Raw genomic sequence first — 72,089 nt, 5'->3', positions numbered from 1 at the left:
CCTCTTTTCTATTCTCTCGGTGACCGTCAACCGCTGCATGGTCTCCATCCACTCACGATCATGCCTATCCACCTCCCTGTCCAACAAGTCACGGAGCTTTCCCATGACATCCGGCGCCACGTTCACCGTCCTGTTCAGTAGAGCAATGCTGTTTATACCCAGCCTGGTAAGTTCTTGTTGTACCAAATTGGATCGGACTAGCAGATCCAACGGAACGGGTTCGTCTCTGGCTAAAAGCTTTATCTCCGCGGCCGTTTCCACTGGAAGGTCAGGGTGTCCGGGTATAGGATGCCCTGACTTGTCTAACCACTTAGTAAGTGGCAGTTTGTCGTAGGTTTCCTTGTCCAAAAATGAAAACCCGTCTTTGATTTCTGACTGGTTAGCCTGCTTCTCTTCGAGGCGCTCATAAAATTCTGTCTTTTTACTGAGGCTATCTGCGTTCTGGTGCTTGTCACGGGTACGGTGCTCTATGATCATGTGGTATCCATCCAGGCGCACGATCCAACGACCAATATAACTTTGGTCCATCGAATAGGTTTTCAGCCAGGCAAGGGCACGATTATCCACACGTAACTTGAAGGGAGCACTCCCCAAGTAGGCCCTGTATTTTTCCACGAAAGTGATCACCGCAAACATCTCCGCTTTTGGTGCGCCGTACTTCATCTCAGTATCACTCAGGACTTTACTCCCGTAAGCTATCGGACGAAGAACCGTTTTCCCGTTCCACTCCTGCTCCTGGTGAATTATGCCCGATATCGCGACCACTGATGCATCCGTGTCCAGCACGAACATCCGCTTCTCTGTTGGCATGCCGAGGACCGGTGCCTCGCAAAGTTCACGTTTGATGTTCTCAAATGAAATTTGTGCCTCATCAGTCCAAGTGAACTTCTTGCCGTTGTTTCTCATCAACCGCTGCATGGGGTATATCTTGTCAGCATACCCCTTGATGAATTCTCGATAATAATTAGCAAATCCCAAAAAACTCATCAACTGTGTATCTGTTTTGGGTGCCTTCCAAGTCAGCACTGCTTCAACCGCTTCAGGATCTGGTCTCACTCCATGTTTGTCCACCAGGCGGCCCAGATACTTTATGGAATCCCTGAGGATTTCACACTTAGAGGGTTTACATTTCAGACCCGCCTGCTTCATGCAAGAAAACACCTCATCCAACCTCTCTATGTGGTCTTCTAAGGTTGGTGTTGCAATCACGACATCGTCGACATAACACATGATGAGATTCCCGTATTTCTTGGTGACGCTCGTGAGTGCCTGGGCCATCAGTCACTGGAATGTGGCCGTCGCAATGCACAGTCCGAACGGCATTCTCTTCCACTGGAACAATCCCAGCTCGCACGCAAAGCCTGTTTTTTCTCGGTCCTGCTTTCGGAGTGGCACTTGCCAGAACGCGGAGCCCAAGTCCAACGTCGTGAAGAACTTTGCGTCTCCCAGCTTGGATAGGCTCTCATCGATGCGGGGAATCGGGTATGCGTCCTTTATAGTCACTGCGTTCAGGTAACCTAAATCACAGCAAAATCTGAGTTGTCCCCCTTTCTTTTTCGCCATGACCACGCCACAAGCCCATGGGGACTTCGACGGCTCGATCATGTCGTACTCCATTAACATCTCGATTTCGTTCCTACACGCTTCTGACTTGTGAGGGGTCATTGTTCTCGCCCCTTCTCTATGAGGTACCGAGCCCTCTTCTATCTCAATCTCGTGTTCTACAAAATTACAGCAACCTATGTCGCCCTTATGTTTCGAAAAAACGTCTGCGTTCCGACTTAGCACCGCTCTGAGCGAATCTAATTCCTTGTCTGATATTTTACCTTTCAAATGTTCTATCTCAGGCAGGATTGGTTTATTCGCTGCTAACTCTTTTTCTGTCGGCCTCTCAGGAAAGTTGGAACAACTAGACAGCCCATCGTCTGTTTCCGACTTCATTGAAAACAATTTCCTAGAAGATTTCAATTCATTTATTCTCTTCATTATACATTCTTGGTTCGCATGCAATGGACATTTAGTTACATCAAACTTTTTCAAGTTTTTCACACTCTGAAAGTCTGTGTTCAGAGGCAAAGCATAGCCAAGCTTCTTTCCCATCTGTATTGTCACTGTTGTTGCTTCTGTGTTCAATAATGCACTCACACACAGTCCGCTCTGAGTGAGTGAGAAGCTTCTTCCTAAAATAGCCGAGCTTTTACTGTTTGGGTTTGGTACCAGACACACCTGTCTGTTATTGCTGAGTTCATTCAAGTTCCTCATCCTAAACGTCGCTACTACAGCTTGGTTTGGTTTCAATCTAACTTTTCGATCCAGAAAAATCGGCACCTTGGCCTTGTTAATTAAGATCTTATTAAGGGGTCTCTTTTCATACTTTCTCTCAGGATCCTTGATCCTAATCAACCCGTCATTTAGATCGATCGTGACATCAAAGTTGCGTACGAAATCCCTTCCTAGGATGAACTGATCGGATTCGTCCAAATTCTCCACTACTAGGAAGCTCATCCAAAGATGTCTTCCTCCGAGCTGCAGTGAAATGATCGGGGTTCGTCCGGTCACATAGATGGCTCCCTGATTGGCAGCTGCCAACCTAATGTTTGTCGGTATAAGGTCCGACCTCTCGAAACCCATGTCGGTCCAAGTTTTGACTGGCATGACACTAACCACTGCTCCTGTGTCTAGCAGTCCTTTTACTGAAAGTTGTCTGCCTTGCACGTCCAGCACGTGTGCAGCCAGATCAGCCTCGCAACCTATGTGCACGGCATCTTGTTCGAGCATCGCGTTGTGTCCGATTCGTCTAACCTTCAGCTCTTCTTGACCATTGTATATCCGACCAATCTGATCATTCGCATCAGTTACGTGAGCCTTTGTGTAGATATTGATGCCATCCACATTCATTAGAATCGGGTAAGGGCCGTGGACATTGATATAATGTCCATCCACTTTCATCAGCCTCGGACCTCCTGTTGTGAGAAGCGCTCGCACTGCCCTGGAGTCCAGTTTGGGATCTTTCTCTCTCAGGTAGTCGGCATAGATGTCCAGGTGGACTAGTGTAATCTCGGATGGTTCACTCAAGTTCTTGACCACCTGGCGCCCTGCGACTGAGATAATGGACATTATTTTTGTCCCCTCCTTCTTCATGCCGAAAGTCCTCCCAGATATAACATTCAGTTTCAGTCCCTGTTTCCTGGGCTCCTCTTTGTCTTCTACTTTCGTCGTTTTACCCAGAGTTTTAAGACTTTCCCGAAGATCTGTGTTCTCCAGCTCCGACCTCATCCATTGCTCCACTTCTTTCGTGGCTAGGTCTTATTTGACATTCTGCAACGCTGTCCTTGCCGCCAGACCGTAATCCACCTTGAGTGGGCTAGCCGACTCTGCCTCCAGGTTCGAGGCTACCACCTCGTCAGGTAGTGTCTTTACCTTCTTAGTAGTAAAGGTGCTTGGTGTCGTCTCCTTTCTCCGAGACACGTCCTCGTTCATCAGGCGTGCTCTACTGGCTTTTACACCGAAAGCGCCTCTTCGTGGCGGGGATGTTTCGCGTCCGCCACTGCATCCCAAAACTGAGTGCAATCCGACTTGAAATGTCCCTCCAAATTACAGAAGAAACACCTCGGCCCATATTTCATGATGAGCCCTCTGACGTACTCTTTGTGATCCTCGTCGGTCGCGTCAACGTCATCGAGAAAGTAGCCTATTGCTTTCATGTTTTGTTTGTACGCAGAACACGCGGAGACGTGATGGTCCATCGAACCACAATTCGCACACGATCTCCTCTTATCCATGTCATCGCGAGGTTTGTACCAACTGGAGTTCGCACCAGTGTTTGTCCCGCTATAGTTACCATAATTGCTGTAACGGTTCTGTGCCCTCGGTTTTATGAGTAAATACTCGCGTGACTTCATACGCAAGTCATCGGGCGTGGGTACCTGGTCAAGTGACAGGGTGAAGTGTGTGGCCAACATCGTCTTCAACTCCTCACTTTTTACTCCATCCATGAACTTCGAAGCAATCGCCAAGTTTCGCTCGGATATTCTCTCATCGGGGTTGCTTCTTCTCCTAAGCAATTCAAGGTCGTCCAAAAATTTGTCTATGGATTCGTCATCTCTTTGACGCCTCTTCTCGAACTTCACCATAGCCTGGTGTCCTTGTACTCCGGAGCCGAAACGATTCAGCAGAATGTCGAATATCTTGCGAGCGCTGTCCCTTTCATTGGCTCTTTTCGCCATTACACAATTCAGTGCAGTACCCTCCAGGTTGCTCGTTAGTGCGCTGCATTCTTGTTTCTTGGAGAGATTCTCTTCCTCAAAGTGCAACTTCATCACCTCTATCCAAGAATCAATGCAGCCGTCAGACTCGTCTTTGTATGACTTCGGCTTTTTCAGTGTCCTCCTTGACCTCTCCCCTCTCTCGGTTGACTTCGAGAGTTTGGTGATGAACGTTTCGAGAGATCTGTTCAGGGACTCGAACATCGAGGCATACATCGTTGTGTCCTGTGAGACTGTAGTCAGATCTGGTACTGAACTGACTTGTGGCACAGTTGGCAATCTTGTTTCCGGGGTTGCGTCTGCCTCAGGCGGGACTGGGTTCGTCCAACCAGGCCTCGACGGGGCTGCCCTTGACCGCTCCTTGTTCCTAGGTTCGTAGTTCGTTCTCGAGCTTTGGGCCCTGGCGTTGCTGCCCGTACCATCTCCATCATTCACATGGCGTGAGCGCTCCCCTGGGTTGGAACGCTCCCCCCAATTGTTCCCATTCAAGATCGCTTCCGCATCATTAAGTCAGATTTGGCATCTAACCTCTTTTCCAGGCTAGTCATCGTATGGGCATAGGTATTATCATGATCATTCAATAATCGCTCAATCTCTCTTGTCATCCTAGCCTCTCTTTCCTCTGACTCTTTGTTTGCCTGTGCCAGGCTCTCAGCCAGGCATTGATCGGTGTTACGAATCAATTGAGCCTGATCAAACCTCGCCTGCGACTTCACTTGCGTTAGTTCATCTCTCAAATTCTCTCGACCATGGTGAGCTCTCTCGTCAACTTGATCTATTCTCTTGGTCATGTCCCGTCTCAATTCATCCAGGCCATTCATTACGCCAGCGAACATGTCACTTATGTCACCAGTTGCCCCCAATGGCGGGGTCAGCCCCAGAGAAGACGAGGTCAACTGCGGCTGTAGCCCGGTGCTTGATGACGCACCGCCTTTTTGCTTGTGCATCGACGTCATCAATCTGTCGAACGTTGATGACGCTCCCATCGTTATCCCATCTGACATAGGCCTGGTCGGCGAGGTAGAGGACGCCTTCCTGCTCATGTCATTCGTGGGGCACGGTGTGAAGTTCACATCCGGATGGGTTATCTCTGGTTGGTCGTAACTAGAGGATAGACCTTCGGCCTGTAGTGACAGCATGCGTTCATCGTACAAATACTTCCAACTTTTCTTTGCCTTCGAGACCGTTTGCTCTTCACTCGGACTCATACTCGACATCATCGCGTTGTTACTCTGCTTGGCCAAAGATGAGTGTGTACTTGTCGGATGTGAGGGTTCTCTCCTCCACTTATTGCTCTTAGTCTCCGACTTTGACATTCCCCTGTACAGCACTTCCTCCCTAGGCTCGACCTCGGAACGCTCCGAGGTCTCCTCCGTCCTCTCGACTTCCTCCCGTTCGGGGTCCTCGTCTGGCTCAAAGTCGGGTCGAAGGAGCGTTCGCTCCCCTTCGTCAAAGGGATCCACTAGCGTTTCGCTCGCGGGCTCGACCTCGACGCTCCGCCCTTGATTGCCATCGAGGTTTTTCTCGCTCCTTAGTTTCATTTCGGTCACTGAAAGATCAGGTTGACCTTTAGTCGATTCGTCTTCAGCAAACGCGTCGGAAGCGCTGCTAAACGAGGTTTGGCTACGCCTGGTTCTAAATTTCCGCGTGCTTCCCTTGCTTAGCCTGGGAATCTTAGTAGTCGATCCTAGCGAGTCCCTACGCTGCATACTTTTTAACAAAAAATGAAAATATTCGTAGTTTGATGGCAATGCACACGTACCGCAAACAAGATCTAGTTAAATTACTTAACGCTGCCTACTCAATTCCGTAAGTATCAAAATGTCTCTTAGATTTCTTAACAAAAAAACTAGTGACTCAGCTAAAGTTACACACAGGGTCAACTCAGTATTGATCTAATGCTAACTCAACCCTGTTGTATAGTATAACAGTATCACAAATTTTTCACAAGATATAATCAACACACAAAACACAATCGATAATCAGATAAGAATATCCTATAGGTGACAGCGACCTTTCGTCAGTATCAATTTACGGCCACACTCCTATCAAATCACTGCTTTGTTAAAATTAAACAATCTTTGGTAAAAAGCAGTGATGATTCAGAAATAGATAAATAAAACTTAGTCTTAAAGAAAAAGACCGCCCTCAATCGGAACGATCCGAAAGAACGAAGCCCAGGACACAGTCTTCTCAAGTGGGTGTGTATTTGCCTAATACACCCACCGAGGTCTTCTTTTAGGTGTCCTGCGATTGCCCGAGCTGTCCTACTAAGTAGCTCAAGGCAACCTCTGATCGAAAATTTGTAAAGTCTATGAAAAAGCTCTCCCACACCCGGACTGCTCCAAGTGCACGAGAGTAGGGAACAACTTTTCTTCTCAAGTGAGTGTGTATTTGCTTAAAACACTCACCGAGGTCTTCTTTTATTTGTTCCCGGATTGCCCGAACTTTCCTATTAAGTAGCTCAAGGCAACCACACAACCAAAATCACAATCAAAAAAAAAATTTTTGTTCGGTTACTTCTGATACACCCAATCTAGAATCCAAAGTTGATCACGAATTTCCGTGTCAAAATGGGTTCCTATGATCCTGATAAGCACGCCTAATATCTTAATATGATCCTAATTAAATGGATATTTTCCGTTTCCCAAACAAGGAAGATCGTTAGAAGGTTTAAGACACTCCGGTTGGTTATTTCGGAGGGTTACTTCGGAGGGTACCTTAATCACCCAAGTTACTTCGGAGGGTCCCCCTAACTTTACTAAGGAGGGTCAACAAGATGCTTAATATGCTCCGGAGGGTTACTTCGGAGGGACCTCCAAAATTTTCAAATTTTTTGATCTCACTTAGAAGGTTCTTCCACTAGCTTCAAAAAGCGTCAAAACGAGCTAAAAACTCTATGGGGGGCTGTTTTAACTTCTTATGACGATCTCGTGGAAATTTTCCACTAAGGAGGGTTGCTAAGGGGTTTAGCTGACTCCGAGGGTTACTTCGGAGGGTTCCCCAAAAATCAAGAAAAAGGGTTATGTCACCGCAGTAAAGCCTCTGAAAGCGGTCTACCTGGCTTAAAACTAGGTTGGCTGACTCGGTCAACCTTCCCAGTAGGATAAAAGGTGATTTTATTAAAATTTTATGCCGCTCGGAGGGTTCCTCGTGATTTGGACCAACAAACCTCCGAACCAACAAATTCTGTAAAATTTTTCTTTTCCGAAATAAGCAAACCAAAAACGGTTGCGATCCGGAAACGTGGTCAAAAATGTCGACTTATGGTACCAAAATTATCCCGATCGGAGGACTAGTCTTTGAGAAATCGCCAAAAACGCGTTCGTCAAAATGGCCTTTTTCCACCACCTATATAGGTTCTGAAAGACTTTTTCCGCAATTCCGGTCGAAAGTGCCTAAAGTAATTGAAATGAGCGTAGTAGCCCTGTACGGCACTGGAATAATGCAAAAAATGGGACCAAAATTGGTTTAGGATCAAAAATTTGGCCAATAACTATCAAACTTGGACCCTCCGATTCCTTCCTTTTCCAAACCTTAAGTCGTTAGCTCTATCCACGGAGCTAGTCGGAGGGTTACCCAAAAATTTCTCTAGTAACCGAGCACTTTATGCTAGCACGCTCCTAACGCAAAAAATTTTATTGCTCTAACTCTAAAAATTCAAAACCTCGATCCCCAAAACAGATTGACAAAATTCAGAAAATTATCAAAATTTAGATCGAAAAATTTTCGTTTTTTTCTAACTTCTACTGAGTCTTTCCTCACGCGGTTTCTTAAGTGAAGGGGATCGAACTACGTAGCTACTCCCTATACAAAAGCATTTTGCGGAAAAGCTCGGATATCCGAAAATTTGGGGGTCTACAGTTTGGTCGAAAATCGGTAATTTTCGACGAAATTTGGGTGTTTCTTGGGCCTAAATAGGAGATAAGTAATATATAATAAGGATAATAACCTATTAATAGTCGTTAATGAATAGTACTATACCCTCCTTTGCACCAAAATACCCGAATTAAGACCCTTAATTCGGAAATTTGTAATCGATGGAGGGTACAATCGGACCGCGCCAATCGTGACCCCCGCCACTTAAGTTTTAATGAAATAGTACCCGAACGATACTAAAATTGCTTCAACGATACCCAACAGTCATTGCAGATGTTGTCCCTGATGTCCCTGTTGAGTGTTGAACACGTCGGTCAGCTTGCCACTCTACCCTCCGGTCACCGGCAAAATCACCATTAACGTGCTTAAACACTAAAATTACACTCGAGGGAGGGTATCCAACCCTTCACAAAAACACACAATCTTTCTATCAGAAACGATATAAATCAATCTGAAACAACAACAAATAGGAAGGTCAGATCACATCTCGTCCGGAAATAACATATAAACTGTCACTTTATGTTTTTTACTGTTTTTGGTCTTTTTTGGATTTTTTACTGTTTTTTGTACTTTTTTGTTTTCAAATAATATTATTTTTGGCTTTTTCCTGGTTATACACTATTTGTGTTTGGTTTTACGCTTTCTCTTTAATTGTTTTTAGTCCCGGGACCTTGGGACAAGCGGGCTCATGACTTCCCACCTAACCCTCCGGCCCCCGGAATTTTCGGTGTTAACTAAGTTAAAAAGCTAAATAGTACCAGACGGAGGGTACGCACCTTCCCCCTAGTATAATTACGGTCATTAAGGCCTCTAACTCGGGCATACGCCCGGAGCGGAAGGTTCGTCGCTGAAACGCTTGCTGATCATGATGTAACATTCGTCTACTGCAGTCACACATGAGGCTTAAGAAAAATAGGCCCTATAACCACTGGCTCAAGGGTCAGGGACACCATCTCTTGTGTTTTTCTACCTCAAGAACGGTCGGAGCCAGTTCGGTTCGCTTGTGACATGAGACTACGACCCGTTACAGCTTAAAGGCTACTACTAAAATATCCCCCCACTCTAGAATTAGAAACGTCCCCATACTTAGGTCTCTAGATACCCAAAATATATGAGCGCCGTTAAAAACCGGGTTGGAACAATCCGTTAAGTTACTTTTTATTAGACAGTGGAACTTTGATCCATTTCAGATGGATCAACCTAAAACTCGCCTTACCTCAACATAACAATCATAAAACACACTCTAGGAATTTAAATTTGTACTCACATAGTAGCACGCTCAAGAAGTGGGAAATAATCCAGTCGGTAATTAACTCAAGAATTAAATAACGCAACTAAATGAGTCTAATGTTTTATAGTTTTAACAATGAGAACGAGTTTATACTCTAGACAATAGTTTTCTTGTGAACCATTAGGACACTCAAGCTGTCCACCTTTCCACCGAAGGTTCACTCTAGTCCGGTTCCGAATAATACTCCAGTCGTTATAATCCAATTCGAGGGAATGCTCTCGTCTCTGTCACAGATGGGACAGCTCTACTCTCGATTATTATAGTGATGGAAATTGCGAATAGCAATTTCCTACTGCTTTTTCTTACAACTTTCCCGCGTGTGTGTCTCAATCGTTATGAAATTGTTCTAACTTCTTTTTTCTGAAAATCGTGCATGACAGGTTCCATTCGAAATTTTGAAAAATTAAATTTCACTCCAAAATCAAGTGTTTTTTTTTTGCTTCTCTCAAGGTCAAACTTCCAAATATGACCGACTGGCACATACTCCCCGGACTCGAGATCGATGTCCTCATCGCGCGCTGTCTTCTGCCAGTGAGTCCCAGAAAAACCGAGTGTTGCTCAAGATACAGTGCCAGTGGTCATTTACAGAAGTTTGCAGCAGATTTAAGCTTATCTACACCCCAAAATTCACAGCCATTTAAAATTTTCACACTATTGCTAAACAGCAACCAAAATCTGCATACACCTGCACCCTTGAATTTTCGCTTTTCAAGCCAATCATTTTAAAATCTCTTTTGTCCTATTCAATCAGGAAATTGTCATGCAGCATTTCGATTTATATAATAATTATAGTATATTAGTAACAATATTTGCTTTGTTAAAATTTCTTTTTCGTGAATCCAAGTTTCACTCGGATCCACGCTCAAGCCCCCCTTCCCTCTCAAGACTCAAGATCCATCCGATTTGCCCATTCATCTCGTACTCTTCGCCTTGGAGGTACTGCATCCTGAAGTGCTGGATGCGGCAAACTGTCTCAACAGTTCCTCTTCATCATCGGAACTAATCACTATCTCCTCCCAAGCCTTCAGCTGTTCATAGGATCGCATCCATTCTCTCTGCTCCTGCAACCTCTTTGCTTGGTTGGGTAGTGCCTTCACCCTAGCTTCTCGGTTCAAGCAAAAGGAGTTGTGCAGGCTCAAGCTCACGTTCTTCGCCAGGTCTTCCTCTAGTATCGACTCCCTCGCTTTGGTATTGTCTCTAGACATCTTACCCACTCTTTTCCATCCTGTCGTGATCGCATTACGATGGGTTGGCAGGGGTCTCTTTAAAGCTTCCGGCCCAATCTCGGCCTGGAACTGTCGATACTCTTTTTGATGTTTTCTCATGTGATCTTTCGTTGTCATGTACAACCAAGACGTCAGTGTCGCCCGAAACCATGGAAAGTACCTCAAGCGACTCCATACGTGCCTGACTTCCGTCGGTATGGCGAATACTTTGCACGCAGTCTCAAACAACTCGAGTCTCCTGCTGTAGTCTATCGCGTATATTGACTCAGCCGTTGGCGTCGTCGCCTCCCGATACTTCGTTATATTCTCTTCTATCCATCTCAGAGCTAACATCGTACTCACTACTAAGAGCGTCACCTTCTGCCGGTGATCCGGTAGTCCGATCGACCGAATCTCTTCCACATCCCACACCAGGCAAAGGTTCTTGTGATCTGGATACCACACCGTTTGTGCCAAACAGTGGCATGGGCATTCCCCATGAGAGATCTCAATGCTCCTGAGATTACGCTCCCCTGAGGCTTCCAAGAGAGGCTCAAGCTCCATCATTTTCTCGTGCATCGTGTCGTTGTCTTCCAGGTTCGGAGTACTTCCCACAGGTTTCCCGATCACGTTTTGTCTCTCGTGATCGCTTGTGTTTTCTCTTTCCAACTTCAGAAGATCTTCTCCCCAGATTTCGCTTAAGTCATCTCTCAATTCTTTTGGTACTGTCCCTTTGATTTTTCTCAACAACTTGTGCGAGTGATGCGACATCCGAGCCAACCTCACGCACTTGGGCACTGAGAAGGCCTTGTCCACCAGTATTCTCTGGCTGGACACTTCCACCATCGCCATGTGTAGCGGGTAGTGACTTCCGCACAAGTTGGCCATCATTGACCCTATCAGCGATTTCGCGTTCAATGGCAAGCCATAAGCTTCGCTCATGGGAAATCCCATTTCCGCCTCAAGACCAACCTTCCAGCTCCGGATGTGTTTTTGAGTCACCTGCAACACCCCGGGCCATGATTCTACGCTCAACGCCGTCACTAAATGATGTTCAGATTCCAGTCTCTCCAGTGCCTGCAGACCACACATTCTCGAGAAGAATCCGAGAGCTGTCGCTATATTCACCGTGGTTCTCGCGTAACATTCCGCTGTTATTTGCACTTCACTTTTCTCCCTTTCTGTGATGTCTTCGAACCAAGTGACCAGGTCTTCTTTTTGAAACGACAGTATTCTGACGCATGACCGTCCATCGCAGATGTGCTCTCCTTTCCCACACGTCGAATCCAGACAGCTACCCGGCTCCAATTTCTTTGCTGACCCGGGGTCGCTCGTCCTTTCGCTTGGCTCTTGCATCTGGGGCGTGATTAGCTTATGTAGCACACTCAACTTCGCCAGATCTTCATCTTCCGTTGGTGCTAACCTCACTCGCTCGGTGGTTTCCTCGATTAGACTCGCATGGGGATGTGGACACCAGGAGGGTCTTAGTAGCTTCCATATCACTCCCAAGTTCGTAGTTAACAAGCCATTTCCACCGCCCACGTTCACTTCAACTCTCTTGTTTGAGCGCGGTATGCTTATCACCTCTGGTGTTTTCTCAAGAATCAGGCCCAGGCTCGGCCCCTCTTTCTCCACCGCGTCTATCTCCATTATTCTTTCTGTCCAAAACTTCAGTAGCTCCGCTACCTCATGGTTTCTGTGGGCTCCTCCAGCTTCCGAGGCTAAGAAGGGATTGTAGGCTATTCCCATCACTCCAGACACATATTGGTATTCCCCCTTCTCACTGAGTCTCGAGTACTGTTCTGACGAGGCCAGGTTACGGTGAACATCATGTTCTTCCTCGAACTTCTTATTAGAGAACCTCCGTACCTCGTCCAGCTTTCGATGGTTCTCTAAGGATAGTCTGGAACCATCTTCTTTCTCTATTCCTGTACTCTGATATACGTTCAAGATGATCGTTGAGACTCTTTTCTCCATGGTTTTACTTCCACTTGCTCTCTGGTGGCATGCCAGGATGGTGCTATCAGACATCATTGACATTATCCATCTCAAGAAACATGTGGCATCTTTTCTTCTAGCCAGGCTCAAGCCTGAATTGTCCCTGGCCACGTGTTGCATCAGTGCCTGATACACCTCTAGCTTCTTGCTTCCCAACTTCAGCCTGTCATACGAGGTCAATGTCTCCAACTCTATTCCCACCAGACTCCAGGTGAACATTAATTGTCCCGCAGTTCTAACGAAGGGGTTCGCCATCAGTGGCGGTGCTGATGAGGATGTCCTCATCGCCTCTTCAAAATGATCCTTCAACAAACTCTGCCAGGACCTCTTCAGATGACTTGCCATCTCTATCTTATTAACCTCGGCTTTTTGCTGGGTGGCCCAATTGCGTCGCTTGCGAGCTATTCCACTGTCCAACTTCTTCAAGCAGTCCTTCATTTCCTTCAATGTTTCGAGGGCCACCCACCACGTCCGGGAAGTGTTCCTCGTCTTGTTCCTCTCCAATGGATCACTCGTCACTTGCCTGCCCATGTCCTGATGTGCCTTCGAGATCCATTCTTTGCCGATCTCCACTTCCCCTACCTGTCCGTTCGTTGAACCTCTCTTCACGTTTACCTTCTGAGGCCTGAAGTCTTCTTCTGACGTCGAACTGGCGGAAACCTCTATTTCCTTTTCTACTTCAAGTGGTTTCCTGAGCTCCGAGCTATTCTTGTATGCCGCCGTCTTGCATCGAGCCAAAACGATGGGCGCCGTCTCTCTCAAGTTTCCTTCCGAAACAGCATCCACTGAAGGACTACCCCATCCTTCCACTTCTCTCTTACTCTTGCGAGTCTTCACATCTCTGCTCGAGGGTGTTGTGGCTATCATCATTGATTCGACCTCTCCATCCACTCCTTCCAACTCTTGCCTCCCCCCTGCTCGAGCCTTAAGGATATTAGTACTTTTAATCATATTACTAGTCCCAACCTTATCCCTTTTTATATCATCAACCATTTTATCCACAGTTTTTCGTTTCAGAGTAGAGCTGTCCTCACATTTCTCTTTTCTAGTCTTCGATCGTGCGTTCCTCAGCTCCACTAGCTTGTTCAGCAGCTCTTTTCTTGCTTTCTCATCCAGGCCCGTTCCTATCAGGAGCGGTTCCCCGAATCTCACTACTGCGTCCCACAGTTCCTTCTTGAACTTGTCCAGCGTCGTCTCGCTGCCCACTTCTCGATTGAATTCCTCCAGGAACTCCTGCCAAGCGTCATCCTCGAGAGATCCCAAGAATATGTCCCTGTTCCCTTCGAACGTGTTCTTCTCCCTTTCCTCCGAGCTCAAGAGTAACATCCCCATATTGAAGGTCTCACCTGCCAATGGCAACTCTAGGTTCTTCCGCGGGGACGGGTTCAGAGGTGGGGTGGCAGTATCTGCCCAATTCTCTTCGCTCAAGTCTTTCAACAGCTCTTGAGTGGTGAGTTCCTCCCCTGATGGCCCTGGTTCAGGCGTATTCCCCACCTCCATGTCTTCTCCAGCTTCACTGAGAGTTTCATCCATACTCTCTTCCTCTGATTCATTTCTTCTTCTCTCGAGAATTCTTTTGAATCGATCCTCAACGGGTCCACTCCTCTTGTCTCCAGGCGTGTCTACAGACAGTGGTGACGGTGTCGTAGGATCCAGCTTTTTATATTCCGTCAGGGCTACATGCAGTTGACCTGCTGCATCTAGTTCTGTTCCCTCCTGTGTCACTTCTACTTGTTCCAAGCCATAGGGTGCCTTGTATTTTCTCGTGGCAAATTTCATTTCGTCCACCAATGCGACGTGCCCCTCCATCACGATCATCCTGCCATCATCCCATATGGGTAGCATATTCTCAAGTCCTTCCTTCTCAAGAGTCCTCAAGACTTTCCGCACTTCATATCCAGGGGGCTGCGAACCTCTACTCTTTTTCGCTTGCGTCGTCCACGAATTTACCTTCATCTCGCTGGTGTGGAAGTAGACCGCCGCCGTGTAGCCGATGAACAGGGGATCCCAGCCATCCGTGAAATGCCTCTGCGTTTCCTCTGTCATCATCTTCGCCATTATGGAGGGAACCACCAAGGGACTATTCATTCCCAAGGTCATCCTCCTGACTGTCGGGAACTCAGGCATGGTGGCTGGTAGGATTTCTTTCTCCATTATGGCCTCCAGCTCCCTCTTGACTAGTGCAAAGCACTCCTTCCAGGCGGGGATTCTCAAGACTTCTCGTCCGTCGGCCGTCAATGGGTTTAGGTTCCAAAACTTTGGATACATTTCAATGGGGCCCTCTCGCTTGCCTCCCATTCTACATTGCATTTGTCCCCTGAAGTTGCACACCATCATCTCGGCATCTTTCACTTTTCCGAAGAGTACCGTGTTGCTCATACGCGCCCTGAGCACCTCCTGCTGACACCAATTCAGCGCTGTACCATCCAGTACGCTGATGAGACTCAAGTGCGTCACCGAGTGACGATACGTTATCACCAGGGGATCTGGAAACGCGTACGTCACTGCTGGACCATAGATGCAGGTCACCACCTCCTCTAGACCCCGGATTATCCCCATTGGGTCCGACCTCATTGCCAGACACAGGTCCGTCAACAGAGGCATCCCTCTGTTCGCCTTCTCCCATTCTTCTCTCGAGGTTGGGTTCTCATCTTCACCCGTCATGTATCGATTCTGCATCATGAGGTATTGCACCAGCAGTGTCTTCAACCCTGCGGCACACTTGTAGGAGCTGGTTTCAATGCTCGTGTGGACTCTCCCCATAGACAGAGGTTCTCCATATTCTATTAACCGATGAAACGACACCAATTCCCCATGGGTCAAGAGTACTAGTGCCAGATACCCATCAACTCGAAGTGTCTCCACTCCTCGACTAAACATGTATGCTGGGCCCATGTTGAACAAGTATCTGGGGTAAACCAAATACAGGGCCAAGAGCAGGCTGATGGACATGCCCAGTATCTCCTGTACGAAGGCTCCGAAGATAGTCGCCGTGGTGCCGAACACTCCTGCCAAGAATTCTTTCTCCCAGCAAGGACTCAAGAACTTGAGAATCTCGTAATCTCTCCTAGTCTTCAATTCGCCGTTGGCGTGCTCTCTCCAAAATCCTCCAATCGTCACTTCATTGGCGGCCGAGACAAATCTAGCCACCGTCATGTCTCTCGTTTCAGCTAGCTCCAGTTGCTTCTCTAGAAAACTCCAGATTTGTTTCACGAGGAGTGGTGCTTCCTCCCTCGTTTTATTCGTGACGTTCTCCAGCCTTGGTGTCAGGAATGGCCACCAGCCATTCTCTTGAGTCAAGCGATATTTCATCGATTCTAACTGTTTCTCCGTCTCGACCACATTTCTTCTCTCGTTGCTGGGACCTCTAGACCTGCTGGTGGAATTTGCGACTTTCACATCCATACTCCGGAACCACAGGCTGGCCGTCAACTGGTTTATCGCCGGGTGGTCGTCCCCGATGACTGGGCTGAACTTGAGTTGTCTAGCAAAGTTCGATATCTCTAGCAAGAGTACCTCATCCAATACAATCAGGACGTCGGCCAGTCCGTAAAAACCCCTCAGTGCATGAGATATGTCAGCCCATGCCGCCGGCAATTCTGATTTGTAAAGCCTCAAGTTCGATGGCTCCAGCTCTCGATTGGGGGCTGCCATCAGAATCCGCCATTCACTCCCTTCTGCTATCAGGATCAAGACCGCGTACACGAATTGTAGGGCGGGTGGCATATTTGCGTATCCTGGGGATGTGGCAAACACCACCTTCGTCTTAGACCCAAATCTCGAGGCTACGTTCTCTTGTACCTCATTCATCGCCGCAAATAACGCCTGAATAGCCTCCCATATCTTCCTTGATGTCGGAATCTCCTTGCCCTTCAGTCGCTCAAGAAGTCCCATCGCGTGCAGGTGATCATTCATTCCTGCAAACAATAGCAGCTCAGGTTCACAGGGCATCTCCGATTTTATTGCCGCCACTAGAGTCAACATCTGGTTCAATTCGGCTCCTGGCAAGGAGTATACCAGAGTCTCCGGCCAGAACAACTTGGGAGACGTCCCTTCGAAGTCCGATCCCGCCACAATGACTACTCTTGCAGCAGCTGGATCTGCTCTATCATAAACTGCCAGAGTTTTGGCCAGTTGGGTGCCACCACAGGGCTTCCCGTACCTGGGATCTTCTGCCAACTTCGGACCTTCGTAAGCGGCATCAGGCAATTCCATTCCCCCTGGATTGAGTAGCTTGTCTACCACCTTTAACTGCGCCGGGGTTGCCAACCTGATCCTGGCGATGCCAGTTCGGTGCTTGGGAGGTTCTATTATAAGTCCAGGACTCCCCAACAGCTTGAGAGGCCTGTAGTTAATGGGTCCCATGATCGTTTTTGTGGGAATTCCAGTCAGGTCTGTGGTCTCCATTAGCTTCGCTCTCGAGAAGTGCGCCTCGTGAGCTTTCAACCAGTCTACGCAATGATGTCTATTCAAATCCTCGTGCGACACTCGTTCGATCCCCAGGGTTTCCGCCAACTCTCGTCTGCATTCCAAACTCTCTAAATCCAGTTCCTTCACCTTCTCAGGATATCTCAAGCGGGCAGTCTCCATAGACTTCTTTTCTCTCCTGCCATCTGCCATCACCACAGAGTACATCGCCGAGCCCGGAGGTGTTGATGACTCTACCTCCTCCGACTCCATTGGCGTGGCACTCTGCAATCGGGTCTGATTGCTCCTTGAACTGTCTCTAGTATCAACTCTCGCTCCCAAACGACCAGCCAAGGCCCTCGAGGCGAGGAATGGTGGGTTGGGAGGTGGTCCTAAAGTGAATTGGGCTGTCTCCAGCAGGTCCGCCTCTAGCGTGTTTATGTGTTCCTGGAAGACGTCGTTCAGCCACTCCGCTCCCCTTGGCCTATCGAAATGGATTCCATCTTTTGAGGTGTCTTCAGGGAATCCCTTTTTCTCCATACGTTCTGCTATGTCCAACAGCCTGAGAGGAAGCACACTCTTTCGGTGTATGTCTCGGATCACCTTGTTCAGGCTCCGCACCTTCTGGTTCATCTCTAGGGCGTGCTGATCAAACATCATGTTGTAGGGGACCGTGCATACCGTCAGCAGGATGGGGTCCATCTGGATCCTCAGTTCCTCAAGAAGGCAGCTCATCTTGTCGCACAACCTCGTTACTTTCCTCGCTTCTCCCCTTGACACGTCGTTGGTCCCAACCATCAGGGTCACTGTGTAAACTTTGGTCATCCCTAGCATGTCCAGGGTTGCCAACATCTGTGGCGTGGCAGCTCCAGCGAAACTCAAGACTCCTGTCTGCCAATGTGACCGTATCTGGGTCAACACCCGCGCCAGGCTATCCCCTATAATTAGGTGAACTGCACCCTCTGGCACACGAGGTGGCGCTAGATACTCCACCCAGGCTGCGTCATGGAAGCAGTCCCTCCTGGCTCCCTGTTCCGCACTCCAGTCCAGCCGATTGTGCCTGTGGTAGTTCCCTTCTGTATTCTTCTTATAGCTTGCGATCACGACATTCCTGACCGGCTGTTCCCTCCAAGTTGGGGGAAGCTCTGGCCTTGTCGATCTTTCACGACTCTGCTGCTGCAATTTCTCGCCTAGCTCCTTCAGGCGCGATGAGGCGCCGCTCACCTGACTGCCACTCGAGGTCGAGGTTGGGGTATATCCTGGTAACACCACATCCATCAGGGGACGTACAGGTTGTGTCTCTAGGTTGCGCAGGGAAGGCGTCACGTCATTCGGTATCCAGACCTCCAACCCTTCACTCATGTGTTCTCTGGCCTCGCGGTCAAGGTTGAACCGTCCTCTAGCCCTGGGAGCTTCATCCACCTCCATGCGCGACTCTGGCCTCGAGCTGGTCACCACTCGTTCGTTTGACCTGGCTCCCTTCTGTGCGTCAAGCTCGCGTTGTCGCTGTTCTATCCTTTCCAACTCCGACTTCAATTGATCACGATTCGCGACGTTCTCCCGCACCCTTAACTCCTGTTGATGCTCAGCTTTTTGTATCTCAAGCAACCTCAGAGCCTGGTCTCGCTCATTGACCGCCTGGTCCCTTTCCAGCTGAACCTTCTCCCGATCCAGATTTGCCTGATCCCGATCGAGGTTCGCCTTATTCCTTTCCTTCTGCGTCTTCTCGAGCTCTTTCTTTAGAACACCTAGATCCGGATATGCCTCGGTCGTCTGTTGCATTCGTGACATCGATGGCACCCTACTCGAGCTCTGGCTGGTGGACCTTACTGTTGGCCTAGTCGGTAGTGGGAATTCCCCTGCGCCATATTCGGTATTGTTATTCAGGCCAGGATTCCTTGCCAAGTCAAAACCCCTTACTCCTCCATCCACGTTCCAAGACAACCATCTGGTCTGTTCTTGGTTCGATATTCCCTCGGTGGTGTAGCCGATCATCAAGACAGCCTCCGTTGCAGACTCCCTGCACTCACCCTGGTCCTCCAACTGGAGGATGGCATTCAGCATCACCGCCATTCTCTCGTCTATTTGGGTATAGTCCAAGTCCCTCAGGCGCCTGTATAGCTCATCAAGAGTGGGCTTCCTCAGGGCCGCGGGCACGGAGTTCCAGAATCGGTCTGCCATTCTTTGTAACTTCGGGATGTATGTAGGTGGATGTTAACCAGCTCAAGAATTACCTTACCAACTCAAGAATTACCTTACCAACTCAAGAATTACCTAGAACTGTTCTCTTGCAGGTACTTGCTGTAGATTCGGATTATCGCGTGTTCAATCAAGATTCTCTCTTTCTGTTACTCGCTTGAGTGTAGTTGGATTTTCAACTTTGTTTTTCAAACTTGATCTGAAAACAGAAAGCTCATTAAAACTTAGCATGTCACGTTCCTAACCTAGAGACCCCCCTTCTACCCATATGGTTAAAATCTTATCATTCTCATATCACTTAAAGCAATTCGATTGGATTTTCCCTTAAGAACATGCAGATTCATTTTATGTTTTAGCACCATCAATTCTTTCTTTTAAAATTCAATTGTCATGCCAATCACATCTTAAGATCCCTTTACCTGCGCCGCACCCCAGTACCTAACTCAAGACTCCTCCCTCACACCCGACCTGATACCTCCATGTACCCGACTCAGGCGATGCTCAAGTAGTACTTCTTGTGAAGATGCACCATTATCTCCGTTTCTGCAAAGACCACATGTAGGATAGCGTACAATTCCCTCGAGCTCAGTTTGCCCCTGTTTGGGTCGTACACCGGCATCGAGACCTCCACTATTCCTCTTTCAATCATGAAGTCACGTAGTCTTGTCAGTGCCAATATCACGTGTTCGGGATCAATTGTGTTTCTGTCGTTGACTCTCGTTACTAGGAAGCAGAGGTATTTGCCCGGGACTTGTGCCACTGACGGTGGAAGCGCTGCTATGCCTCCCAGTCCTGGCCTCTGTCTGAACAGAAACTCTACGTTCTGGTACTCTCTTTTGAAGTCAGCCTCCAATCTTGATTTGAAACTCATGTCCGCCGTGATGCAGATCGCGCTGGTCCTGATTGACAGGATGAAGTCGCTATCCGTTATCATGATGTTCTCTGAGTATTCATTGGGTATTTCGAATTTCGTTTTGAAATTCCTTCCTATGGTAGGCTCTGGTTCTTCTTCCTCCAGTTCCAATCCGCTTGTTTCCCTCACTTCCTTGAGCTTCTTTATCATCAAATTTTCGGTGTGGGTAAGTCCTACCCCCACTCCCCGGACAAAAATATTTATCGACGTCCCCGTCGATGTAGTCGGGTCTGAATTGTCCTTGGGGATGTCCAGTGGCCTGTCTGTTGCTGTCCATCCGAAAAGAGGGTCCTCTGTCTTCATGTAATTTGCTGCTGATACATCGATTTGCTGAATGCTTTGTCCTTCGCGGCTCTCGTCTTTGACATCACGCATCCACTCTAGAATCCTCAAGTTCGTGTTCTCCCTCCTTTCTATTTCACTCTGCTCGAGATCCTTCTCCAATTCTGGCGTCGAGTAATCATCCTGCGGATAATGTCCACCATCGTCAATGACCTGCCATTCCTCTTCGGCTTCCAGTTCGCCTGCGCTTAGTAGTTCATCGCCCAACTTGTCTGGCTGTATCTTATCGATCAAGAAGTCATCCCCGTACCTATTGTACCTCATACCTGTTCGTTTACGATTGCCAGTCCTGGTTTCCGGTGGTGTTGGTCGATCCGGCTCCATCCACTTCGGTACCTCGTTTTGCTCTGGGTCGTTCCAGTCTTCTTCTACAAATGAACCTGCATCCGACTCCACTTCTATCTTTTCGTTGTCGTCCAAACTCAAGTTCTCATTACCATCATTTTTCTCTCTAGTGCCTTTCTCATTCACTTCGCACGCTGGTTCCACCACCAGGTACTCAAGACCTTCCATGTCTTTTGGTAGGCACCAGTCCTCCGGGGACGGGACGTGAGGCTTCAGATTTTCGTAATGTGCTGCTCGCCCTGTACTCAAGCGATAGAACCGTCCTTGTTGATGTACTTCCGTAATCATGAACGGTCCTCTCCATTTCTTGAGTAGTTTCTTTGTTCCCTTGGGCGGTATGACATTTTGGAAGACCCACACGTATTGGCCCACTTCGTATGGCTTTGCTCTTAGTATCTTTTCGTCATATTTCTTGCGTTGCCTCATTTGCGCTTGCGCCGTGTTTCTCCGACATAGCTCGTTTAGCTCTTGTTGTCTTTTGATCGCTTCCTTCACGTATGCTTGAGGTGACGTCCTCTTCCCCTCGTACTCCGGGTAGAAGAATGTTATAGGCATTGCCCTTTCCCTGCCTGTCAACATCATGAAAGGACTGATACCCGTCGTCGAGTGCTGAGTACTATTATAGGCTCCTACTACCTGTGGCAGGTATTTGTCCCAGTCCGTCATGTATCTCGAGCAGTACACCCTGAGCATGTTGACCAGTGTCCTGTTCTGTCTCTCTACCAACCCATTGGTCTGTGGATGATAGGTCGTCGAGTGTGCTTGAGCAATGTGTGATCTCTTCATCAATTCTTTTGTCAAGTCCCCCACAAAAGCCTTGCCGTTGTCCGACTGGAAAGTCATTGGACAACCATACCGCGATATCCAATGCGTTATCAGGTGATCACATGTCTCCTCTGCTGAGGCTGTCTGGCACGGAACCGCTTCCGCCAACTTGGTGAAGTGATCTATTATAACTAATATTTGGTTATAACCCGACTCCGTCATGCAGATTTTCTGATGGTCTATCTGCACCACTTCATTGAATTCCGAACTTTCGACAGACTTGAGGGGAAACTTCATCTTCCTTGGGTCTTTTACTTGAAGGCATGCTAGGCAGGCATTCACCCATCTCTCGCAAGCTTTTCTCATTCCCGGCCAGTCGAACCTGTGAAGTATCCTTTGTTGTACTTTATCTATCCCCTGGTGGCCCATCTGGTCGTGTGATCTGAAAAGCACCTCCGTTTGGTACAATTGTGGTAGTATGATGAGGTTGTGTTTGTGTAATATTTTTTCCTCATCTCTTCTCTTGCACGCTACCACCCCTTCAGCTGTGTGATAAAGTAAGTCTCTCTTTTCTTTGTAGAACTGGCTCAAGATCTTGTAGCTGTCTTCCTCAAGTTCCCCCTTCTCCTTGACTCCCGAATGGATCCATTTGGAGAGATTACTTGTCATTTTGTCATTCTTCTGGGCCCTTATTAGGTCAGACAACCTGTATCTCGCCTTAACGTGCTCCTTTAGCGCCATGATCTGTCCATTCATCTCACCAGGGTTGTGGATGTCATCGCTCAGTTTCACACATATCATCCTTTTCACGATTTTCATGTCGTCTTCTGGTACCAGATTCGTTCTGACGTTTGAGTTGCACGATAGTTCCCTTAGTGGTTTTCTTGAAACTGCTATTTTCTCGAGCTCTTCACCACCTCGTACCTCTTGTATTTCCAGATTATACGTCCCTGAAGATGGATCCGTCTGTAATTCCCTGTCGTGCTGTCTTATCTTCTCTTCCGCCAGTATCATGCATAGACTGTCTTGGTCTTCGCTGCTCTCATCCGAGTCTTCATCCCACTCTTTACGCTCCCCGGACAATTTCCCTTCTCCGGTTTCGTCTTCTTCCATGAATCTGGACCACTCCCCGGACTCTTGATCTAGTCCCAGGTGTTCAACTTCTTCTCTGAATGTTACTTTCTTATCCCTGACTTTTGTCTGCTCCAGAATTTTTTCGGGGATTTTTTCAACTAGTGATCGCACGACTTCCTTGCTATCAGTGATGCTTCCTTTTGAGACATCAGTATTGTTCACTGTTTCTTCTCTCCGAAGTATGGTTAGTTCCGGTGCCTCCTGACCTTTCCCTTGGATCACGGGCTTGTCATCTGATAGTTTCTCAAGCAACCTCATTAAGTCTTCATCTATTCGGACCGTTCCCTCCTCTACCTGGATGAGATCATAACCTTTTGCCTTGAGTGTTTCCCTCACGATCTTGGACTTGAGCATTATTCCTATCGGAATCCCTCTGCTTTTCTTCAAGATGGTCTTTTCAAGAGGCTCTTTCGGCAATTCGGGATGATCTTCAATCGGTTTGCCTGATTTGTCCAGCCATCTCGTGAGTGGAAGACTGTCGTACGTTTCTTTGTCCATAAAGGAGAAGCCGTCTTTGATCTCAGGTCTGTCCGCCTCTCTTTGTTCTTGCCTCTCGTAGAACTCCGTCTTCTTACTCAAGCTGTCAGCATTTTGATGTTTATCTCGTGTTCTGTGCTCAATTATCATGTTGTATCCATCCAAGCGAACTATCCACCTCCCAATATAGCTCTGGTCCATTGAGTACGTTTTCAGCCAGCTTAGTGCTCGGTTGTCGACTCGCAGCTTGAAGGGCTCACTGCCTAAGTATGCTCTGTATTTTTCGACAAAGGTGACCACCGCGAACATCTCTGCTTTCGGTGCTCCGTACTTCATTTCTGTGTCACTTAGGACCTTGCTCCCGTATGCTATTGGTCTCATGACTGTCTTCCCATTCCATTCTTGTTCTTGATGGAGAATCCCAGAAATAGCGACTACTGACGCATCCGTGTCTAGCACGTACATCCCCTTCTCAGTCGGCATACCAAGTACTGGTGCCTCACACAGCTCTTTCTTTATTCTCTGGAATGACTCTTCTGCCGCGTTGTTCCACGTGAACTTCTTGCCCTTATGTCTCATTAATTGTTGCATCGGGTATACCTTCCCGCATAGCCCTTGATGAATTCTCTATAATAGTTGGCGAAACCCAGGAAGCTCATCAGCTGGTGTTCCGTCTTCGGTGATTTCCAGGTTAGGACTGCTTCCACGGCGTCTGGGTCAGGTCTGATACCGTGTTTATCTACCATCCTGCCCAAGTATTTAATCGAGTCCTTGAGTATCTCGCACTTTGATGGTTTACACTTCAGCCCCGATCTTTTCATGCACGCGAACACCTCGTCAAGCCTCTCGATGTGGTCTTCTAGTGTTGGCGTTGCTATTACCACGTCGTCCACGTAGCACATTACCAGGTTGCCGTACTTCTTCGTCACGCCTATCAACGCGTGTGCCATCAGCCGCTGAAACGTGGCTGTTGCATTGCAGAGTCCAAACGGCATCCGTTTCCATTGAAACAGACCCAACTCGCAGGCGAACCCTGTCTTGTCCCTGTCTTGCTTCCTTAATGGTACCTGCCAAAAGGCCGAGCCTAAATCAAGAGTCGTAAAAAATTTCGCATCACCTAACTTCGAGAGGCTCTCATCAATTCTAGGTATGGGATAGGCATCCTTCACCGTGACGGAGTTCAGGTATCGAAAGTCACAACAAAACCTTAACTGGTCGCCTTTCTTTTTGGCCATCACTACTCCACACGCCCACGGTGACTTGGATGGTTCTATCATGTCATACTCTAGTAACGTTTCGATTTCTTTTCTACACGCGTCCGATTTGTGTGGGGTCATGCGCCTCGCCCCCTCCCTGTGTGGTACCGCGTTTTCCTCAAGTTCTATTTCATGTTCAACAAAATTACAACACCCGATATCCGCCTTATGCCTTGAAAAAACCTCCTCGTTCCGCTCTAGTACGTCCTTGATAGCTTCGAGCTGTTCATCTTTCAGTTTGCCCCTTAAATGTTCAATCTCCGGCAGAACCGGTTTATCAGTTTGCATTTCATCTGGTGTGGGTCGCTCTGGAAAGTTCGAACAGCTCGAAAGCCCATCGTCCGTTTCTGACTTAAGTGATTTGATAAGACCTGAAGAATCTTTTATTCTCTGCAATCGTCTCAAGATACAAATTTTGTCCCTGTGGTTGGGACAATCAACAACTTCATTTTGTTTTGAGTTTTCAATTGTTTCATATCGAGTTTTAACCGGTAAAGCATATCCCAGCTTCCTCCCTCTCTGTATCGTGATCGGTATATCAAGGGTATTCAACAAGACACTGACGCAGAGGCCGCTCTTCGTTATCGAAAATGATCTTCCTAAAACAGCAGCGCTTTGACTATTAGGATTTGGAACTATACACACTTGCTTGTTGTCACTTAGTTCATTATAATTTTTCATCCTCAAGCTTACGATTGCCGCTTCATTAGCTTTTAACCTCACTCTCCTACTCAAGAATACCGGTGCTTTGTTCTCATTTGCCATTATTAAATTTACCGGTTTGATTGCGTACCTCCTATCCGGGTTCCGTATCCTGAACATTGCATTATTTAGATCTATCGTTACGTCGAAATTCCTGATGAAGTCTCTGCCCAAAATGAATTGGTCAGATTCATCTAGGTTTTCTACCACGATGAAGCTCATCCACAGGTTACGTTCCCCCAAATTGAGGGCTATTATCGGCGTCCTGCCCAACACCCGAAGGGCCCCTTTGTTTGCAGCTGACAGCCGTATTCTCGAGTCTATCAAGTCACCTTTGTCAAAGCCCATCTTTTCCCATGTTTCGATTGGTATGACGCTCAAGACTGCTCCCGTGTCAATTAATCCACGTAACTGAGTCTTTTTGCCATTTATGTCTAGCACGTGCCCTGTCACGTCTGCTTCCGTCCCGATGTGCATTGCATCTTCTTCAAGCATAGCACAGTGTCCAATCGATCTTACTTTCAATTCCTCTTTCCCTACATAGATTTGTCCAATTAGGTCTTCGTCGCATGTTATCATCGTCTTGGTATAGATGTTGATTCCATCTATATTTAGCATGACCTCGTGTGGACCATAAGCTTCAGTGTACCTATTATCAACACGTACCGACTTGCTGCCCCCTCTCGTGAGTAGTGCCCTGAGCGCTCTGGAAGTCGTTTGTGGACTTATTCCACTCAAGTAGTCTGCATACACGTCAATGTGCATTATCGTCTGGTCGCTCGGCTCGCTCAAGTTTCTGGTTACCTCGTGTCCGCCCACTGTGATTATCGACATTATTCTTGCTCCGATTTTCGATATTCCAAAAGGTTTACCTGTCACCATTTTCACGGTGTTACAATTCCCGGTCTTTGTTGAGCCCGTTCTAGCCTCTGGTATTGAGTTCGATCCGGTTAATGCTTCGTTAAAATTCTGTCTTTCGATTTCCAACTTTAGTCGTTGCTCTATTTCTTTCGCAGCCAGATCTTGTTTCACTTTGGCAATTGCTTCCGTCGCCGCTTTCTCATAATTTATCTCTAGAGAGCTTCCGGCCGCGGACTCTAACGCACCGCTAACATGTGTAACAGCTTTCACTGTCTTCGTCGGCAATTCGGTGTTTGGTGCCCCCAAGTTCCTAGATTCAAACTCGTTTTGCCTGTTCCGCTGATTCTGCACCGCCGCTAATGCCAACTTATGTTTGGGGTGATTCTGGTCCTTGACCGCTTCCCAGAACAAGGGACAATCCATTCTGAAGTGCCCCTCCTGGTTACAGAAGAAGCATCTGGCGCCTATCTTGATGATTAAGCCATTATAGTACTCGTGTTCCTCCATCTGGCTCATATCCTCTTCATCCGGTGCATAACCTAGGCTCTTCATGCCTTGTTTGTACGTTGTGCAGTCAGCCACATGATGATCCGCTGACCCGCAGTTCGCGCATGATCTGCGCTTGTCCATATCATCTCTAGGTTTGTACCATGATGACCTCTGGGGTTGGCTTCCCCCTTGCGTGTTCCTGTTTTCGGAATATGAGTACTTCTTAGGTTTCATCAGCATGTATTCTCTTGATTTCTGTCTCATTTCTTCTGGGGTGGGTGCGCTGTCCTTCGACAATGTGTAGTATGTTGCTAACATTGTCCTTAAGTCATCACTTTTCACCCCATCGATGAACTTCGAGGCAATGCTAAAGTTCCGTCTATTTGTCGACTCCTCTGGGTCACTCCTCCTTCTCAAGCTCTCGAGGTCATCTAGGAACCGATCTATTGACTCGTCGTCCCTCTGCCTTCTCTTTTCAAATCGCATCATCGCTTGGTGACCCTTCATGCCTGACCCGAATCGATTCAGCAATATCTCGAAGATCTTGTCCGCGGTGTCGCGTTCTTCCTCCTTCTTTGCGACCACGCATTTTAATGCCGTTCCTTCCAAGTTTCTCAGTATGGCTGTACATGCTTGTCTTTCGTCACTCAAGTTATCTTGTTCTAGATGTAATCTCATCACTTCCACCCAAGTGTCAATGCATCCATCGGAGTCGTCCTTGAATTCTTTTGGCTTCTTGAATGTCTTTCTTGATTTTCCCTCTCTCCTGTCGCTCGAGTCAGTGTTCCTCGTGGCGAAGGCCTCTAGAGTCCTGTTCATCATCTCCCAAGTGCTGGCCCATGTCATAGCATCCGGTCCTGTGTTGCTGTTAGCTGTTGAATCTCCCGGAGCAGTCGTTGTATTCGACGTTCCATTCTTCATTATTGTTTTCGCAGCTGTTGGTGCTATGCTTATCGCATCCCTGGTTAAGGGCAACGGTGTCGATTGTCGTTTGTTCCTTTGTGGTTCTGCAAAGTCAACTCTGGTGCCTTGCGTACGATCCGCTGCCGGTCTTTCTTGTGGAGTAGAACCTCTCAAGATTGCATCCAACTTCGCCTGTATTGCACACGAACTCTCGGCCTGACTCTTGCTCATTGTGTCCATTCTCCTTTCCAGGCTTCCTAATTGGCTGTTGACATCATCATATCGGTTCTTCAACTGTTGCATGTCTGTTTTGATGTTCTTTTCTCGTTCTTCATTGGTGGCTTCTACCTTATCTGACATTTCCTTGAGTCTCTCATCTGTTGCCTTAGCTAGGTTAAAATAACTGTCTAGATACTCGTGCTTGTTGTATCTTATCTCCTTTTTTATCACCTCTCTGTCTTCTTCACTGTGCTTAAGTCTTTTGTCAATCTGATTTAATTTCGCCAACAAGTCACCCAGCTCAATGGTAGTCTCTTCATGGTCAGCCGTCGGTCTCTCTTCGGCCGTAGCCTCTGCTTTAGCTTGTTCCTCTCTTGGATTGGCTTCTGAGGTCTTCGTGCTCACTGTCCCAAATGTTCGTGCTCTTTCTGCTTTTGGTTCTTCAGTCACGTTTTCTTTCGTTTTTATTCCGAACATTATTCCCAATTTTTCCGTAAAAGATGTCCTCTTTACTTGAGAGTCTTCTTTCACCGTTTCTTCGGTGTTGCCTATTGCATCTTCCGCGTCATCTATCGGTGAGAACTCTATGGGTTTCTGGTTCGGTTCCTCTGCATTGGGCATTGGAGTTGACTCTGTCGCCATCTTCCTTGTTTCATCCACACTTTGATCGGGTGTCTCTAGATCAATCTCGATGGTGGGTTCTACTCGCTCCCCTTCCGTGCCCTCTTTCGCCCTGTTCTCCGCTGTACTCCTTGTGCTGACCATGTTAACTGAAAAGTTCTTCTTCGTTATCTTTGGGCCCGTTGATGTCGTTCCGCGCAGCGATGAATTATATTTCGTGTTTGATCCACTTGACCTTTTTTCGAGCACCGGTACCCTACTCCGCCTCATTATTTCTATTTACAACTGCTTTTATTTACAATTTTATTATATACACGATTCTATTCTAAGAATAAAAAAATAATAATAAAACAACAAGACAACAAAAAAAAAAAATTTTTTTTGTGGTAACAAATTTAGTACAACGTGTTAAAAACCTTGTTGTAGCTCTCTTTCTAAAACCTTTGAAAAATTTCCCTTAATGTGGTCTCAACTGTACCTATTTCGATTTGTCTTATTCTGTCTTAAAACACCCTTGTTGTAATTTGACTTCAATTTCTATACCGTCCCAAGACTATTCGTCACTATCACAGTACTCTCCGCTAGTGTCCTAAGACCCTTGTACCAAGGCCACTGTTCCAAGACTACTGTCCCAAGACTAGTGTCCCACGACTACTGTCCCAAGACTAGTGTCCCAAGGCTAGTGTCCCAAGACTACTGTCCCAAGACTAGTGTCCCAAGGGTAGTGTCCCAAGACCAGTGTCCCAAGGCTAGTGTCCCAAGACTACTGTCCCAAGACTAGTGTCCCAAGGCTAGTGTCCCAAGACTACTGTCCCAAGGGTAGTGTCCCAAGACCAGTGTCCCAAGGCTAGTGTCCCAAGACTACTGTCCCAAGACTAGTGTCCCAAGGCTAGTGTCCCAAGACTACTGTCCCAAGACTAGTGTCCCAAGGGTAGTGTCCCAAGACCAGTGTCCCAAGGCTGGTGTCCCAAGACTAGTGTCCCAAGACTAGTGTCCCAAGACCACTGTCCCAAGACCACTGTCCCAAGACCCTGTCCCAAGACCCCTGTCCCAAGACCACTGTCCCAAGACCCCTGTCCCAAGACCCTGTCCCAAGACCCTGTCCCAAGACCACTGTCCCAAGACCCTGTCCCAAGACCCTGTCCCAAGACCCTGTCCCAAGACCACTGTCCCAAGACCACTGTCCCAAGACCCTGTCCCAAGACCACTGTCCCATGACCCTGTCCCAAGACCCTGTCCCAAGACCACTGTCCCAAGACCACTGTCCCAAGACCCTGTCCCAAGACCACTGTCCCAAGACCCTGTCCCAAGACCACTGTCCCAAGACCCTGTCCCAAGACCACTATCCCAAGACTGCTCTGTCCCAAGACTTCTTCGGTCTTGTCCCAATACTCGTCACGGAGTGTCTTCCTCGTTGTAGGGTCTTCTTGAATCACCGTACCTTGTACCACCACTCAAGCTCTAGTAAAATTTTCCCAAAAACCCTCTCTTAAAAGCCAAATGCTGACCCCCCTCTTCTTTTTGGTTGTTTCTATTTCAATGTAGGTGCGCAGGTATCTTGTGATCACCTGTTCGTATAAAACCAAACACAAATCCTCACTAAAATGCAACAAAAATCTAAGTAAGAAAAATAATAAAAACAGAAAAATGAGCCCACCTGAAATTCAAAGGTGACCAATGTCTACCTTTCGTCTAAAAAAAATGTCTGGTACCTAATTGCCACGCGTTTTCCTCCCCCCACTAGTGATCTTATGGGGTATCACAAAAGCTGTCTATATCCGGTCCCCCCTACCAAACCAACCAGCGTACCAGTCTTAACTCGAGTTGAATTTTGGATCTCCACCTAATATTACCAACGCGTGTTAATTTCTAATGTAACTAAGTCAACGATGTCGACTAATTAGTTACTCTAATTTCCCCCTTTTTACAATTTACAACCGCCAACCTCTAACTTAACCAGCCCCCCTTCTAACCTCCCCCCTTTCTAGCCCCCCTTCTTAAGCCTAAAAATTACTTTAAGCGCCGGGTGCTAAACCTCTCAAGAGAAAACCGTAGACCTGTTTCCAGGCCTGCTCAAGTAAAAACGTTCCTCAAAACTGGGGGATTTCGCTTATCCAATTTTACACTTATCTCCTATAATGTAATGTGGATTCTAACGATACCCGTTCTGCCCAACTTGAGAACTCGAGAATTGCCAAATCCTTCTTGGCTGCTTTCCCACTCGACTGGTCACCTGTTCCAGTCCAGTCTCCTATTGGTTCAGCTCAAGTGTCCCTGAACCACTTTCCCACTCGGCTGGTCACCCCTTCCAGTCAAGTCTCCTATTGGTTCAGCTCAAGTGTCCCTGAACCACTTTCCCACTCGGCTGGTCACCTCTTCCAGTCAAGTCTCCTATTGGTCCAGCTAAGTTCCAAGCTATCTGAAAACCTTTGACCACGCCCCACTTCGGGCACTTTATTCAGTTTACTGGTTTAAATTGCTAGGTTGATCGAAACGATCGAACTTGTAAAACAGTATGGGTATACTATTTAATTAATATAAAGGTTTGATCCAACTAATCTGGTGTCAAAGTCACTGTCTTTTTTCGTTTTATGGTTTTTGTTCCTTTTTCTATTCTTTTTTTTTTTTTTTATTTTGCTTTTTGTCTTTTTGCTCGTGTTTTTGTCCCCCTAGTTGCCCCCCTTTACTCGGTTAGCTAAGCCTCGTTCGGAGAGCGTACCAGGAAATTTTCTCGAGTTTTCTTAAAAAGCTATCACGGTACAACCGGAAGGTTTGCACGTTCCTGTCGAACCGTACCGCCGGTACTCTAGAATGGGCATTCAGCCCGAAGCTGTCTCAAGTGGGTTCGACTCCGTAGTCTTGATGTCGTAAACACCCAGGAGCGCCATAAAAACACTATGTAACATTCGTCTACTGCAGTCACACATGAGGCTTAAGAAAAATAGGCCCTATAACCACTGGCTCAAGGGTCAGGGACACCATCTCTTGTGTTTTTCTACCTCAAGAACGGTCGGAGCCAGTTCGGTTCGCTTGTGACATGAGACTACGACCCGTTACAGCTTAAAGGCTACTACTAAAATATCCCCCCACTCTAGAATTAGAAACGTCCCCATACTTAGGTCTCTAGATACCCAAAATATATGAACGCCGTTAAAAACCGGGTTGGAACAATCCGTTAGGTTACTTTTTATTATACAGTGGAACTTTGATCCATTTCAGATGGATCAACCTAAAACTCGCCTTACCTCAACATAACAATCATAAAACACACTCTAGGAATTTAAATTTGTACTCACATAGTAGCACGCTCAAGAAGTGGGAAATAATCCAGTCGGTAATTAACTCAAGAATTAAATAACGCAACTAAATGAGTCTAATGTTTTATAGTTTTAACAATGAGAACGAGTTTATACTCTAGACAATAGTTTTCTTGTGAACCATTAGGACACTCAAGCTGTCCACCTTTCCACCGAAGGTTCACTCTAGTCCGGTTCCGAATAATACTCCAGTCGTTATAATCCAATTCGAGGGAATGCTCTCGTCTCTGTCACAGATGGGACAGCTCTACTCTCGATTATTATAGTGATGGAAATTGCGAATAGCAATTTCCTACTGCTTTTTCTTACAACTTTCCCGCGTGTGTGTCTCAATCGTTCTGAAATTGTTCTAACTTCTTTTTTCTGATTTTCAGTTCTCGCGAGAAAATCGTGCATGACAGGTTCCATTCGAAATTTTGAAAAATTAAATTTCACTCCAAAATCAAGTGTTTTTTTTTTGCTTCTCTCAAGGTCAAACTTCCAAATATGACCGACTGGCACATGATGGTTTCATGCCTTTGACAGGCCCACCCAGGAGCGCCATAAAAACGTCTATGTAACATTCGCTCAAATACTACACAGCGACGGAGCGTAGAAAAAGTACCTATTAACGACTGGCAGGCGTCAGTTACCTTAATCCTACTCGTTTTTCACCGTCTCGACCTGCCAGTTGATTTTCTGGTCTGTCTAGGGCAAAGTAAAAAGTTACCATTTTTAGGCCATCAGTCAAACGACTTTTGATCAGCTTTCGTTTACATGCGAACACAACCACATAGCTGAGTCTCGGATCCTTAGACTACGTGATTGTCATTAAAAACACGGCTCGAACAACCTATTTTAATATGTTTTTGTGTGACAGTTTTATATAAAATCCATTGGAGATGGATTGATCCTTTCCTCTTTCTAGCTACTCATATTCTGAAATATCAAACAATAACGGTGTTAATTAAGAGATCTATGACATTCTAGTAGCTATACAGTCAGTTTATACAGTCCCTTCACATAAAACAGTCTCTGGGGGACCAAGCCTCCGCTCCCGTAATATTCCTGAGATAACGCCCTTATCTCTTCCAATTTGTGTCCCGGGATGGTTCCATGGTATATTTCTTCCCCACTGAAGCCTCCTTCTCCACTAATATTCACTGCTAAGGTTCTTATCGTGTGTTGTTGCCACGATAAGAGGCTTCGTATTTCTCGTCTCTTGTGCGACTGTTTTCGGCGATTTTTGTCGTTGTTCTGTTTTTTCGTCTTTTCCAGTCAAAATGGCCGTTTTTTGTATTTCTGAGAAATATTCTTCTTCTGATCGAATTTTTAAAAATAAAAATTCTAGAATATTCCGACCCTCCTTCGCAATACTTTTTCGTCAATAAGGCCTTTAGTCGTTCTTTTTCACGTCGCCGGAAGGTTGTGCTGTCCCAGTCTGGCAGAATGGCACAATTTTACGATTCGGCTTGAAGTCCCGTCGGCTTGATGTCCGGCACCCATTTTTTGAAGTGGGTGTTTCCTATCCGCACAGAGGTATTTCGAAATCGAGTATATTCAAAACGGACCTGAATAATTCTGGATAAAGGAGAAATTGGGATAGCAAAATGGACATCGACCTACAACGCAGAGAGCCAGAGGCAGCAGCCTCTAGATATCCTGCGGTTGTGAAAACAATATGATTAGCCTGGTAGCTTTTTTCAGAGCGGGGCTAGGAGATCAAAACTCATGATCGTTTGGTGGCATTGTACTTCAAATTTCAAAATATGTTCTTATTATCCCCTATAACTAGAAGTTAGGGCATCAAAATGTGGTTTCAGATAATGTAGAAAGTTTTTGAGGGTTTTGCATCTCTGAAGATGGCAAAATACTTAACGCCAAGGCGTTCAACGATCCCTCATAGTCCTTCTGCTCCAACTGTAAGTCTATCCTCAATCCAAAACGACTTAAATGACACAGATGATAGTTCAATAAACTGGGAGTCAGACCTAACCCACAGAAGTAATAGCGATGCTGCTATTTTAAAAGCTGATAATGCGCAGAACCGAAATCAATCAACGAGAGAGGAGCTTCAGGAGGAAACAAAAGAAATCACTGAAACAAAAGAAGTCACTGAAATCTTGGAGTCATCGACTTGTGAAAGCAATGTAGAAAAGACTATTATGGGTGCGAAAAAAGAAGTGGACTCAAAGGAACGAATGATGAATTTTTGTTTTATTGCAATAGGAATCGCCATTCTCGTAGTGTCTCTTCCACTCCCTGATTTTTTGAGGGGATTTCTACTTGGTGCTTTGATTTGTTCAGCTTTGAGCTATTCGCTGGCGCTTATGACCTTTCCTCTGTTGAGCTCATCGACTAAAATTACAACACCTCCAACAACAGATAGAATAGACTACCAGGAAGAGGCTATTCTGAAATACGAGGTAAATAACTTGTCTTTGAACGTGTCTCATTGGTTCAAAATCATTAGTTGATTTCAGTAAATCTATTTGTTCACAAGACTCATCTCCTGGTCCCCTCTATTTGAAATACTGCAACAGAAATATTTTCATCTGCCTCATTGGTGGCTAGTGTTTGTCGATAGTAAAGCGCAAGTGGCTGAGAGGGAAGGGCATGAGACTCCAAATCTCGAGGTTGCCTGTTCGAATTTTCCTATCTTTCTTACTCGAATCTAAATTGCCTCAGTGGCCTCGTACGTAAGTTGAGCAAAGAAAGTGGGGTTGTAAAACCTTTTTATTTATTTCAAGTCAGTTTGAATTTTTTTGTAACTGCTTGGTACGTTTTCTTCCGATGTTTTTTCACTTTCTTTTTTCTTGGCATGATTTTTTCTAAACTATCTTTTTTATTTCGATAGATATAGTTTTCTTAGTTCGATTTTGTTTTTCGGCTTAGCTTAGCGGCTATCTTGTCTCGCAAAGAGAGCGAGGTTTCTCGGTGTCTCTGTTTTTATTTTTGGCTTGCTAAAATGGACGTTAATGAAACTATCTAAGGTAAGTCAATAAATATAATTTTTTAATTTTGATTTGGTCTTACGTTTAAGAACTAGCAAAGCGTTTAACGACATTTTTAATATTTAATATATTTTAAGCTGGCAACCGTATTTGAGGGTTGCTCACAAAGTTAGTGATATTTACTAAGATATACAAACATCAATAAGTTTAGATAACAAGATGTGAAATCATGACATGACAGTTCATAGTTTAGCTATGGAATGTCACTGTTCCCTCCTTTTTGCCCTTTCCCTGCTGTTGAAAGCCAAAACGCATTGCCTTTGAAACTGTGCTACGAAGAATATGTTGTTCGACGCCGTTTTTGCACAGATCTACGTTAGATCACTGTTTTGATTTTTTCTTTTTGACCTCTAGTTATTAGCCACAGATATCCACACCATCAGCCTGGAGCTTAACACTCCAAAGCAGGCCTTGAGCTGGATACGGTTTTCATGCTCTGGGGGTGCTCCTTCGCTGTCACCGTGTAACAAAGCTTTTAGCTTTGAAGTCTTTCTGTTCAAAACGCCATTTCACAAGCTAAATATAATGTATAATAAGATGGCAACCTGTCTTGGTGGTTGCTCACTAAGTTAGCGATCTTTACTAACTTAAACAAATATCAATTAGCTAAGATAACAAGATGTGAAATCATGACATGACAGTTCAAAGTTAAGCATGGGTATGTCACTAGCGTACGTCACTGGGTATGTCACTAGTTAAGCATGGGCTGAGAGGGAAGGGCATGAAACTCCAAATCTCGAGGTTGCCTGTTCGAATTTTCCTATCTTTCTTACTCGAATCTAAATTGCCTCAGTGGCCTCGTACGTAAGTTGAGCAAAGAAAGTGGGGGTTGTAAAACCTTTTTATTTATTTCAAGTCAGTTTGAATTTTTTTGTAACTGCTTGGTACGTTTTCTTCCGATGTTTTTTCACTTTCTTTTTTCTTGGCATGATTTTTTCTAAACTATCTTTTTTATTTCGATAGATATAGTTTTCTTAGTTCGATTTTGTTTTTCGGCTTAGCGGCTATCTTGTCTCGCAAAGAGGGCGAGGTTTCTCGGTGTCTCTGTTTTTATTTTTGGCTTGCTAAAATGGACGTTAATGAAACTATCTAAGGTAAGTCAATAAATATAATTTTTTAATTTTGATTTGGTCTTACGTTTAAGAACTAGCAAAGCGTTTAACGACATTTTTAATATTTAATATATTTTAAGCTGGCAACCGTATTTGATGGTTGCTCACAAAGTTAGTGATATTTACTAAGATATACAAACATCAATAAGTTTAGATAACAAGATGTGAAATCATGACATGACAGTTCATAGTTTAGCTATGGAATGTCACTGTTCCTCCTTTTTGCCCTTTCCCTGCTGTTGAAAGCCAAAACGCATTGCCTTTGAAACTGTGCTACGAAGAATATGTTGTTCCACGCCGTTTTTGCACAGATCTACGTTAGATCACTGTTTTGATTTTTTCTTTTTGACCTCTAGTTATTAGCCGCAGATATCCACACCATCAGCCTGGAGCTTAACACTCCAAAGCAGGCCTTGAGCTGGATACGGTTTTCATGCTCTGGGGGTGCTCCTTCGCTGTCACCGTGTAACAAAGCTTTTAGCTTTGAAGTCTTTCTGTTCAAAACGCCATTTCACAAGCTAAATATAATGTATAATAAGATGGCAACCTGTCTTGGTGGTTGCTCACTAAGTTAGCGATCTTTACTAACTTAAACAAATATCAATTAGCTAAGATAACAAGATGTGAAATCATGACATGACAGTTCATAGTTAAGCATGGGTATGTCACTAGCTTGGAAACATTCTTAGTCTTAGTGGCTTCTGTTTCGTTGTCTGTCTGCTAGCTTGCATTGATATGTGTGTGATATCGCAAGTGGTGCGAAGCTCTGCTTCGCCTCTGTGTAGAAACTTCTCTATAAATTGAGGCAAGGTAATGTGGCATCGAGTGTTTATGAAGTTTCGCTAAGCTTTCCGAAAAATGTTATTCATTTTTCAATTTTTTATCTCAGTTTTTTATTAGGACAGTAGTTTTTTATGATTTTAGTTGATGTTTGTAACAGAACCGACGAATCATTTGGTGCATTGCTTTTTTTAAAATTCTAATTAATAACTGTTTTGCGCATTTCTGACTAGATATAATGCCCATGTTCGAAGAGGCAAATACCTGCTGCTGTTCGAGCCCGGTCAGGATCTGTATTTTCTGCTGTTTGAAAATCCCATTTTCGGACTCGTTTATCCGCTTGTAATTTTCTGCCTAGAGCCCGAAGTACGCACTTTCTTGAAGGCTCATTCATATCGTTTTTAAAGTCAGAAATAGTCTTTGTATTGATGCAGGCAACTCGGTTCCTAGATTTTGTGTAATTTCTTTATTTGTTTTTTGCTTTCGCGGTTTCTTTGGCTCAATTGGTTATATCATTGTATTTGCCTCGTATTATGCCCCTTCAAAAGCAAAAATAGGTTTTCAACCATTAGTAGGCTTTAGCGAAGATATTAAGCTTGGATTTTCTAAAAATAATATTTTCAAAATTTCTGATAATTTTTTATCAATGATAATAAACGGTACCCTAGTTTTGCTTGATAAGTGTTCTCTAAATAATTTTTGTTTTAATGGTAATTTAGCACTGAGTATTGTGCTTCACTTCTTTCAACTAGCTACCATACTATGTATGTGATGTAATCGCAAGTCTTCCGAAGCACCACTTCGCCTACCAATAAATCTAATCAGTTGTCGATTAAAGTCTAGCCTCCTTAATTATTGCGAGAATGCTTGTCTCAACACCATGGCAGACTTTGTAAAGGAGCCATGAGCTTCTTTATCTTAGGTGTGTATATCCTCCACCTGTGCAATGAGGGAAAAAGATTGTCCTCAGAAGGATGTACGAGGAGTGTTTGGTAGTTTACAGCTACACTTTAGACCATCTTTTAACTTTGATTTGAGAGAAAGTTTGTCCTAAAAGAGAGGACGCTTAACTAATTCGATGCTCGTTTTAGGTGATTCATAGTTGTTGATGTTTGATTCATAGTTCTTTTTTTACGCTGGTGAGCAATCTCTAATGTTTTTTTTTTCGAGAGGTGTGTTTTGTTGATTTCATGTTTGTCGCTAAATAATTTTAATGGACTTTCCCCTCAATAGTTTTTGAAAATCAGTTGTCACTTCGAAGGCTTCACATGATTGCCAAAAGCTTTTCTTTCCTTTATCATGTCCTGTAGGATTGCGCGATGGCTTTGTATATCACCTGCAACTCTTCCATTATCTGCATACCAATTTGGGTGACTTTTGGTTTTTGAAAAGCTTCAACAGTGGAATATTTAGTGCTCCTTAAGTCGATTTCCAGATCGTGTTGTTTGCAGAAAAGTTTGTAGGGTGTTTATATGAGTTTGATAACGCATGTTTTAGTGCTGGGTAAAGATTTTCCACATTATTAGAAGTTCTTCGTTCAAGTAAAGCATTCTTTCCATCATCAAAAAAGGTATTGAGCCCTTAAAATTTTTTCTTGACCTGTGAAATTTTGTACACAATTTATTAATTCTGGCCGAAGCATTATTTGAAATATTTTCCTTGTTCTGTAGGTCGGACATTATAGATGGGTTGATTGTTTGGTTATTCGTCTGAGAATATGATGTCTACCAATTGGTGTTACCATTAGAATTACGTCAAGGTTATGGGATTAGTGAAAACAGCGTAGGTGCTATTGCTGTTTTTTTTTCACATGGCTGGGAAAGGCTATGATGTGAAGAATCCCGAGGTTTTATTATGAAAACTTTATTAGTTGAATGAAAAAAAAAATCATTCAATAGTTTTACTCCAGGGTACTGAAAATAATCAGGGTACTGATAATTTTGTTTTAACTTACCCACAAATTGCGGAGTTCACTGACACAGGAGTCCAGAAACTGACATTTAAGAGAAGATTTTGGCAGGTTTTACATTTGTTATTGAAAAATGTACTTAAGAATCTATACGAGCTCTCCTTTATAAGTCATCTTAAAAATATTCTTGATCTTAAAATTAGATCAGTTTGGCAACTATTAGTTTTTAACGGGTTTGGTTTGGTGTATTTTTCAGAAAATGAGGTAAACAAAAGTGTGTCGTAAAATGCAGACTGATATTTTCTATTGAACCTTTAAAGCCGATTGATATTTATGAAAGTCCAAAAAATTAACTGAATATTTTTGTCCTTCAGACCAATATACAGCAACAATATCTTAAATTCTTCACGGCCACTGGAAGTTACTAATAGGTTTTTATATAGTTTTCCTTGTTATTTTAGCGTAAAGCACTAGTTCTCGAAGCTCGACTTAGCGCCTTTCGCAACTTAGAAAAGTATCGTCTTTTTAAGAGCCGATGGACGTAGTGAAGAATCGTATGGGAAGTGTACAGTAAACCGATATGTCAGTAAATTACCTGATCAGTAAACCGATTTATGTAATAATTACATCAATTGCGGAAATAAAGATTTATAGAATATATTTTCTTTGAGCTAAGACAAAAATTTCAAAACTACGAGGCTCATAGGAAGAGCTATTTTTTTCCATTTTTTGATAGAATTTTTGTTTTGAGGAAAAAATTTGTCATTTCTGTAAAAATCTCAGTTTTTAGCTAATGTGATTATGTAATTCAATCATTAATTTTCAGTTTAGTGATCTGGTCCACCTGTTCTCGGTTTACTGGTACATCGATTTACTGACCTGACCTATCACCGACTCTTATATAGGTATTGGTGATTTTTTTTGGTTTTTGTTCTTTCGGAAAAAGTCATAAAAAGCTCTATTAGCTCTAGATGTGAATTCATACATGTTAATGCATTTATCAATGTTTTTAGATATATATACACTTTCTGCACTTTCTGAGTTCAATTTAATTTTATCTGTTGAAAAGTGGTTCAATTGCACTCTTCAAATACGAACAGGGAAACTGTGCGGAAAGTTTGAACGACTTTTTGTTTCGAAAGTAGAAATTATTTTTTGGATTTTATCGGAACTAAAACTTAACTTTTTATCCAGTTTTCTCAAATTGAATTATTTATATCAAAAAAGTTTCATTTATATATTTTCTTGAAATTCAAAGAGGGCTGAGGCCATATAATATTTAACAGAAACAAAACTGACTTATTTTTTTGAAAAATTTCAACTTTCGAGATTCCAAGTTTTTCAAAAATAAGTCAGTTAATTTTGTGTCGTTGCGTTCATTGACCCTTTTCCAAGTGTCTGTTGGCTATGTTTTGGCACCCGCCCATCCACTACTAAACCACTGTCCTCCCACACCCTGTTTTTTTTGTGGTTGCTCTAGCGACGGTCTGTGCAACTTGTACATTATCCGGCTACACTTGTGTTCAGTTTTTCTCTCTTGGTTCCTACAGTTGGTTTTACCGGTTTGTGATTGAATATTCGATGGCTATTAATTTCATTTATCTGATAATTATCGGTATTATGTTTGTTTTAGGGTTTCATCAACGTCGGATATCAATACAACCCTTGCACACACCGTCTTAGTCTATTGCGATCCCTCTACGTAAGACTAGATGGAACAACTCTCAAAGTATTCAACCCGTGCAAAGCTGTGCCGAAGAAGGCGTCTGCGTTTGAACAGCTGACAGGAGAAAATTATTTGTTCAGTCGCGTAAAAGTGTACAGTCTTCTAGGCGCATCGGTGAGTTATTTTCATAATCTCAACTGCTAAAAAGTTAATTTCGGGTAAAAAGCTTGAACGTTGTTCTTCTGAAATAAAATTAACCTTTAAATCAAAAATTTCCAAAATTTGCTTTTCATCAGATTATCTGTGCTAGTGAATTACGCGTGGGACAGTTCGCATTTTTTGTAAATTAGTTAAGTTGTTCGAGTTTTTACGAAGAACCGCTATTAGTCCCCTGATTATTATAAACTACCTGCTTTTTTGTAATTTTTTGACACTTAGTTTGATTGAGAGCCTAGCGATTACCAAATTACCAAATAGAGACGACGTGGCTCGCAAATAGCTAGCGAAATACGGACAACCGTTATTAACGAAGAACTGCTTTTGTTAGCTGCATTTTCTATATTGAAATTATTTTGGATTAACGACACTGTCATACGTTTAAGGACGCTAAAAATGGTTACAACATCAATAGAAACTGTTTCAGATATCTCTTGTCCCAAACAGATTGTCCCGCAAGCGAAAATGGAATCGCAAATACCCTATCAAAGTGACGTTTCCGGTTGATGGTGTCGAAAGCTCCATATCAGGTTGGTCACAAAGGCTTCGAAGCAGACCATTTTTTAGAGCATGTGTTCTTAAACAAATCATTGTAGCGTTTTCAAATTTTTATCAATTTATTGCTTTTATTAGAACTTTGCTGAATTTGACAGCCTTTTCTTTTTGTTAAGGTAGGATCTTTTTGTTTTCAAAATTCTATTTCCGTCGAGAAATATGGGTTCGCAACTGTTCAGCCATACAATCTGCATCTTTTGGGAACTTAGCGAGAACTTTTCCTTTTGAACATTTTAGTAGAAAAATTTTTCAGGTCTAAACAATTCGCGGCTTCGCGTGAACAGAAACGTAAAAGTAAACCTTTGAACCACAACGAAAGCCATCGCTGAATGTTCCGACTGCTCTTTATTGTATCTGGATCGTATCTTTAAGACCATTTATCCACGGGGGAAAGGACCAACACAAGAGCTGTACAGCCCATCACGGCGAACCGCTGTTGTGCCCCTGTTTAAGAACTACATGCTTTTTTTTGGTTATTTTTCTGGGCTGGGTAATGTTGCTTCACCCTCAAGCAACGAGTACGGATCATGGTGGGCCTCGAACATCCGACCTTACGATTGAGAGGCGGAGACGTAACCACTTCACCACCGCTCCCCTATTGGTGAAGTGGTTACGTATCTAGCATGTTGATTTTTATTGACGTGTTTTAGAAGAAAACAGCTGTGCGTCCCGTGCGGGAGAGTCAACCAATGAGCGTCACAGTTGGAGCAGCAGTGGAGACAACAGACTGGCCTCCTCCTTCTCTTCCCAGCCTATTGATATGTTTCTGTTTGCTAGAAGTAACAGAGACAAAGAAGACTGGTTCTGTCGACTGTCTGTAGCCACTGCACAGATACACAAGTACCACAGGGGATTCAAACGAGTTTACTCCACCGTAAATATAATAAGCAAAAACTAGGAATAGACAAATTAATTAAAAGGAGCAAGTATTTGCTCTTATTATTATTAGTTCTGTCTGTCTCAACTTTTAGCAAGTAAAAAATTGTTGCTAGAAAACTGTCTGCCGGATTGGCATTGGAACAGTATTGATTTTGGATGCTACTCATTCAGTCATTTATAAAATGAGAGCATATTCTGATTGGCATGCTGTGCGTGAGAGGCATGATCTATTCTAAATATTTGAGCTTCCTTGATTTCTTTCAAAAATATACCCTTAAAGCATTAGCATAATTGATACTAATTTCCCTATCAATGGAAAAGTGTATGGTCTAAGTTATAAGTATCTGGATTAAATTATTTTAAGTTTCTTGATACGCTGTGGTAATGGGCAGGGTCCAGTCAAAATTAATTCATTTGGCTTCAGTTTTTATTTCTTTTCCACTTTGGTCCGACTTCATGTTTTGTTTGTGGCTTTTTTCCAGTTTCACACCCCATCGTAAAATTCAAAATCAAAATGTTCGAAAATTGTTCACACTGCATTTTGCATGTAGGAAATAAAAAAATTTGTTCACGACGACTCGTTTATTGCGGTCAATAACATGAAAAGACCTTTTGAATAGGTTTTAATAAAATGAATTTCAGAAAAAATCAAATGGGGAACTGGAAAAGATCCTTGTTTTTATTTAGTCATCGCCCGTGAGCATTGAGACGTGTGTGCGTCTCTCTCGAGACTCATTCAGCAGACGCAAAGTGACGGTGGAGGATGCTGCCTGCAAATACGACATGCAGTACCACACATTCCTCCCAGCTCACAGGATACGCGTGCAGAATGCGCAGACCAACGCAAACAGGTAAACGGGATCTCTACTGAAAAAGTGTTTTCTGCCGGTTTTTTAGTAGTTTAATTAAACCTTTACGTTTCCGATTAGCAAGCGCTATCAAATTGAAGTATTGACTTTTTTCACGCTGAAAATTTGTTTTGCAAAATTCTTTGGTTCATTGGACAGCACATTCACTCCTTTCAAGGGCTGACATGCTCAAATTTATGAAAATTTAATTTGAACGTCTGAACTATTGCTATTAAACAGTCTTAGAACTTATATACATGCTCTTGATATTGAAGTTTTTTCTTGGAAAACTTCAAATCTGGTCTAATATATGTTTGCACAGATGATTTTTTGATTTTTTAGGTACAAGTTGCTTTTACTGAAATCACCCCCTTTGTAATAATTTGATATATCCATTTATGGCTTACGGACTCAGCTAAAGGCGCCTTCGGTGCTTTGGGGTAGAGTTCGGAAAATCAATTTATTCAACCTAAAAAAAGGTCTCAGATTTTTTTTTCAAAATCCAGTTCAAAGGTTTCTTTTGTCATAAATAGTTTCAGCCGATGTGTTAGCGGCAGAGATGCCTTTTATTGCGTCATTTGAAGGGTGGTAATAGTTTTTTTTGCGACTGTACTTCAGGTTGGGGTGATGCTAAAAATTTCTGAGAAAATTTCTGAATTTCTGGGTGATGCTAAAAAAATGCTAAAGGTCAACTGGTATAAAACTCAATGCACTCAGACAAGGTCAACTGGTCTGCTGGTATTTCATAAACTAATTAATTAACTGGTAATTAATTAACTGGTACTATTTGATGCTCAGTTTGTCGTGTCATTTTATAAACACAATCTCAATTCATTCTTCAACAATCAGTATCTCTTCTCTCTCCTCAGTTGAAACCTCAGATAACTCTCAAACCTCTATCCCCTAGTCCTACTTGCTCTAACTCTGAATCTTAACAGGTTATGGGCCCAGATTTCTAAACTTTTTGATTTAATAATTATTTGATTTCTGTCAGAGTTTTTTTAGCTTTTATCTAGCCTTTAGCAAAGCAGAGATGGACTTGAAACTGGCTGGATTCAGTGGAAAGTCTGAAGATTTTCCAGCTTGGTCGACGAAGTTTGTGGCACTGATGCATACCAAAGGCCTGTTCAGGACTGTGATGGGCAATGACGATCTACCAGAAGCTGAACCTACGCTACCTGAGAATCCGAATGCTGACCAGATGACGGCGTACAACACCAAGATGCAGGAGCGAGCTGTGCTGATCCAGCAGAGGAAAGACAACCGAAACACAGTGTGGTCACATCTAGCTCTGGTCCTGAACAACACCACACTGATGTACATCAAGAACGACTGCGTGGCTGCGGATGGCTATGGCGATGGGACGAAGGCCTGGAGACTGCTGCAAGAGAAGTTTTGCAGTGTGGAGAGGCCTACAGTGGTCAGTCTAGTAGGCCAGCTTGCGAAGCTGCGCCTAGGATCAGAGGAGGATCTCGATGACTACTTCGTTCGAAGTCAAGAGCTGATGACGCGGCTGAGTGAAGCTGGGGAAGCAATTACGGACACACTCTTCAATGCGCTCGTGATCAACGGACTGCCTGACAGCTTTGAGCATTTCGTGGTGCAGGAGAGCTTCCAGCCGGCCAAGACTTTTACAGAGCTGAGAACGAGGTTGAGGAACTATGATGACTCGAGACGAGCTCGATGTGGAGAGAAGACTGGGAATGGACACATAGCTATGCCAGCTGTGAGGAAGAAGAAAGGAGCGTCGGGTGGTGGCTGTTTTGTGTGCGGTCAGAAGGGTCATTTGGCAAGAGATTGCAGATCCAGAAGTGACAGTGGTCAATCTGGTGCTCGAGGCAGTGGCTCGAATGAAGCAAGTGGTCCAACTTCAAGGAAGCAAGGGTGCTTCAAGTGTGGACAACAAGGACACTTTGCAAGGGACTGCAAGCAGGCAAAGACAGGGTTCTTCAGTTGTTGTGCAACAACCTCAATGAAGGGAGATGATCTCATTGTGGATACGGGATGCACCGATCATGTAGTGCGCGACAAGGCTGTCTTCTCAAGCTTTGGGAAATGGGATGAGGGGACAACAGTTGAGAATCCGAACGGTACAATATCAAAGATTGAGGGCATAGGCTCGGTGGAAGTGGACATACGAGACTGTCAAGATGTGACGAGGAGCTACACTTTCCACAATGTGCTGTTTGTGCCGAGCTACAACGTGAATCTGATGAGTGTGAGCTCAGCAATAGCTAGAGGGTCTAGTTTCAGCTTTACATCAGACTCTTCTCATCTTGTGGCACCGGATGGTCGACGGCTACCAGTGAAGCAGCGCGGCAAGCTTTTCTTCCTGGAGTGCAAGTTCAAGAGGAACGCGATGACTCTAGCTACGAAAGCGAAGATGGAGACAAGTAGTGCAATGCTGTGGCACCGAAGGCTGGGGCATCTCAACAAGCATGATCTAATATCAGTTGTTGATGTCGGCGAGCTAGGGTTCTGCGAAGTGTGCACAGCTTCGAAGATGCACGAAGTAGCAATGCCAAAGAAGACAGAGAACAGGGCAACTGCAGTGGGGCAGCGGGTCTTCAGCGACATCCAGGGACCATTTGAAGTTGCGAGCATGCATGGAGCGCGCTATGCCGTGAGCTTCATTGATGACTTCAGCCGTCTGGCAGTGGTCAAGTACCTGGTTAAGAAGAGCGATACTCTTTCGAAGTTCAAAGGCTTTGTAGCTGAGCACGGAACACCGAAGTGCTTGAGAACTGACAACGGAGGTGAGTATTCGTCGAATGCTTTTCGGATGTTCTGTAGAGAAATGCAGGTGAAACAGGAGTTTACAGTACCTAATACTCCGCAACAGAATGGCGTGGCAGAGAGGTACAACAGGGTGATAACTGAGATGACTCGATGTCTACTGGCCGATGCAAAGCTCTCAAAGATGTTCTGGGTACGAGCAATGTCAACGGCAGTCAGGGTTCGCAACTTGTGTCCTACATCCAGCAATGAGCATCGCATTTCATCAATGGAGATGCATTATGGGAAGCCATCGAAAGTCAACTACCTGCGAGTGTTCGGATGCCTGGCGTACTACCTGGACAGAGGAAACCGGCGGAAACTGGATCCGAAAGGCAAGAAGAGCAAGTTCATTGGTTATGACGAGGAGAGCAAAGCCTACTTGCTGATGGACCTGGAGACAAAGCGAGTGGTACGAGCAAGAAGCGTGACGTTCAATGAAGACATCATTCCAGACGACTTTCTGGTAGACAGTGAGCAGTCACAAACACTGGGTCTATCAATCGAGGGATGCATTGATGTAGAGGAAACTAGCACGAAGACCATCACTGAGTCTACCAATAAAGCGAATGATAGTGGAGCAGCAGCTTCAGTGGGGGTTACGGAAGATGACCCAGTCGAGACTGAAGAATTGGAACCACCTTCCACAGAGCCTCCAGAGCAGAGGCCAACAGAGATTCCAGGGCAGCGGTCAACTAGAACGCGGAACCCTCCCATCCGATACGGACTGGCTTACACTCATGCTTCAGTGATAGCACAAGAGCCAAGAAGCTACTTGGAAGCAGTATCTGGACCAGAAAGGGAGCAGTGGCTAGCAGCTATGGCTTTGGAGGTGCAGTCACTGAAGGCAATGGGCACCTGGACACTTGTTGATAGACCAAATTCTCGCAAGGTCATTCCTGGACGCTGGGTGCTTGCTGTGAAGAGAGATGCAATGGGACAAGTGGAGCGGTTTAAAGCCAGATACGTGGTGAAGGGTTTTATGCAAGTGGAAGGACTGGACTTCAATGAGACCTTTGCGCCAACCTGTAAACCAGAAACAAAGAGAATACTACTGGCTTTGGGAGCGCAAGATGATCTTGTACTTCATCAGATGGACGTGAAGTCAGCCTTCCTCAACTCGCCGTTAACAGAAACTGTGTATATGGAACAGCCCGAGGGGTTCAGCAGCGGGGACAACCAAGTGTGTTTGCTACAACGCAGTATCTATGGGCTGAAGCAGGCAGGAAGGGACTGGTACCAGACGCTGAGCACGTTTCTTCTGGAGACTGGTTTCACTCGAAGCACCAATGACTTCTGTTTGTTCACGATGAGGGGAATGGATGATGCTATGATCTATGTTCTAGTATGGGTGGATGATATCATCATTGGCTGCAAACTGCAAGCAGAAGTTGACAGGGTGAGGGACCGATTCACTGACCGATTCAAGATGGATGATCGCGGTCCATTAGCCTGGTTTTTGAAAATGCAGGTCAAACGGGCACCTGGTTCTGTCACTGTGAATCAGTCTCGCTACATTGAAGACTGCTTGGAGCGCTTTGGGTTGGCTGACTGCAAACCAGTAGGGACACCAGCTGATATCAGCACTCAGTTGACGAAGAAGGACTGCCCTGGAGCGGGCTCAGAAGAAGCAGTGGCAATGCAGCGTGAGGACTACAGAGGCATAGTGGGCTCGTTATTGTACATAGCCAAGCAAACGAGGCCAGACATCCTAGCTACTGTGACTCAACTTTCACGGTTTCTGGAGAATCCTGGGAGAACACACTGGGTGGCTGCTAAGAGAGTACTGCGATACCTGAAAGGAACCAAAGATCTGGAGCTGTGCTACATCAAAGATCCTGATGGGTTCAACCTTTATGGTTCAGCAGATGCTGACTGGGCTGGTGACGTTGATGACAGAAGGTCAACAACAGGCTACAGTTTTCATGTGCAGCGGTCAGGAGCAGCAATCAGCTGGAGTACCAAGAAGCAACCTACTGCAGCAATATCTACCAGCGAAGCTGAGTATCAAGCAATGGCAGCGGCTGTTCAGGAAGGCCTCTACTTACGATCCCTACTCAATGAGATGGATATGACGTGTGATGGTCCAACTGTGATCAACGAGGACAACCAGAGCTGCATCAAGATGTGCAAAAATCCCGTAATGCAGAAGCGTACAAAGCACATTGATGTCAAGTATCACTTTGTCCGAGAGCGGGTCGAGGATGGAACATTTGCGCTCGAGTACTGTCCAACCGAAAACATGGAGGCTGACTTGTTGACGAAATCCCTGAGCAAGGCAAAGGTGGATCAACATCGTCGAACGCTGATGGGTTGCAGCCTGACATTGGACAAAGCCAATTCAGCCTGAGTGGGGGTGTTGAGGACAGACGAGCTCAATGCCAGACTAGTGAAATACCAGACCAAACTCAAGGTCAGACTTGAGCAATAGAAACCTAATTAAAGGTCAACTGGTATAAAACTCAATGCACTCAGACAAGGTCAACTGGTCTGCTGGTATTTGATAAACTAATTAATTAACTGGTAATTAATTAACTGGTACTATTTGATGCTCAGTTTGTCGTGTCATTTTATAAACACAATCTCAATTCATTCTTCAACAATCAGTATCTCTTCTCTCTCCTCAGTTGAAACCTCAGATAACTCTCAAACCTCTATCCCCTAGTCCTACTTGCTCTAACTCTGAATCTTAACATAAGTGTTGTTAGCTTAATTACTGTTAGATAGATTTTGCTTGAGTGCCAATTTATAGATGACAATTTTGTTCCAAGGCTTGTGTTCTTCAAATTGAAGTCCAATCGTCGAGACACGTAAATTTCGTCGAGGCAAGGTTTTTCAATTCTTTTTCGTTCAAATAGTTTTCAAATAGCACGGGTATTGCAACCGAGTACTAGATTGTTTTTCCCCGTAAAAGCACTGGTTCTCTGGATTCATGTGCTGGATTCTTCAGCTTGTTAAGAGTAACGAAGACAGTGGAGACTTTTTTATAGATCTTGGTGATTTTTTCTGTTTTTTTTTAATCAGGAAAAACTTAAAATGTTTTTATAACTACAGATGTCCATTCATACATATTAATGCATTTATGAATGCACTTATTACACCGAAGACTTTAGTCAAGGTGTTATGGTATCGTGTAACGGGTTTTTTTTATGTTGTCTGTTGTCAAGTGTCGACAAATAACGTCCACAGTTATCAATTATCATGTGGGCTGGACTATATCGCGCTATGTCACGTGATTGCGTATGTTTGTTTCTTTATTTGTTCATCTTTATTTATTTAATTATCTGTTCTTCTATTTATTTAATTATGTTTAGTTTGCTTATATTTATTTATAATTTATGTATGTACATATTTATTTTTGTTTATTTTTATCACGTGTTTTGTTTATTTATTTAATTATTCTTTCTTTCATTTAGTTTTGTTTTTATTATTTCTGCGTGTGTATTTATTTAATTTATTTATTTTCATTTATTTATATTATGGGTCTGTTTGTTTGGTTATTTGTTCATATATATTTTTTCATGTCTATTTAATTATTTGTACATTTCACTTTTGCTTTTATTTATTTATTTATTTATTTATTTATGTATTTATTTATTTATTTATGTATTGATTTATTTTTTTATTGCTTATTTATTTATCAGGTGTGTTTTGTTTATTTGTTGATATTTATTTCTATATTTATTTAATTATTCTTTCTTTCATTTAGTTTTGCTTTTATTATTTATGTATGTGTATTTATTTCATTTATTTATTTTCATTTATTCATATTATGGGTCTGTTTGTTTGGTTATTTGTTCATATATATTTTTTCATGTCTATTTAATTATTTGTACATTTCACTTTTGCTTTTATTTATTTATATATTTATTTATTTATGTATTCATTTATGTATTTATTTATTTATTTATGTATTGATTTATTTTTTTATTGCTTATTTATTTATCAGGTGTGTTTTGTTTATTTGTTGATATTTATTTCTATATTTATTTAATTATTCTTTCTTTCATTTAGTTTTGCTTTTATTATTTATGTATGTGTATTTATTTAATTCATTTACTTTCATTTATTTATATTATGGGTCTGTTTGTTTGGTTATTTGTTCATGAGATATATATTTTTTCATGTTAATTTAATTATTTGTACATTTCAGTTTTGCGTTTATTTATTTATTTATTTATTTATTTATTTATTTATTTATGTATGTATTTATTCAGTTTCTATGCCTTCGGTGTATTGCGCGTAGCGCCTATGTTGTATATATGCACTTTTTGAGTTCAATTGAAATTCATCTGCTGAATGTCAGTAAATATCACTCTCCGAATACGAACTTGCAAATGGCGCAAAAAACGAACAATTTCTAGTTCGAAAGTGGAATTTAATTTTTAGAATTCCAGCGGAATGAAAATTTTACCTATTGATCCAGTTTTCTCAAGTTGGGTTTATGTGAACAAAAAAGCGCCAATTATAAGTTGTTTTATTTTAGAGTCTCAAAGAGCTTAAAGGGCATGTATTTTTCTTTGAAATTTTAAAGTTGAGGTTTTTTCAATTAAGTCAATGTTTTTTTTCTGTTTACTTGCGTTCATTGCTCTTTTCCAACTTTCAGTTGGCTATGTTTATTTTAGTGCATCAATTTCCTGCCACTAATTTCGTCCGTGTGCAGTCAAGTTTACGTCCATGCGTGCCCCTTTTAGTCGATTTCCGACGAGCCGATTTAAAAAAAAATCAACCGGTTTTATTTGCCTGCTTCTTTTTTTGACTTATTTACGAAAGCATGGATTTTTTCTGTTATCAGCAACTTTTAATTGCAATTGAAAAAAAAAATTATCCATTCCTGTAAGTTAAAAATTTTTCACTTGAAAATTGAATTCGACTTAAATGATTCGGCTGATGTTAGATCGGTTTATTCGCCTAAAATTGCGTCATCCTTTCGAGAGAAGTTTGTTATGATTTTGTGCATTTCTGGCGAGGGGATTGAAAATTTGGACCTTATAACTTAATAGCTCAAATTTTTGTTTGTCGGCCTAACGGGTCGGGTAGAACAAAGTATTGGGGCTTAGTTGCCGCTCGGCGTTTTTTCTGGATGATAAATTTGATGCTGGCCATTGTGTTTCTCCTAATTTTTCCTTCATCTAAACGTCAATCGAGGCAAACTTATGGAATTTTTAAAGATAATCTTTATTTGCAAATATCTTTCATTTGAGGGCGTCTAGAAGGCGATTAGTGTATTTCGGCCCTAAATTAGAAAGTGATAGATTCTGAACAAAAAAAAAACACTTCATTACTCATTACCAATTTCAAATATTCCCATCTGGAATATGATTTTTCTCAGAAGTTTTGAATGATTTTTCTCAGAAGATTTTTCCCATAAGGTCTTAAGATTCCTATGGTCTCGATATCGCTTGAAACTTTATTTGAACTAAAAAAAGAACTGCCATATTTGTTAGGAAACCGACAGCAATCGAGGCGAGGAGTGATGATATCAACAAGAGAGAAGGGGAGCAGCCTCTGACTGGACTGAATGTACTGCTGGGACGTCTCTACTGGGGCATGGCCAGAAAGGAGAGGTGGATTGCACTGGTTGCGAACAAAATACAGGCCAAACTGGCCACTATCAAGGTAAAGAATCGGTTCGAAATTAAGTTAAGATACAGAGAAGACGAGGATCTATTGAAAGCTTGTGAAAAAGTGATTTTTTTCCTATACTTCTGAATTAACAAAAGGCTAGACTAATCAAAAATGAACAGTTTTTGATTAGACTAGTCACAACTTATCAAAAAGAATAGTATATTTTGTAAACTCCAGGTTTCTTTCGACTTTGCATAGGTCGATTTGTTTAGTTAGATTGTTTAGATGATTTTGTATAGTTGATTTATTAAAAGTGGTTGGCTTACTAAGAGAAAATACAATCGCACTCAAAATAATAAGTTGATGATACAACAACAAAACTGTTGAACGGGGGCGTTCAACAGTGCCGAAACGGGAAATGATTTCAACAGTGACGAAAATTGGTGATATCTGAAAATTTTAAATTCTGTTTATGAATTGTTGTTATGAGAAAGCTAATTTGTTTTGGGGGGAAATCGAAAAAATTTGGTGGAATCCTTCAGACGCGAATTACCGAATGCGCGAAAATAAAAATCAGATTTCAGTAATCTAAAATTTGGAAAGAAAGCGTGAAAATCTGAAAGAAAGTTAACATTTCCAGTGACTTAATATTGATATTGGCCGAATATAAAAGCAGCAGAAATATGCAAAATTTTCAAATTGTCACTGACCGCCCTCGAATTGGAACCAATTTTACAGTTATGAATGAAGCAAATTATTCGGCACTGTTGTTCTGCCCCAGAGTAGCTCCAGTTGAAAATATAAGGCTAACTTTATGAGAGCTCGTGTTTGACAAAATCAATTACAAAATCAACTAATACAAGAAAACTTACTGCATGTATTTAAATGAGAGTCTATCGATCTATTGGGGACCGATCGTTTAGCAGATCAATCTTTTAGAATAAAAAGTGAAAAATGAGTCTTTTAGCAGACCAACGTAATAAAGTGATGGATGAGTGATTGACAGACTCAAAAAGACGCTCAGTCTGGGGCCAAGCTTCCCCAATTAATTCAATTATCTCACTATTTGTCAACAAAACTATCAACTTCAAAAACACAACAGTCCAAATTAGCGGCAAAACAAAGATTTACGCGCACAATAACACTCGTTTTGAATTGAAGCGCAGCGGAGCAAGCGGTCGCTAGTTGCCAATACCGCGATCTGTTATTTAAACGCAACGCCAAAATTTCTTGTACGCGCAATGTGTAAGCGATTTTTCTAGAGGACAATGGTTAACAAAAGGCGTCAAACACAATGCTTAAGCGAAATTTATGAATATTCTAGAAGTTTTTTTGGATTCGAATTTTGGACAAATTTGAACTGAAGATGTTCATTAAGGTCAATGCTAGATGGCTAGACAGACTGTCTTGAAGTTTTGAGAAACGTTTCCAAGTTCGAGATTTGAATGACAACTCCAAAACTTGCAATTGTCACATCTATTATGGGGTGCTGTCAGGATAGTCTGCAAATATGTCTGACCAAATCCTTTTGGCTTTCCAGACATGATGTTTTTTATGATTTTTTGAAAAAAAAGTTCAAATTTAGAAAACTATAAAATTTGAATTAAGCAACCTTTTAGTGGGTGCTGTCAGGTTTTTCCAGGGTTTGCAAATCTTGCCTCCAAATAAAAATTAGCAACCATATGGTGGGGTGTTATCGTAATACTTTCAGGGTTTACAATCTTGCCTCCAAATATGACTGCTGAAATTCTCTTAATCTCTGAGATATGGCCTTTTTTGTTGATTTTTTTGAAAAATTTAATTCAAAAACACATTTTGAAATTACCAACCTACAATGGGATGCTGTCAATATTTTTTTTGGGGGTTGCAAATTTTGCCCCTAATAGTGCTCCTCAAATTCTTATCTTTGGAGATATGACCTTTTTAATGATTTTTGAAAATATCTCAAAAAGTTTAAATTTAAAAAACGTATATTCAAAAATAGCAACCCTATGATGGAGTGCAGTCTGGTTTCTTCCAGGGTTGTACTTTGGCCTCATTGATTACCAAAGCCTTTTAGTTTACGAGATATGAGAATAACTCTTTTTTTTTCATAATTTTTTTAAAAAAATTTATCAAAATTTGATAGTCTCATTAATATAATTTCACAATTCCAACCCTTTAGTGGGTTGCTGTCAGGATATTCTCATAAGTTGCAGATCTTGCCTTCAAATTTCGCTGATCCAAACCTTTCATCTTCCGAGAATTTACGATTTTAAAGATTTTTGTTCCAACTTTCGAAGGAAACGGAATATTTATGCCTGGTGTGGTTTTTTATTTAGTCAATTTTCGCCGATCGAAATAATCGTTTTCGACAAAATTTTTTTATACCCTGTTGGAAATATCGACTTATTGAGTTCAAATGTAAAAAAGATAATTTACCTCCGATTTTTTTTTTGTAAAGTTCTGGGAGTTTGAAAATTGCCAAATTGGACATGTTCTGGACTAAATTACGCGCGCTTAGAAGAATTTATTCATATTGCTGAGAGCGTAACGCGAATTATTTATGCGTGGCAAATTATCCCGCACAACAAAATCGTTCCAAATTGAATTGAGGCTAGTTAATTGGTCGGATTAATTTCGTACGACTCAAAATTTTACACTTTGATTTCATTCAAAATTTACAGATTTTCAATATTTTTTTTCCTCAAAAACTATTTGATATGATTAAGGGACAAGCGGAACACTCAGGGCTTTGCCCTGATATACGAGCAGTCTTGTTCACTTTTAGAATTGAAATTTTCGCAACACTTAGATATAAAAACTTTACAAAGTTTGAAATTCCCAGCCCTATAAAGGGGTGCTGTCAGATTGCTTGTAGAGGCTTTTTTTAAACGCAACGCTATATGAGATTTTGTCCATCAGTTCGCCAAACAAAATATTTTTTAAATCGTCGTTGGAATAGCTTGAATTTCTTAAGTTCAGTTGATTTCCTTTGTTAAAAGGAAGATAAACTCCACCATCAAACAGCAAAAGTGTAAAAGGCAGCGGAATAAAAAATATTACCCATTGATCCCTTTTCTCTAAATGTGGTTACTTCAAATTTCAGAAATTTAAAATTTTAACGTTTTCTCCAAAACGGTTTCTTCAATATCGGAAGTTAAAAAATTTTGATCAATTTTTTTTCTGTTTTTTACTATTTTATTTTTTTAGAGTTGATCTGGTGTTGCTGAAGTTCCATTGAGTGAACGTTACGCGGAAATAATTTTGGTACAAAAGAAATTGAACGTTGGTATTTTATTTCTAATTAGCTGTTGGGTATGAGATTTTTTTTCAGGAAACGTTTATTCATATTGTTTTGAGGCAGGCACGTCATACATTTCCGTTCAGTTCTGTTTTGACGTCTTATGAATGGCCTTTTTTCCGCAGCGTGTCGAACGAATTTAGAAAAATATGCGTTTAAGACACAGTTAACTTGCTTCTATCTTCGAATGATTCTCAAAACAGAAGTGGTATCTTGTTAAATAGCTGCATAATCTAATTGAGACAAAAGCAAACTGAGAAATGAAGCAATCAACGTTTCAATTGGCCATTGTTGACCAAGGACGACTATAGAAATTTTCGATATTAAGCTAACATTTTGTATTAAAAAAGAGCATATTCTACCAGAAATAGGTCTCCCTTAGTTATACCCAGAATAATGCTGGAACGGATAAAGTCAATGGAACATCACACTATCGTGTAGCAGCAATTATTCAACAGAGTAGCGGAAAACCCCGATACATACGCTACTATACTCCTGCCGTGTTTAAGCGAAGCGGAGCAATGCTCTTTAGTGAGTTAACGGCACATTCATGAATAATAGCTTATTTTTCGCTCGAACTATTCATTCATTTTCGCCTATTTTGTACACGTCATTGCACAAGCGAGCTTGCGAAAATTGTGTTTTAATACGAGTTCTTTTTTTCAGTACTACTTGCATAAAATAGTGTTCATTTTAGTAAACCATTTTGCTATGTTACGTTGGCAGTTTAATAGCATGCGTTCGCCTCTTTTTGAGTGCCAAATGTTTGGGTTGTGCGACCGTCAACGGCAAACTTGCGTAGCAGCGCAGTCGAGTTGGGTGCACGAGGCCTCTTTGTTCAGTTCACGTAGAGGGAATTTATATTTCAAGTTCATTAATTTTTTTTTCTCTCGTTTCTTCTTTTTAATAAAGAAAAGATTTTTTTCGATAAAGCTTTTTATTGGCGTTTTGTTGCATGTGTTTGCGAAGATCAACTTCGCGTCTGTTGAATATTTTTTAATCAATATGATGATTGTTTTTAATAAATCGGGCTACTACCTGTTTATTGTGTTTTTTGAATGCTCTAAACTGGAAGGCAGCCTGCAGACCATTTTTAATATCGATAATTGTTAATCTCAGTACAGTTTTTATCCAATTATTTGTGCGAAGTGAATTTCTCACTGATTGTTCCGATTTTTTCTCTAGGTGCTTCAAGTCCATTTTGATAATTCCAATTTTCTTATTAATGAATGTAGATAACAAATTTGCTATTGAAAAATTACGAAAGAAGATTCGAAGTGTAATATAGTAATATACATGTTCCAGGTACCCTACTTCGTGGACAAAATAGCAGTTGCAGGGATAGACATGGGCAGCTCTCTCCCAATTCTACTAGGGTCTAAAGATACAAAAGCGAACGAACAGGGAGTGTGGACATCTCTGCAGTTCACGTACTCTGGTGGATTTGCACTTACAGTGGAGACTAGAGTGGATCTGAACAAATTGGTGGACCATTTGCAGAATATTGAGAAAGAGAAGACAGTGGTTAATATATTTGTACATTTTATAGGTTTCTGAGGTCAATTCGAAGATAAATTTGGAATTGGTCAAAAATAAATTACGAAATAGTTTTTTTTCTTATTGGAGCTGAAAGTTGGAAATCAAAACAACTTGAGTTTCTTGATTAATGTTTTACTAGACTTTCCCTGCAAACAAATTTGTTCACAAGACTTCGCAGATGTTTCATCTTGTTTCATATTGAATTCAAAATCAATGAACAACTCAGCGCATCTGGCGTAGAGGTAGCACACCTGCTTGAGATGCCAAAGCCTTAAGGTTCGAATCAGACGGGACCGTTTTTTTTTTTCAAACTAGAAATGTTTTTTTTTGGACTATCATCAGTCTGTTTTTTTGCCGGCCTAGTTCCCGTAGCACGGAATCTTTTCATTCTAAATTCCGGAATGCCATTTTTAAAGCCCCATTGATGGATGACTTTCAAAAAAATTGATATTGTTTTGCTTCGTTCATTGATGTGCGCTAAATTATCACGTATGCGATGATTGTTCTCGCGATTAGCAAGCTTTACCGATTCGGAACATAGACTTTTTCCTGTAAGCAACTATTCCAACAAAAGCACTTGAGTTTTTCTCAAATCTGCATTTTCGTCAACCAGCAGACATTTGAATTAAATTTGCATTTTGGATACAAGTTTTATTCAAGATTTGTTTTTAAGAGTACTGAACGTAGTGAAGACTCTTATATAGGTCTTGCTGATTTTTTTGTTTGCTTAAAATATTGAAAAAGTATTAAAATATTGATGCACTTAGGTAAAATTCAAATTTTGAGTTCAATTGAAATTCATCTGCTGAAAGTGACGTAAATAGCACTCTCTAAATAAGAACGTGGAAGTGGCGCGAAAAACGTGAACGATTTCTACTTTCGAAAGTGGAGTTTTTTTACACAAGCAAAGCTTGTGTGATATTACGAACTCTCTTTTATTGCAGTATATGCATAAGATCAATAACCAGCGATTAAGTACAGCCAATGCTAAGGATATTAACGCAGACTATTATATTACAAATAGCACTTTAGCTTTGAGGCATCATGGATCTGTAGCGTAGAGGTAGGAAAGAAGACCAGCAGCAAAATAAAAGGGTCCGAACCTTGGCAGGGTCAGATGTTTTTAATGAAATTTTTCGTATACTAGTTATAATGCGTCCGCTCTACAAATTGAGGCAAGTTAGTTGGTAAGTTTCTTTTTTTAAATTGACTGGTACTGCTAATGCGTCATAATTGGCTTGCGTCACTTAGCAATTATGTAGACTCATAATTGGCGTGCGTAACTTATGAAATTTTGTAGACTCAAAGTCTTACGCATTCAGTTTTTCCCAGTAGCGTTATCGGTCATATTTTTGCTTGTGTATGCGAAGTGCAACTTCGCCTCTGTGTTAAGATTTCCTAGCGGAATAAAAATTTTACCTATTGGTCCAGTTTTCTCAAGTGGGGTTCATGTTATCAAAAAAGTGCCAATCATAAATTGTTCTAGAAGTTCAAAGAGCTTAAAGGGTATCTATTTTTTCTTTGAAATTTGAAAGTTGAGATTTTTTTCAACAAAGTCAGTGTTTTTTATGTTGACTTGCGTTCTTTACTCGTTTCCAATCTTCGATTGGCTATGTTCTTTTGTTGGTTTTAAATTTACCCCTTCGGTTTGTTATAATTTTGTTTTACTTGATTTTTATTTTACTTACTCGCCTTTTTCTTAATCGGTTCAGTGGCATCATATTGCATCGTTGGAAAAGCAAAACTCAACAAGTTTCCTGTTCAAACGTGCGAGAATTTTCACTGTAGCATTGGAAATTGCATAGCGTCTGTTCTCTGCTATATTTGCGACTGAGTGGTTAATTGTACCTAGTAAGATACCTTGGCTTAGTGGTTAGTGTGTGAGACTCTTAATCTCTAGGTAGCAGGTTCGTATCTCAGAGGTAGATGAATTTTTGCTAATTCGAGGATTATTTCTAATTTTTATTATTGAACTTTATAGAGCTGCTTTTGCAAGTGTTTGCTATGCGAGCGAAGCTTAGCCTCTGTTTCAAAAGTTTTTTTTTCAAGTGAGCGACTTTTGAGTTAGCGACTGTCTGCTAGTTTGTCATGCGATATTTTGGTTTATCGCAAGTAGTGCAATGCACTGCTTCGCCTCTTTGTCAATATTCGTAGACATTCTACTCTGATTCAATTTCATGGTTTTTCTTTGAGTTGAATGCTTCGATCTTCAGTATCTTTGATCTATGTTATAAATTACACGATTATTTGTAGGATATTGGCAGCAAACAACAGGCAGACAGCAAACGAAACAGACACGGTACAGAATCATCTGCAGCAGGGCGAAAGGAATCAGGCTCAGAAAGAGAAGTGTATGATAACCAGAGACAATCAATGGATGCGAATGGGGACGAAGGAGAGGGAGAGGGGGACTGGCTGGATGCATTTTGTGATGATGGAGTCGAGGATTCAGGGGAGTCCTCGGAGGACGAGAGTGAGTGGGTGGGAGCACTGATGGACATGCATAAGAATCCAAATACAGAGGAACACAGAGACAAAGAGACCAACGGTAAACAAACAAAGTAAGTGTTTTTTTTAATTTAAACAAAGTATGTGCATTGTTGCGCCAAAGCTAATAATTCTTCCCCTCACTAAATTGACGTTGGTCTATAAACCGGACGAAGTATAAACCAGTTAAAACACATGAAAGCTATCGTTAATTATTATGTCAACTTTTCGAAAACCATGCCAAGTTCAACAAATGACGTAAATTTTTGGTTGGTTAAGGTTTGAACGTTGCTCACTCTTATATAGGTCGAGATTATTTTTTTCTTCATTTATCTATAATCTCATCTACTTTCAGTGTTTATAAAACTCGCAATTGTTTGATTTATCTGTTTTATACCGATTTTTTGAATTTAACAAAAAAAAGTTTTTTTAGGAACTTCCTTAGTATGCTCTAATAACAAAAGAAGTGCATTTATACTTATACATGCAGATATTAATGCCCTTAAGTATATATGCACTTTTTGAGTTCAAATTTTTTTTGCTAGATGGCCGGAGAAATGAACTCTCCAGTTATAAAAGCTGAAATGGCGCGAAATAACGTGATCGATTTCTAGTTTTGAAAGTGGAAATTACTTTTCAGATTTCCCAGCGGAATAAAACTTTTTCTTATCATCCAGATTTCTCAAATTGGGTTAATTTTATCAAAAAGTGTTTAATATAGGTTGCTCTTGAAATTCAAAGAGCTTTTTGTCTGAAATTCAGAAGTTGATTTTTTTTCGAAAACAATCAATTTTCCCCTGTTCTTTTTTTGAGTTTTTTCTAAACGTCTGTTGGCGATGTTTTCATTAGACTTGCAAAAGCAACTGTGTTGTAGTTGGGAACTAGACTTTTTTCCCGTAAATAAGTTTTCTTAGAAATCTTACTCGCGTTTCTTACTTCATTATTAAAGTTTCGTTACTACTTAGCCTAGAGATAACGCCGTCGCCTTTGCACCCTAAGGACATAAAGCTATAGCATGTTTATTTAAACTTGCGAAGCCTAGTGTATTAGTATAAACTTACTTTTTTTTTCAACCTAAGACGCAAATAAAAGCGCTACTTTCGGTGGCACTTTGAATCGACAGGCTGCGGTAGCAGTGCTTTATCATAAGTGCTTTGACATTTGATTAGTAAAAAGTTAACTCAGCTGATGCATTGTTAATTTACGAAATGAACCCAAAAAAAATATTTGTTTCAAACAGCAGTACAATGATAAAAAAAGCTCGAGTTCAGAAATTTTCCAACTCAATGTATCTCGCAATGTTTTTGAAATGCATAATTTATACATAACTTGGCTTTATGCTTTCCAATTTGTTACATGCAAAATTGTATCTTTTTGTACTTGGTGCTAATTTGCTGCTGCATGGAATTGGCAATTAAGCATACGTAGCTGCGTTATTGGTGGCTAGTTTTTGGTGGTTTTAAGCATGAGTGGTTCGTGCGTGAGACTCAAATTTGCCAGGTCACATCCGGCACGTAGCCTAGTGTTTGCTAATCCGAGGCCTATTTCTCTTTTTTTCTTATTTCACTTGATAGAGCTGCTTTTTGGTCGTGTTCTCGCAAGTGTTTGCGAAGCACAGCTTTGCCTATGTGTTAATTAAATAAACATCAGGGTAAGTAAAATGGCTTAGATTAGCCAAGTTCAGCTAATAACTTCATCGAAATAGTCATTTGATCTGCTATTTGTGGATAGATTCGTACTGAAGCGCCATAGGGTTTTGCTTTTTGCTTGCGATTTATTTTGTTGACAACTAAAACTTGAGTTCTGTATAATTTTGTGCTTCAGTGGACTTCTCATGTCACCTTCCAAACATCCTTCCACGCCTGGCTCCAGTGGCGCTTCTGGATCGGGAACCAGGAGTTCAATCACAAGCCCCACCCCTTCCTCCCACTTACGCACTCTCTCTAGTGTGGTGGGGAGGGTGGCTAAAAGCGACACTGCGAAGCGTCTGAGAGGAAGCCAGTTCGTGAACAATATCATCCAGGAGATATCCAATACACATCTCCTGCTGACAATATCAGTCCAATCTATCAATGGATTGATATTGATTAATATACCACCACCGCCTACGCAATCTGTTTGGTTAGTTTTTCCATAATTAGTAGGAAAAAGTGGGAAGAGGATTATATTGAATTACAGAATGTAAAAAAAGCAAAGTAAAAAAGATGTCATTGCCATTTATGAACAAGTTTTGCATGCCATTTTCAGTGTTAAGGCCATTGGAGGTATGAATTTTGATTGTAAGGCCACCTTTACGTATAAATTCTGACTGAAAAACTAGCCTATGCTTGCAAACTTTTTGTAAAAGCAAACTATGCACGCTTTTAATTTTATGTTAGTCTGTTGCAACTGTATATAAAGGTCGATTACGCTCTATATATTGTCACAAGATGACCGATTTTATTGGCTTACAACAGCAGCAATAGTAATGATTGGTAAAATTAAATGTAAATTTCATGTTTTGAGCTTACTATGAACTCGGTAACTGATGGTCAATTTGCTGGTATTAACATACATTTGGCATCCCATATAATAAACCAATTCAATTGACGCTTCGAAACGGAACTAATTTCCTGTTGTTGTTGTTTTTGTTGTTATCCCGAACTTGTTGTTGTTGTTGGCTATATTTTTCCGATATAGTAATTTCTGATCATAGTATCAGATACCTAGGGTTCCTTTTGTTAAAATTCTTTTAAAAAGTCTTTTATAAATAAAATCCCCTGAAAAAGCCCTGATTGGTTGAAAAACCACCGCCATATTACGTAGCTAACAAACATATATCATTTAGCTGTAGTACAGAATTATAAATCACCTTGCAGAAAATAGAACGTTTTGGACGAACCGAGAAAAGACTGGGGTAAAGATACAACGAGGTACAACATTAGCAATAACACCAAGATACTAGTAATATCATCATACATAGTTAAAACTGTTCTGTGTTTCAGGTGGGGCTTCGACTCCTCCTCTGACATTGTACTGCATGTGTCTCCCAAAGTGGGCACTAAGATGATCAAGATCAACATGGTCTGCAACATCATAGGAGCCAAACTGGTCCAGGAGATCAAGAAGCTCCTCTTCTACCCCAACATGGACGACATACCAGTTGATATGCTCCTATAACCAACGTCAGTGCCATCAATTTATTCAGTTTGTATGAATTACAGTCTAAGTTTGTTTTATCGAAAAAGAGCCAATCAGAAATCGTTCTGGAAATTCAACGAGCTTTGAGGTCATATGATGTTTACTTTGAAATTCGAAAGTTGAAGTTTTTCTTTTGAAATGCAAGTCAGTATTTTTCTGCTTCCTTGTGTACATGACTGTTTTCCTGTCTGTCTGTTGGCTATTTTTTTAGATTCACTTGTAAGGATTTTCTTCTAAGGCCATCGCTAGGCTTACGCAATTTAAATCACCCTGCTCGAACCGGCATTCTGTTCATGTTTAGAAATCCAACCAAGTGCTGCCGTTACCCGAAATTTCTGCAACTGAGTTCAAATGTGAAGTTAGAACCAAAAGCATACAATCTCTGTTGAGTCAAACCAACCGAGCGGTAAAAAATTGTAAGTTATGACATACAAATTCTGTAACCTGGACGATACAAAATTCGATCCAATTACCCAAAGAAGTCGTTTTCTTTTCCAATACGCAATCCTCAACTACCATGGCTTGGCCGCAGGTGCTTATCAAAACACACATCACTCGAGAAGTTAAAACTGTATAAATTGCTTTATAAATAGTCTACAATTATTTAGAAATTAATTTACGAATTCTTTATGGTTTGTTGAAAAGCTGCAATATGTTTACAAGAGAATGGTTTGTGAATCTTGTTTAGTTAGTTTCTTAAACACGGTAACGCAGACTTGAAGACGAATAATTCAGACTGAATGTCCAATAACACATTACTTTATGGTAAGAGGGGAGGGGGTGACATACTTATTCTTAAGAAGCCGACCCTTCTTAGTTACTTCCAAGCCACTTCACTTCGGAGAAGTTTTATCTAAGTCTGAGATTTCTTAAGAGTAATGAATGTAGTGAGTACTCTTATACAGGGTGACCACTTGGTCAATATTTTAGTGACCAGTCACTATTTTTTCAATGGTCACTAAAAGTCACTATTTACAACGGTGACAAAATCTTTTCTAAAGGCGCCTTTGGCGCCAATATGTACTAATACTGATGGGGGAGCGCGCGCCGAAAAAACGCATTTTTTTCAATTTTTTTTAAAAAGTGCCCAAAACTGACTTTTTCAGCCTGTTTATTCAAAATTATGCCTGCCGTCGCAGAAATTTTGGCCAAAACAGGGACTTTTTAATGCTTTGGCAGAGCTTGAAAAATTAATTTGGCGGACCTTAAAAAAAAAGAAGGTCGACAAAAATTCGAAAATTGTCATAGTCAATATTTTTCTCTCAAAAGTGGTCACCCTGCTCTTATATAAGTCTTTCTGATTTGTTTTTCAGAAAAAAAGTCTTAAATTGTTTTTTTTTAAATCAAAATATGGTGGTGGAAGACCTAAACCATGCATAAACGTGCGTTTCAGGGCCTGAAATGCACGTTTAAGCAGGTCTTCCCCCACCTCATTTTGATTTTAAAAAGCCAATTTATAGAGTAGTTGGTTTTTTTTCTAATCAAAATATGGTGGGGGAAGACCTGAGACATGCATGAACGTGCGTTTCAGAAAATTTGTTCAGACTCGGTTTTGATTTTTTGCGGTTTGACTTGTGATTTCTTTTAAAGTTCAGTGTATTTCTATTGTTAAATGGAAGGCAGACTCCACTATCGAGCAGCAAAATTGTAAAATGAAAAATAATTATCAGATTTCCCAGCGAAATAAAAGCTTTACCTATTGATCCAGTGTTCTCAATTTGGGTTCATTTTGTCCAAAAAATGTCCATAAAAAAATTATTCTACAAATTCAAAGAGCTTCAAATTCATCTAATTTTTTCGAAGTTCAAAAGTTTGAAAAAAACAACAAGTCGTTTTTTTTTAGTTTTCGTGCGTTCATTACTCTTTTCTAACAGTCAGTTGGCTATGATTAAATAATATTTGCTAATATTGGTTGTCATTCCGACGCCAAATTTGTTTTTTTTGTTAGTAGACTTTGCTCTTGACAGATGCCTACAAATCGTTGCAAGCATTTTGGTCTGTTATAAAAACACGCTTGGAATCGCAATGAAGTTTTGCACTAAGCGATGACACTGCTAACCGTTCTAGGCGTTTTCATTTAAAACTTTGACCTTAAATCAACCGAGTGGTAACAAATATATTACTTATGTCGTAGAACTCTGTTATCTCGAGGATACAATTGGATCCAAATAACCGAGGTGGTCTTTTGTTTTCAGTACGCAATCAACAACTACCATAGCTTGGCCTCTGTTGCTTATCAAAACACATAAATCGAGAAGTTAAACTATCTATAAATTGCTTTAGTTTGACCAAAAGTGTTTTGAGATACCGGTGTAAGTCTTACCGATTCTAGGCGTTGTTGGGTAAAGCATTTGTATTTTTTCCACCTCCGATGTACGTTTTTCTTCTCAAAAGGTTTATTGTTAATTCGGCTTAAATGGTTTTGGCTTATGTGAAATCGGGTCCCACCTTATTGCTCATCGCTCATAGAGAAATTTAGGTTTCATGCTTTTTTCACCAGGGAGGTCTAAAATTTTGTCCGTATGTTTTACTCGCATTAAACAGCATAGAGACAAAAATGTATTTCTCTGTTAATTAAATTTACAACAGTTTTTACATTCGCGAACTTCAGTGAGCGTTAGTGTTATACTACGACTACTTTTCTAACCTAAGTGGCAAATAATGGTGCAGCTTTCGGGGCACCTTTACGACTTTTTGATAGCATGTGCTTTACATTCGAATAGTAGTAACTTAACACAGCTGATGTATTTTAAATTCAACAAAAGAACCGAAAAAAGCTATTTGTTTCAAACGACATAACAGTCATAAAAACTCAATATATCTCGCATTTTTTGAAATACATAATATATACATAATGTGGCTTTATGCTTTCCAATTTATTGCATGCAAACTTAGTGTAGATGATTTCAGTTTGTTATATTCCAAACTATTCTTTGAGGGGTGCGTGCAGTAAACCGATGTGTCAATAAATTCCCAGATCAGTAAACCGATTCACGTAATAATTAGATCAATTGCAAAATTAAAGGTTTATAGAATAAATTTTCCTGAGCTGGAACAAAAATTTCAAAACTACGAGGAAGAGCTATTTTATTTCATTTTTCGATTCAATTTTTGTTTTGAGGAAAAAATTTGTCATTTTGTAAAAATCTCAGTTTTTAGCTAGTCTGATTATGCAATTCAATCAATAATTTTCAATTTACTGATCTGGGCCAACCGTTTTTGGTTTACTGATACATTGGTTTACTGATCTACCACCATTTCTTGCAAATTGGGGACACTTTTGCTGCATGGCTTTGGCAATTTATTAGCATATGTAGCTGCTTTATTCGTGACTATTGTTTGCCGGTTGTTAAGCGTTCAGGTCCGAAAGGGCAGGGCGTGAGACTCCAATTCTCGAAGTCGCAGTTTTTAAGCATATACGCAGCAAAGTTTTACTAATTCGAGGCTTATTTTATCTTTTCTTATTTCACTTTAGAAAGCTGCTTTTTTGTCGTGTTCTCGCTAGTGTTTGCCTTTGCGTAAGTATATATAATTTTTGATTTATTGGCTTGCATCTTGTTTTTTGTGTACACTAAATTGCAAAGCTATTGCAGTGTCGTATCGCCTATAATGCTAATTCAAGCAAAATCGGCATAACGGGTGAACTTTGTAAAAGTATTTTTCTGTTGGTGCTGAAGATCAGCTCTTAAATTTTTTTCTTTGAATGTTTGAATTAAATTGTGATTTAATTACCACTTAAACATTCTACTTCATTCAGATTTTACAGACAAGAAATTGATCCCAAAAAAAATTTCTTATAGGCTTCTTAGTGTCCATGAGCATTGATTTTTAACTGCTTAGTTGTATCAGCGATAAATGGATATCAGCGAGGCTGTTTTTTTTGCTGCCCTTGCAGAAAGTGCAGTGCATATTTGTAAACATGCAAAAAATGCCAAAAAACTGTAATCTGTAAGATTTTATCAATCGTATGCGAAATGAATTTGTTATCTTCTTTTTATATTCTAATAAAACCACCAGATAAACTACAAAATATATATCTAACTGTGATTCAAATTTTTTTTAGTTTTGTTTTCCAAAAACTGCTCAGGAAAATATTCAAATAACAGCCGGCAACATCCATGGTTCTGAGGGGTATTTTTGAGAACTTCGGGACCTCTGTCCAAGCAAGAATTTTTTAAACAATTTTACATATACAGAGGTCCCGAATTGTTTAAAAAATTCTTGCTTGGGCATATTTGAACTATTTGAAAAAAATCATTATATATCAGTTTAAAACGTGGTCAATTTGTTACCTTCCTTGCCTTTGCAAATGGCACGAGCATCGCAAAAAGCTCTAGTCTTTTTTTTCACTCCGTGATCTAACTTGAAAAAAATGGCTCACATTGCCTCTTAGAATTTTTGGTTCTTGGATTAGTTTTTTGTCCTTTCCGTAGTCATCGCTAGTTTTGGGATGCATCGCATTTGCTGCCACGTTCTGTTTCGTCTGTGCACTTTTTATGACTGAAAGTGAATCCAATTTGAATCATCAATAGTTGTATTTTTTTGATCTAGACTACTCAAAATTTTGTGAATGTCGAGCTTGGACCAATGTTTTTTCAAATTTTTGAAGATAGAATCTATAGGGTTTATGCTTTTTAGTTAAAAAATATTTTGACGAAAGAGCTGCCTCAAACTTTTGTATGCATCAATATTTTCAGTTTAAAAATGAATTGACACTGAATGTATAATATCGACGAGAAATTGTTTCTAATCAGGCTAAAAATCCTTAAAAAACAACATAAATTGTGGATTTTTTTGTTCCTTAATCAAGAAGTTTGTATAAACCAGATAAAACTTTGAAGAAACAAAATAGAACGAGGATATGAGCTCGTCCGTTTGCAAGTAGCTCAGAATGCTCCCAATCTTTTGGTTTTGATTTAGAAAAAAAAGAATCAAGAACTTATTCTGAAGCATTTTTTTCAGCCTCAGAATGAATGAATTTATCAAAAACAATTTAGCTCTCAAAAAACCGCACATCTCTCATCCATTCTTCAACATCAATCTGTCAAAACAAATATTCAAAATGTTCTCTAGGTCTTAAGACATTTTTTTGGAAAAAGTATAGAATCCTAACAACGATTGATCCTAATAACGGTTCAAAGTACAAATCCATTTTGAGATCAAGTTTGCACAAAAAATCATCTTGTGCCCTTGTTAAAAACCGTTTTTTTTATCAGTGGCTGTGTTAAAACTAGTTTTCAAATCACATGATATTTCAGTTTTTATTGGGCAGCACGATTTGACTATATTAAGGATTTTGTTCACTGAAATTACAAGTCATTACGCTTGCGATTAGCAAGCGTTATCAAATTGGAATATAGACTTTTATTGGGTTAACAACTAGTTTAACAGAATCAGCTAAGTCAACAGCCAGCTGTTATGCCGCTGCCATGCCTAATTTCATGATTTTTTTTATAAAATACTACTTTATTTAGGTAGTAAATCGGTGGAGTACGGTTTGGGCAATAATGATATTTTCTAATAAATTTCTTAAAAAACTTGATTTTTTTTGGATTTGTGGTTTGGATTCCGTCGGCTTATCATCCATTTTTTTTTCATGGCATTTAATTTTTCTTGTGCTAATTTTTATCGGCCTGCTTTGAAAAGCAAGGATTTTGTTTTGTTTTTAAACTTTTTCTTCAAGATTGAAGGTTCTCTAAATTGTCAATCTACCAAGTCTGATTTCGAAAAATTTTGTTTTATAACAATTTTTGTTTTCAATTTAATTGTTTCGGCTTAGGTTGTATCGGCTAAGTCAATTTTTATTGCGTAATTTTGAAGGCGAAAATTTCCATGATCGTTAAAAACAGGATTTATGAAAATGTTTGGGATTCGGTTTTTTAAGACGCTTCTGAATTTTTTTCTTCATTTTTTGCAAAATTTTTAGTTCGGTAGAAAACTACTGTTTCGATTTTCAAAAAATTTATTGTTAAAAAAAACTCCAGCTCATGTATGTGCTTGGATAATCTTCTAACTTCTTCTTACTTAACCCTACTCCCTTTAGCCTTCGAAAAAAAATTTTTTTGGGGGGGGGGATTATTTGGGTCAAACTTTTGAATTTCTTTCTCCTTTTCTCAAAAGCTAACTTACGGAATATGAAATTTTCGGGATCAGTAGATAAAACGGTTTGTCGAACGTTTTACTGCACATGCCGCTACGTCTAATAATTTTTTTGATACAACAAGTTATGGCCTTCGCAAGAACAAACTTTTTGCTTTTTGACCTTTTTTTGAGTTTTTGTCTTTTCTCGAAAACTACCCTCCCAAAACTAGTATGTTAGGTTCAATCGAATCCATATTCCAATAGGTTGTGAGAAGCTGCCCTAGATAATTGACATGCCCGTATTTTTAAACAATAAAGTTATGGAACTCGAAAAAGTTCATACTTGGTTTTTGCACCGTTTTTTTTTAACTTTGACTTTCTTCAAAACTACCCTGCCATATCATGAGTTCTTCAACTCAATCAAAACAACAGGATGTCTGGATTTCTTTTTTACAATTCGTTATCACTAAAAAAAACTTAGACACAAAAAACATGGCCCTCGAAAATGTTATTACTTGGTTTTTGTACCGTTTTTTAAAAAACTTTTTGATTTTTCTCAAAAATACCCAGCAATTTCAGTCGAGTAACCGGTTTTGGAAATATTCTCTGCTTGCGCGGCCAAAGCCTTTTTTTGCGGAAAAATATTATGGTCTTTGGAAAGTTAAGTTTTTGAATGTTTGACCGTTTTTAGAAACTTTTTGACTTTTCTTAAAAACAACCCTATGAAAACTGAGATGAAGGATTCAATCGAAAAAACCGCTTGCGATAATTTTCCTACAGAAGTTACAGAAAATTGATATCAACGGGAAAGTTTCTATTTCTCAAAAATGTTTGGTCTTCTCAAATATTTTACTAGATAAACAACTAAGCTTTTGGGCAAAATCCAATTTTTGAAATTACCCATTTTTTCCACATCAGTTTAACAAATTTCATAAAAAATAAACAGTTACCTCTAGCTTTAACTCGGTGCCTAGTTATGTTTTATTCAGATTTAGGTTCATTTTGGTCTACCTAGTTTTTTTTTCATTTTTTTGGGACTTCTAGTTTTTTATGAACTAGTCTTCGCCTTTGTGTATACGGAGCTTGTTCCAAAAGTATACTTCCTTTGTTTCATCTTTACTAGCAACAATGTGAATATTCTTCCAAAGCAAGTTCGTGTTTGTGATTTATATAATCTCAAAATTTTTAAAATGGTCTCTTTTTTCAGTAGAGTCTATTTCTTTTTCAGACCAAATTTTCAGAGTAAAATTTCAATCTTTTCTACTTTCAACTGCTGATATTTAATTTAGATTTAATTTCTCGTCAACCAATTCAATCCGCCATCACTGTTTTTTTTTATTTTATTCAAGCAAAAGGTTGCTAGAAATCAAAAAGGACCGGTTGAATGACCGCATGATTTTGATGAATGTAACTGAATAAAAGCCGAGCGCAAATTGATTTCCAAAGTAGAAAAAAAAGACTTGAAGTGAGCGTTTTTTGTTTTGTCATTTCTTCGGGACTTCTAGTTTTTTATGTTCGTGTTGTATTGCAGTGGTGTGAAGCTCCGCTTCGCCTCTGTGTAAAGTATACGGAGTTTTTTCCGAAAGTATACCTATTTTATTTCATCTTTTCTAGTAACATTGTGAATATTCTTCCAAATTAAGATCGTATTTGTGATTTATATAATCCCAAACATTTTAAAAAAGTTTTTTTCTTTCAGTAGAGACTATTTTTTTTCAGACCAATTTTTCAAAGTAAAATTTCAATCTTTTTCTTCTTATTTCAACTGCTAATATTTAAATTGATTTTAATTTCTCCTCAACCAATTCAACCCGCCATCACTACTTTTTATGATTTATACAAGCAGAAGGTTCTTAGATATCAAAAAGGACCGGTTGAATGACTGCTTGATTTTAATGAATGTAACTGAATAAAAGCCGAGCGCAAATTGTTTTCCAAAGTAAAAAAAAAGAATTGAAGTGAGCGAAATTAGCCAGAAAGACAAAAATTAGTTTTAAAGCTTGTCTTTGTTAAACTAACAATTGAAGTTTTCACTGATCAAATAATCATTTATAGGTTTCAATGATCTTAACATTTTTTTAGCGTTGAGTTTAAAAGCGTGCGTCAAAAGTGCGATGCTTGTTTTGGAAGTGTCAAATAATTTTTTTTTTCAATTTTCCGGTTTTTTGAAGCTATTGAAAAAACATAGTCAACAAAATATTGACAAATTTTCATGAACGCAAGAAAATAATAGTAAAAAAACAGACTTTACAAAAAAAATTAAAATTTCAATTTTCAAAGAAACAATTGTACAGCCTTAAAGCTTTTTGAATTTCAAGAACAGTTGGTGATAAATTAAACCCATCTTGAGAAAACTGGATCGATAGACAAAGTTTATATTCTGCTGGAACATATGACAATTAACTTCCACTTTTAGTACTAGAAGTCGATCTCATTTTTAGTGACCTTTACGTTTTTAGTGTTCGATTCTGGAGTTTGATTTCTTTTGAACAGACATAAAGTCGAAATGTACTGAAATTTTAATTAAATCAAAATTCCAACCGCAAAAGTTTGACAGCGTTTTCACAACGTTTATGGCTTTTAATAAGAAAAACATCTATATAAAAAATCTTGAAATTATAAGGTTGTTTTTATTAGGTAATCAGATACTTGAATAACTTGGGTCGTCCTCATTCAGCAAAAATTTCATTGGTCGTTTTTATATAGCTTCTGTCTAAAACTGACTCAGTTCTATAAGTATATTGAAGAATATGAAAATTTTGCTTCTTTTCTCAAAAAGTTTGTAATTCAAGTTCGAAATGGTTTTGTCAAACCCAAGTTAGACATCGCAACTCTCAGTCTGGTCGCTTCTCTTCACCGGGCTTCGATGTGGTCGGCATATCCAGGATTTTTTTGATCCACAAATGGTACTGCGACACTCTGAAATCCAATTTTTGAAGTTACCCATTTTTCCCCATCAGTTTGACAAACTTCAAAAAAAATAAACAGTTACCTCTAGCTTTACCTCGGTGCCTAATTATGTTTTATTGAGGTTTAGGAACATTTTGGTTTACCCAGTTTTTTTTTTCAATTTTCCGTGACTTCTAGTTTTTTATCTTCGTGTTGTATTGCTGTGGTGCGAAGCTCCGCTTCGCCTTTGTGTTAAGTATACGGAGTTTTTTCCAAAAGTATACTTCCTTTATTTCATCTTTTCTAGTGACATCGAGAATATTCTTTAAAGCAAGTTCGTATTTGTAATTTATATAATCCCAAAATTTTTAAAATTGTCTCTATTTTTCAGTAGAGTCTATTTCTTTTTCAGACCAAAATTTCAAAGTAAAATTTCAATCTATTCTTCTACTTTCAACTGCTAATATTTAAATTAGATTTAATTTCTCGTCAACCAATTCAATCCGCCATCACTATGTTTTTTATCTATTCAAGCAGAAGGTTCTTAGATATCAAAAAGAACTGGATAAATGACCACATGATTTTGTCAATTTGACCGGATGAATGACCACATGAAAACTTGACAATTTTTTGTTGACTATGTTTTTTCAATAGCTTCAAAAAACCGGAAAATTGAAAAAAAAAATTATTTGACACTTCTGATTACCTAATGAAAACAACCTTATAGTTTCAAATTTTTTTTTTAAAAAGTCTGTTTTTTACTCTTATTTCTTTCGTTCATGAATATTTGTCATTTTTTTTGGCCATAATTTTTCAATAGCTTCAAAAAACCGGAAAATTGATAAAAATGATTTGAAACTTCCACGGTTTCAATGATCTTAACATTTACTTAGCGTTGAGTTTAAAAGCGTGCGTCAAAAGTGCGATGCTTGTTGGATATTATCTCTTCAAACTTTCCGCGGAAAGGTCAAAAATTTTTTTTTCAAAATTCCGGTTTTTGAAGCTATTGAAAAAACATAGTCAACAAAAAAGTGGAAAGTAGAAATAGTCCAAAGTAGAAAAAAAAGACTTGAAGTGAGCGTTTTTTGTTTTGTCATTTCTTCGGGACTTCTAGTTTTTTATGTTCGTGTTGTATTGCAAAGGTGTGAAGCTCCGCTTCGCCTCTGTGTAAAATATACGGAGTTTTTTCCGAAAGTATACCTATTTTATTTCATCTTTTCTAGTAACATTGTGAATATTCTTCCAAATTAGGATCGTATTTGTGATTTATATAATCCCAAACATTTTTAAAAAGTTTTTTCTTTCAGTAGAGACTATTTTTTTTCAGACCAATTTTTCAAAGTAAAATTTCAATCTTTTTCTTCTACTTTCAACTGCTAATATTTAAATTGATTTTAAATTCTCGTCAACCAATTCAACCCGCTATCACTATTTTTTATGATTTATACAAGCAGAAGGTTCTTAGATATCAAAAAGGACCGGTTGAATGACCGCATGATTTTGTTGAATGTAACTGAATAAAAGCCGAGCGCAAATTGTTTTCCAAAGTAGAAAAAAAGAATTGAAGTGAGCGAAATTAGCCAGAAAGACAAAAATTAGTTTTAAAGCTTGTCTTTGTTAAACTAACAATTGAATTTTTCACTGATCAAATAATCATTTATAGGTTTCAATGATCTTAACATTTTTTTAGCGTTGAGTTTAAAAGCGTGCGTCAAAAGTGCGATGCTTGTTTTGGAAGTGT

General features: G+C 41.0%; 1 protein-coding gene across 1 annotated transcript; it reads left to right on the top strand.

Annotated features, from left to right (window-relative positions):
* The first annotated feature begins 33,394 nt into the window (after positions 1-33,394).
* On the top strand, positions 33,395-62,069 carry LOC134853170 (testis-expressed protein 2-like). Its single transcript, XM_063869125.1, has 11 exons — positions 33,395-33,993; positions 40,016-40,222; positions 40,692-40,794; positions 41,470-41,693; positions 42,386-42,549; positions 50,769-50,940; positions 55,478-55,696; positions 57,965-58,272; positions 60,023-60,319; positions 61,183-61,362; positions 61,680-62,069. The coding sequence occupies exons 1-10, from the start codon at positions 33,430-33,432 to the stop codon at positions 61,355-61,357; spliced, it is 2,433 nt and encodes an 810-aa protein (XP_063725195.1). The 5' UTR covers positions 33,395-33,429; the 3' UTR covers positions 61,358-61,362; positions 61,680-62,069.
* The last annotated feature ends 10,020 nt before the right edge of the window (positions 62,070-72,089 follow it).

This window comes from Symsagittifera roscoffensis, chromosome 8 (assembly GCF_963678635.1).
Source record: "Symsagittifera roscoffensis chromosome 8, txSymRosc1.1, whole genome shotgun sequence".
NCBI classification, from domain to species: Eukaryota; Metazoa; Xenacoelomorpha; order Acoela; family Convolutidae; genus Symsagittifera; species Symsagittifera roscoffensis.
The sequence above is the reverse complement of the archived record's forward strand: the minus strand, read 5'-3'. Positions and strand labels throughout refer to the sequence as shown.

Excerpts from the sequence above, each read along its gene's own strand:
- LOC134853170 (XM_063869125.1), top strand. The coding sequence starts at position 33,430 with ATGGCAAAATACTTAACGCCAAGGCGTTCAACGATCCCTCATAGTCCT. Across the intron at positions 33,994-40,015 it reads AGGCTATTCTGAAATACGAG|GGTTTCATCAACGTCGGATA; the intron begins GTAAATAACTTG and ends TGTTTGTTTTAG. Across the intron at positions 58,273-60,022 it reads ACCAACGGTAAACAAACAAA|TGGACTTCTCATGTCACCTT; the intron begins GTAAGTGTTTTT and ends TTTGTGCTTCAG.